Here is a 52,458-nt window from a genome sequence, read left to right on the forward strand (position 1 = left end):
TTATTTATTGTATGTCCCGAAGCACTTAATGAATATTATGTTTTTAAAATAAACGTCTGTAAGAAATTGACACCATAACGAAGTGGAAAAATGCTTTCATCTGCAGTCAATGTGAGATAAAAGTCGATAAATTAAGAACCCAGTCAGATTTGTGGAAATCCGAATTGATCCAAAGCTCCTGACGAATAATACTATCCCGAATAAAAAATTCGACATTTTGTCGACGATAAATCAAGCAACACGATTACACTTATCGAGGTTGGGATAACTTCAAAAAATTGTCTCAAGCTGATAGAAGTGAAAAAGTTCCATAAATATGACTTTCTAGCAAATGGAGCTAATCCACCGGGTAAAATTAAAAGTCCCTGTCGTTATGACTTGTGACGGAATTGTGTCAAAATTCTCCAAGAATCATTTGGAGGCGCTCGGAGTAGAGAACAAAGTAAAGACGTATATCCAGACACTATTTTTGCGGAAAACCATGCGAGAGACAAAGCACGATTATTAATTCCTGTTGAAGGGATAGCTTTTGAAAATTTTTATTTTAATTTTCTCAGCATTTAAAATAGGTAATTTTACAAAAAATATTTTTAATTGATAGTATTATATAATTATTCTCAACATATGTTCTCATAATTACAAATTGATTAACACTACCACACTAAATTGATAAAACTTTTTATTAAAAAACTGTTAGGGGGTGTCATAATCTCCTTTGTTACATCGTCATTTATTTGACTAGTTCTGAGAATCATAATGATTGTAATAGTTAAAAAATAATAAAAAAAACTTGATTTTTATTCATTGAACAATTAGTCTTCAGCTCTGTATTCAAATCAAAAATTTGGCTAAAAATTCTTTAACTGTTTTTAAATGGAATAAAAGGAAAAAAGTTTATCCGCAAATGTTACGACAATTTATCCTAAAATAATTTTTATTTATTTGTACCTCAGACATTGTATTCTCTAATTCACACCAAAAAACCTATAATTTATTTGCGATATGCTAATAAATATTTATCTCACAAAATAAAACAGTTTTAGAATGGTTATATCAATACTTAGTTTTTAATTAATGCTTCCGCTATTAGTTAATTCTTTTCCTCTCGAGCCAGAGCTAATTTTTTTGATGAGCACACTCATATATCTCACAGGGTTGGCCTATTCTGTGATTGTTCTCAAATTCGACTCCTTCGAAAACAATTGAGTCGCAGTGATATTTATAGAATAAAGAAAAACTTACAAGACTATCAAAAGCATCGATTCAAATAGAACTTAAATTCTAATTTTATGTGTTGAATGATTGTATCATTTTTTATAGTGATTTACCATTTTTCATAAAGTCGTCTTATTCAAGTAAATCAACAGTGACTAGTTTTCTTCTCCATCATAAATAAACTATATCTAGAGAAATTGTTATCAGAAATGACTAATCTAAACTCTACTAAAATTGACTTGAAGACTAAAAATATGATTAATATTGGTTACAATGTGAATCATATAAAAGACTCATCAAAAAAAAGTTATGCCTTTTAGTGCCCTTATTAATTTGCAGCTAACACAATTTTCATATAATAGCAGTACTGTACTATTGATATTCATATACACTTGTTTTGTTTCTAATTTTTATTCAAACAACAAGACAACAAATCAAAAAGTCATGCAGGCATAAACACTTGTTTATATGTGATAAAACTGGCATGTCAATTTGTTTATTTAAGAGTACACAAGTGGAATGTTTACACCAATTTGAATGTTTGTACACAAAACTAGAACAGCTGATGATAAGATAATTACTTCGGAACTGTCACTGATCATAATTAATCCATTCTGCTGCAACTTGTACTTTAAATATTCAGATTCAGTCTATACTTATAAAATGATGTTTATTTGTTTCTTATTACTTTTCTTTGGAGTTACAATTGTGGACAATTCTCGGGTTAAAGAAGACAATGAGCTTGAAAATGAAGAAGAAAATCAAATTGAGGACATGGAACAACACGACGAGGATATTTCTGAAGAGGATGAAGAAAGTGAGATCGAAAAAAGAGTAATCAGTGTGTATATCAACGTAGTTTCGTTCAAAATCTTCACGAAAGAAATCAAATCCTAGACGAAGAAAATCATCAAGAAAAAGTCCAAGAAAATTGATAAGAAAGAGCAGGCCAAGTAGACCCAAAATAGCAAGGAAACCAAAAACTTTGAAGAAACCTCGCATCCCCATAACTAAACCAAGGAACCTTCCAAAGCCTCGAACCCCCATAGCCAGACACAAAAACATAATAAACAAACCAAAGAAGCCAATAAACAAATCCCCAGTTCCTATTCCCATACCAAGGCAGCCGATAAAAAAGTTCCCGATTCCTATTCCCATACCAAAAGAGCCAATAAAAGAGTCCCCGATTCCTATTCCTAAACCAAAAGAGCCGATAAACAAGTCCCCAATTCCTATGGACAAACCAGAGAAGCCTTTAGACAAGTCAGAAATTAGTAAACAAGAAAAAGACAAGTCAGCAGCTCCTATTGACAAACCAGAAGAAGTAGAATCAGCAGAAAATAAAGAATCAAATTTGATTGAAGGATTGTCGTCTGGTGCTGAAATTTTCGGACAAGCAGCAATGGAAATAGTCAAAGAATTGATCCTGTCTAAGTTATTGCCCAAAACTTTTCCTCCCCAGCAAGAATACGGACAACCTGCCTATGAGGAGGAATCCAATTATGAAGAAGGACCTGTCTATGAAGAGGAATCCCCCTATGAAGAAGAATCTACATATGAAAATGAACCTTTTTATGAAAACAATAATTATGAGGAACCTGTTTATGAAGATAACGGAATATGAATAGATTTAAATTAACATAGTTAAAATATAAACTAAAATATTAATCCAAATCACTAATTAACCACAACTAATAAAATGTTTTAACATTGAGTGACGTGGATTGACCCCCAAGCACATAAATAAAACTCAAAAATATATTAAAAATGACAGAATTCTAGTATAATTTAAGTCTTTTCAACATATCAGAAATAACACTCAAATTGGTAGAATATTCCCTTTCGAGTTGACGCTCAAAACCTTTATTTTCGTCAAAGAGTGTGCCTTCATTTTGTCCAAATCCATACTCATGGTGAAGTCCAGTCAGTATAACCTGACCAAGCCCAACTCTACACTCCACAGTCGACACCAACGACCCTCTGATATCCCCCAAGTCACTTTCCTCACAGTAAAATCCAATTGGATTCCAAAAACAGCTATTTTCTGGGCAAATAAAGCTGCCTCCTCCATTATAATAAGCACTTGCCTCAATTGGGGGGTTTGTTGTTGAAATATATTTATAGGCGACTATTTTCGCGCCTTTATTGTTATTATAATTAAATTCCTTGTAAGTTGGCCCGACACAAGTTCCTAAAATCAAGAATTGGCGGGAAACCTGGGAAAAAGTGCAAAAATCTGTCCTCACATATTTCGAGAGGTCCATTTTTGTCAAATTCAATTTTTGAAGCCCCGAAATACCCGCCTGCACAAATGCCGAGGTAAGATCCTCCATTTTGAACATATTTGGAGATTATTTGGCATCCATTAGTGTCCAGGGTGGAGACAAATCCACGATCAAATCCCCCTGGGAAGATGATAAGGGAGGTATCCTCCACCCACGATCCTTTAATAAGGCAATTGATGGACCAGATTTGAGTTGAGGGCCCAGGATGTAGGTGATGTCGTAGAGTTTGTCCATTTTGAGATTAATGAGACTCGAGTAGATTGCTTTTGTAGAGTTAACAGAAGCTCCCACATCCGCATAAATTTGAATTTTTAATTTTTTTAATAGCATGTCTTACCCGCGTGCGTATACAATTTATTAATAAATTGCCAATTTTATTCACAAATATAAAATTCAGTTAAAAATTCAACTGCCCTCGATTAATTCCCTTGGTCGCCTCTTGCTGGTTTTCTAGGACGAGAGGTGGAAAGAGGAAGATATGAAACCAGGGGAGGTCGTTTTCGTAAGAGAGTGCTTCCGAGATAATTTTTTTGAGCCAGGAAGCAGCCATCAAACGTGTTTGTTTGGGAAGGGGGATCTCTCTTGTGCCACGGAAGGAGGACAGGGATAAATTCCTCAGTCGAGAGATTTTACCAGAAGGTAGTAGACTAGCGGGTCGCTGATTAGACCCAGCGTCTTACGAATTAAAGAGGCAGCAGGCAAAGTGCTATGCGCCTAAAGCACTTGCAGTCGCCTAAGATACACAGCTCAGATGAAAATGGCCATTACAGAGGGTGCCTGGATTCCCCATTTCTTCAGAGTTCAAGATTCTTTGTATTCTAATCATTGACTTATTTTTGTTAATTTAATGTACACACAAAGAAATGAATATCAAAAAAAATGTCATTACCGACTCGGCTTGGTCAAGGAAATCGTGAAGACTGGTCTCGAGTCAGCGGCCCATTTGTGCCTCCTCGAACGGATCGGACACGATTACCCGTTTTCTCTCAGCTAATGTTATCCTAATAATTTAAATAAATTATAATTTCATTACGTTTTTTTGATTGAAGTAAGCACTCTGTATTTCATTTTGTGGGTCATTAAAGGGAGTAAATTGCCAATAGAAATTATATTCAATTAGTTGTAACTAACATTCTAAAATTCGAGAACACCGTAGACCGCAGATTATTACAACAACTATAGTGCTGCTCAGTGATTAAATATAAGTTTTGTTTGATCTATTTCAATTATGGAATGCCAGTTCAAGGAAATATTTCGATCCTTAAAAATAAAAATTTCAAACTATAGGCCTGATGGTAGAATGCTAACTATTCACAAATAAAAAGTTTTAACACCTTAAGGCCCATTATATTTAGAAAAAGTTTGTAATTGAAATTTTTACAACTTTTTTCAGTCTTTTCTAAACTTTCAACAAACCCATTCAAATACTTAGAACGTATCTACAACAAAATATAATCATGTTAGAAAAACTCTTGATTCATCTTTTAGTGCCCAGAGAGGAGACAAATCCACGATCAAATCCCCCTAATATAAATCACACTGAAAAAGAAAAAAACATATAAACTCAATCTAATCTATTAAATAAAGCTACTTAAAAACTATTTTTGCATAAATTTTTCTAATTTGGAATGCTCCTTCATACAAAAGTGAAATGAAAACTTGAAAGTACAAAAAGATTATTCAAAAAAGTAATAATTCGGTGATTTTTCTTGTTGATTGAGCCAATTAAAGTCATCTACACCTGCATATTTACTCTCCCCTTTTCTCAAGCCAACAAACTCGAAATCCTCCTCGACTCCCTCATACTCATAAGAGTAGTCCCCAAATCCAATCCCCGACGAATTCTCCAACACTGCTCGATTACCCACGTGACTATTAAATCTGCAGTCTCTGCTAAAAGATATCCTCAGTTGTAGACAAGCCACATAAAAATGACATTCTCGACAATTTTGAGCCAACACTGACGAGGAGACTGGCCCGCTGTGTACTCTTGTGCTCTCCAAATCAATTAATTGAATTCCCGCCATTGGTCCAGACAAATAAACGTGGCAGTTTTTTAAATTTTTCAGAACTATATTTTTATTCACAAGTTCGTCTCTGAATAGAGTGAGGGTCTCATTTTGGCGGGAATGAAAACCAAATGATTCCTCGACTGAAATTTTTGACGTTTTTTGAATATTTTTTGGCGGTTTTTTGGTATTGAGTGTCGATTTAAAATTAAATTTTTTATGGCTGAGACGTTTTTGGCGAATAATTTCGAGTTTGTTTTGAAGTGCTTTGATTTCTGTCAATCTTTTTCGAATTGTAAAGGCGGGAATAAAATGGAGGGAATTTGTGGTGTATTTTATTAATTCGTCAATTTCATTTGAGAGTTGATCGAGGTGATCCTCACTTTCAGAGATTTGAGAAATTCCTTCGGAAATTGTTTTTATTTTGTTTAAAAATATTTGTTCGAATTTGTCTATTTCTTTCCCATTAGAACACATTTTTATAAACTAAGATTTAATTTCACACAACGGAAATAATTTAGATGTATTTTATTTCTAGTTACAATTTTAATTTAAAATAATTAAATAAAATTTAATAAAATATTTTTATTTAAACAAGAGTGGGAAAAAAACTCATGTCGAGGTGGAACCTTATTGTTTACGACAGTGCTGTATTAATTATTAGTCATTTTAATTTATAAGGAAAGAAAAAAATTAGTAATCATTATCCAAATATTCTTTTATTTGACTGGCATTGGCATTAAGTATTCCATTCTCTACAAACACAAACAACCACCCTTACTTCCATTAAAAAAGAACAAGGCCACAGCAATCAACAAAGCACAATATAAATTACCCAAGAAGAACAATTCCATCGCAAAGTACCCCCACTTATCGACAATCATCCCAACCAAATAAGAAGCTCCAGCCAATCCCAAATTTTGGATCGACTGCAATCTAAACTTTTTTAATATTCCACTACATTCCATAGGCAGTCGTTAAATGTGACAATTTTACAATATAGGCCACAATAGGCCACAGTGAGGCAGCCAAAAACGAATAGCTAACACCCAAAATTATCTAAAATAAACAAAACAGACAAACCACAGGCACAAACGGAGACACAAAAGTAAAAGCAATCAAAAAAGTCCCCAAAATACCCAAAATAATCGACAAAATCACCCACATCAAATTCCTCCCAGTTTTATCAATACTCAGCCCCACAAAAGGCGAAGAAAATGCAGAAACGAGATAAATAAGACTAAAATAACTAAAAATTAATCCAAACCTATTCACAGTCGTTGCAGTGTCCAAAGACAGTTCATATTTGAGCATACATAATGATCTAAATCATAAAAAATACAAAAAACAGTGCTATTCCTATAAAGGGGAGTATCGCCACATAAAAAGTACAAATAATTCCAGTTATTAGCCAAAAAGAAGTCCCAAAGTGAATAACATCCCTCAAACAGACAATTTGTACATCCTTTGTACATGTTTTAATCACTGCCATATAAATACAGAAAATAAACCTCCCTTCCTTTGCCCAGTCCGAGTCATGACTGCCATAATGGCAGAAGTAAGTAAAGAAATGACACAAACAAATACAGCCAAGTACAAGCTATGCCCAACTGATGGTAGCCCGCTTGGATATGACGGGCTAGTTTGTAGAGATAAAACATTGATTTCATACAGGCAGTGCTGCCCTGGGCGAATTATATAAGGAATTAACCACACGTGCAAAACTTAGTTGGAGAGCAAAGACAAAGTTGAGTTCTGAACCTTTAAACCAGAGTGCTGCATATGAGTTTTGGACACTGGAAAGAGTCTCTCCCCCAATCCCGAAAATGACCCTTCCCAAATACATGACCCAAATCACGTGGGAAAATCCTCCCGAAGCAAACACGGCTTGTCCCAGGAGCAGAAAAAGTATGCAGAGAATTCCTCCGAGAGGGAGACCAGTGTAGCGGTCGACGAGGAATGAGCCGACAAAACACATGAGGACGTTGGGAAGTGCATACCATGTGTAGAAGCCCATAAAAGTGGCTGAGTTTATATTTAAATCACTTTTTATTGTTGCTTGAATAGCACCGGGAATATCAAAGCAGTAATAACTCCCTGAAAGTTATGTCTTTGATGTTACCGAAGCTGCTTAAACATAGGAAGGGGATGAATGAGTATCGAAATAATCTTTTATGTCGTGAAATAAAGCTCTTATTCTCCCAGTCATCGTTGATTGCCTCACTGGACATAACCACACTTTATATCTTTATTTAAAATGTAATTAATATATTAATACAACTGAATTTATACTATTATTCTTATAAAACATGTCCTGTCAAAAGCGTGTGGGCTCGTGGAAAGATCACCGAGCGAGGATGAGGTCCTTGTCCAACTGCATCGGGGTGACGTTTGTTCCGTTTTTACCGTGGGCTTAATGGTTAATTAAAAAAATAAAACATGTCATAATTACTCGGTCAATAAATTGTCTAGAAAATTTGCCAATTCTTCAATATTTTAAGAAATTTTATAATTTTAGTGGAAATTGACAATTCTCTGAAGGAAATTTCCAGTGAATTTCCAGTGAATTTTAAAAAAAATTACTGAAAATTAAACAATTCCACAATCTGGATGGTCCTCAAGAAAACTTGTGTTTGATTACTATAATTGGGGTTCGCACTAAAAGAGACATTTCGGTGCCTTGTTTTTGTCTTTCCTTAAACGATTTTCCTTTTTTTCTTTGAGTTTTGATTTTTTGGGTAATAAAAACAATTCTATTCTATTTTACAAATGCAGTCAAAAAGTCAAAGTTCCCACTTGATGAAAAACTTGTTGATTGTATGGATTTGATAGAATTAAAAAGTATATCTTAGTTTTTTTAATTTTTAGCCGCATTATTGAACTGTGCATTAATATCTATACTATTTCAGGTTTAAAGTGAGTCTTACCAAAAGCAAAGTGGAACAATAAAATTATGTAATAAACCATTTCATCATTATTTAACACCGATGGGGCCAACCTCTGAATTCTAGCACTTACGGTGTTGCATGAAGATGAGTGATTATAAAAAAAGAGTTACTCATTGTTTCTACTACTTTCGAAGTTGAAACTCAGTTGTTGATAAAACTTCCTGTCCACACCATTTAAAATATTTTTGATGTCTGTTGCGATATGTCTTTTTATGCTAGCTTTATATTTCAATTGGGTTGATCATAGGGCTATAGGGACCCAATCTTGAAATTTTATTTCTGACGAATTCCTTTTTTTTGACAATTTCTTCAATTTCTGAATGTAATGGAGCATTGTTTACACTAAGGGTTCTCAACCTTTTTTTAGTCATCGACCCCTTGATTTTTTGACCCCCCTAATATTTAATCGACCCCTTAAAAAATTTTATATACATAAATCTATAATAAATAACAATTCTCTACACTACTGGGAAATTGTAAGCTTCCCTGGCTTTTCGTAGACAAATTCTCAACCATTCGTGGACAGATTCTTTATTAAAGGATCCACGTTTCAATTCATAATGTAACAATCCAAAAGACCCGATACAACCAATGAAATGTACATTGGCACCTCGCGAACTTGTTGAAACGACACTAGCCACTGTTACTTTGTTTGAACGACCCTTTTTACGGGATATGTTCATGTTGAGATTTGTTTCATTCATAAATAATATTGGAATTTTCTCCGATTCATATTCCAATAATGAAATAATAAAATTTTTTCTTTATTTAATTGACTATTGCCTTCCTCTGGTTCATACCTGATATCTTTCAAAGAATAACAGGAACCGTTTAAGTGGACTTGAATGGTTTCTTTTGACACATTTAAACTGAAATTAGAATTTAAAAGAATTTTCAAAGTCACATAAGTAATCCTCGGGTTAAGTTCGATTTGTTCAGAACGATAATTTTTATGTTGATCAAGACATTTTTTTGCTTTTGATTTTTTTGCTGATCAGGTTTATCCTTTTTTTTCACCTAACGATAGGTAGTAGTTTTTGGAACATCGAGAGATTTTGTAAGTTCCCTCCAGTCACCATCTCTCTCGTAGGCCCCGATAATAAGATTTTTTTAATTGAAACTTCAGACTTTTTTATTTGTGCAGGCAAACGAATGAAAAAATGAAATATTTGCGCAAACATGCAAATATATAGGTTTTGCTTAGTCACTTTTGCAATTGATCTCGCGACTTTAAATGCTGCTTAGTCACTTTATTAAAAACAGAAATTATTCTTTGTACCACTTTGCTTTTGACCCACTTTAACTTATTGTAAGAGAGAATTATTTCCTAAGCAGATTTTTCTTAAATAATTCAAAAACTCACATGGATTTTTATCATAACTTAAGCAGAAATATATTTCAGATAAGGAAATTACATAAACAAATGTGCAATTACATAAGTGTCGACATTGAAGGGTTTCTCAAAAAAATTTAAGAACTTTCAATGTCATTTAACCTGGATGAAACTGGAATATACTACTTCTATCCAGAAGTATTTACATGACTGTTTGGAGAATATAAAAACATCACAGATAGAGTATTTATGATGTTATGCGCAAATATGTTTGGAAATCTTGAATTGAAGTTTTTATTGGTTAGAAAATCAAAAATGCCAAGGTTTTTCAACAAATATGATTATCTGTGTTTTGTTTCGTATTGCAGTTTTTGAAAGAGCATGGATGGCCGTATATATTTTTACTAACTGGATAATAAACTTTGATTACCTTTTGAAGGCAGAAAAAATTTTGCTTCTTATAGACAATTGTCCTTCTCATTGCTTAGATACAAGAATAATTCAGCCAATGGATTTTGGTATTAGTAAAACGTTCAAAGTGCATTTTAATAAACAAAAATTGGAGTATCTTACTGGATTATTGGAAAAATAAAACATGTCGATATATAAACCATATAAACATTTAAAACTCACAGACATTGTTCTATTTATAAAAATGGCTTGGGAAGATGCATCTTCGAAAAAAAAATTTTAAATAGCAAAAAGAAGAAAATTGGAACTGAATATTATTTCGATAAAATTTAATAATTCGGTTGTACTTATGCATGAATTTGGCTGTTTTTATCTACGAGAAGTTTCTAATAAATATTTTAAATTCTGAAATTTTCCATTTCAAAAATTTGTCGCAAATTCGACAGGAACCTAGAATGAAAAAAATAGTTTACTGTATTATTAATCAAATAATGAACGATTTTTGAGATCATAAAATATAACATTTTTTATTCATTAAATGAACATGGTTCGATCAATTCGATTTGAGACAACAAAATTACATTACCAAATAATTATGAAATAACCTTCATAATAAATGATTACATTTTTGTATATATAGTCCTGTAATATCCCATTTTGTATTCCTTCCCCCTAATGAATGTTTGCAATGAAGGAATTGACTGTATAATATTCAGACTATTTATCCATTTTAGTAAAGGACCACCAAAAGGACAACTTTACCCTACAATTGGAACGCATTCACAAAGTCCAGACTCAACTAGAATATTATTTTTCCGAGTTATTCACTAATTCTTAAAATTAAGTATCAACTTGGCATATGACAGATACATACCAAAAATAATTGACGTCGACGAGTTCGTTGAAATTGCACAAATAGTCAAGTTTAAGCGAATGAACAAGTTCAAAGCAACTCCCGCCGATGTCATTTCGGCTGCAGAACGTGAGGAGTAAGATTCATTTTTAGTCTCATCATTTCTTATTTTAAACAAATCAAAATCAAAAATAAAAGCTAAAAACCTCCCAATCGTAATTGAGGCCTACATTCTAGGCTTCGACACAGAACAAGTTAAATTATTGAATATTCAGAAATTATGGGAAAAACTGCTAAACCCAGCAGGAATTACAAACGTGGAAGTACAGGCTTGGCGGCAATTTGTTGACAAATGGGTCCTCTATACTGACTCGTTTGGCAAGGCGGTCTTCGTCTACGACCAACTTAGAGAAAAGGGGGTTTGTCGCCTTGTATTTATTCAGAAAATTCGCATTCGGCACATCTTTACTCCCAGATACAAAAGAGATGATCGGAAAGCGTCTATTGGTTTTAAAATGTAATATTTGGGATAGAAACTGACCCAAAAATAAAACCACAGCCGACGATGTATTTGGTCTATCCCGTCTATTACTATTCTGATCTGTATTATGAATGTTACGCAATCAATGATTTAAGATGGACTTGGGATACGAAAACAGTAAAATTATATTTTTAAAAAACAGAATTCCTGTTACCACAAGTCTTATCAAACTAATATTTTTGACCCAATGGTAGCCAAATATGACTGGAAAATGTCTTGCTATTATTAATTTTCAATTGATTGGTTTCTTTGAATATTTCATTTTTTTATAAGTACTATAAAAATCACGATTTATTCAATAAAACAAAACAATTAATCGGATTAAGGTTCCCCGTTTCTGATGGCGTCAAATACAATCTTAAATTGTATCCAAAAAGACCTCTCCTTGGACAACACTTCCCCGAAGTTCGGGAACATTCCCGGTGGTTGCTCAGCGTCTTTGGAGATGTTGATGATACTTCTAGACCTATAAAGAAGACCAATATATTGAGACTAAATTTGCCCTAGGGAATTGTGTCGGTACATCAAAAAAGGCTCCAAGAACCGCTGAAGGAGGCTAGATCGTCTGAATTTTGTTATTTTTGGTAATGAAGGTGGTTTTCTGATTCAATAAATAAAATAACTAAGATATGATGAAGGAGGACTTGTATTCTCTGTCCTTAATGCATAAAAAATGGGATTATTCGGGTCATTAAAGCAAACAGATTTTTTTATAATAGCGAAATACCTCAAGCGCAAATACAGCATCTAAAAAAACTGGGAAACTTGACTTAACATACTGAAAGAAATGTAGGAGAACCCTTTAATTGAGTAAATAATGAAAAACCATTGGATGCAATTCTCTTTGATTGTTTAAATGATCCCAACGTTGATGCTGTTGAATCCTCCCATTGGTTTTTGCATAGAAATAACCCAGGGGTTTCTGTGTTTCATACAGAACATTCATTTATTTTCGGCAATACTGGAAGAATGTTGATCGCTTAGCAACGAAGTTTGGTCGAATGCTAAATAGTGACTACTCAAGAAGTGTATATATTTATGCAGGAAGTATGCATATAACATTAATTAGAAATAAGTAGGGGAACAAGGAAATATCAGAATGAATAATCAAGTTAGTTAATTAGTAATATCCGAATTTTTAATTATGCACAATCCCTTCTGCACAGCATATTTCTTGATGCTGGATAGCGACAGAGGTTGCAATCTATTGTGAGTGAACTAACCCACCATATGCATTCCCGGTTCTTAGTCTTGCTCCGATTCCTGAATCCGCATCTATTCTAAAACTTTTGCCAGTTAATAATATAGTCAGCGGAAGATTGAAATTCGTAATACTTATATGAGAATATTTAAGTGTACGTTGTGGGTTGAGATCCATTGGTAAAAATGCACATTTTCTGGCGCGCATACATACTATACAATGAGTAACTTAAAATACATAAGGGTTAACGGACGACTAATTTTTGGCGACTGAAAAATGGCATATGAGGGCATTACACTGTAATATTAGTATGCGATTTTTACAAAGATCGTAAACTGATGACATTTGCAAAGGCCTCTACATCTAGGTAACGAAGTCCATAACACGAAAACAGACCTCTAATAATTCAAAATATTTAAATGTACATAGAGGATAAGCGATCCAATTTATCAAATGAGTTGTTTAGTATTTTCGTTAACGAGACTCCACCACAGATACTAATATTAATAAAATGATGATTACAATTCCTCCAAGTTAGTTAAATTAGAGAATATTTCTCCATTGGGAAAAGTAATGTCGTTCGCAATAATAATAGATTTTGAATGTTCGGCAACATTTTCTGCATTGAATTCACAATTTCTCAAAGATCTAATTTTAATTGAGCAATTCTTTAAAAACCTTTGTGTTAAATCACAGTCACTTTGAATCCCAAAGTGAACAAAAAGCAGCACAAGTGGAAACATTATAATTAAGCGTCAAATTTTATTGTCAATATCTCATTGGTTAGACATTGAATTAATACATTTATTAAACTGTATTTGTTAATATATATTACTTTGCCCTTAATTTTCGTGGAGATGAAATGGGGGTAGACTGCTACATTTTTGGTATGATTCTTGAATCTGTTTCATATTTACTGACTTGTTTGTGAATCCGTCGTCTACCACACACATCAGAAGTCTCACAAATAAACAAACATTTTCTCTCTTGGTGTCTCATTTACAGTCTTCATGGCAGGTTCCACATATTTGCACGTCTGCTCTGCCCTATTACTGAAATATCTACCTACTTCATTTGCAGCCCAACTGTGTTAATTCACCAATACTTCTTACACAATCAAATAAAAAAACTTTATTGAGTTTAGTCAAATAAACTTGACAGAATTGTGAATTCTTTCATATCTCAATCTCTTACTATATCACTTTAGAAGGTGACTTTATTTCCCACAAATCAAAAAGAAGATTTTTACCAAATTTCGTATTTTTGATTTTTAAATCAAAATGATGACAGTGCATTACTTGTTGCGTCATAATACTTTCTTTTATCTCACTAGCTTTTACAGTTTTAAGTAAAGTAAATATATTCCTTGAACAATTACTACTCTTTTTTTACTTCAGCAAACATACTCTGGAAAGCGGAGGTAAAGCTATGTTTAGCCGATGTCGAAATACCATTCCAAAAATCGCAAAATATTTTAGGAGTAATATACAACACCCATAGTCATTCTCGCAGCAAGTGAATAATGTGATCATGGGATGTATGAAGAAAATCAACATTCTCAGAGTTTTCCTTCAAAAATGCAGGCAGTTGACAAACCTCGCCACTCTCAAAACCGTCTATAAGCAGTAAATAGAACCCACAATTAGTTACGCCTGCGCAGCGTGAGGAAATACAATCAGCTACACCAATCTGGAAAAAATTTTCCAAAATTCAATAAGAATCTGCAAAACTCTAGAATAACCAAACGAACAACTAAATGTTGCCATTTTTGAGAGGATCTTGCGAAGAAATGAGGGGGAAGACACACACATTGACAAACCCGACGCGCCCCTATAGAAAATGTGCAGAAACAAGGGAAGAACGTCAGGAAAAAATGAGGACCGTCCTTAAAGAAACTGGAATCACCCGATTAGTAATGCAACCTTAAAAATTGGCCTTAGCATTTTCCCTTACGAATACATAAGTTAATCCACTTGTACATATTCTACAAGTTGGTATCAATGTAATTCATATATAGCTAAAAATTTTAAAAGGAACGACATTTATTAAAACGAAACAATTAGTCTAAGATATGATAGAGGAGGCATTGGTGGAGGTACTAAACGTGAACAAGCAACCCGAACTATCTAAATGTGGGAGGCAACACTTTTTTGGTTCGGTAATATCTCGCCAGACGGTGGATTTTGCTCTCGGTGAGGAGGAGTCTGTATTTGGAATCCTTGTCCGTCCTGTTTTTCTCGAGGTGTTTGCGGATGCTGATGGCCTTGCTGATCAGCGAGTACAAGTCCTCGGGACATTTCGGTGCCAAACCATTCTTCTTGAGGATCCTCAACACCTTGTTGGAGGCACACCGAGATATATTCGGCACTCCGTAGCAGTCTCGTAGTGTTACTCCTCGAGGATGTTTTCGATAATCAAACCTATTTGTGAGGGTTTCTGACCCTTTCTGGCCAGACGGCAGATTGTTGTCTCAATTTCCTGAGGAGTCAGACCCACCCATTTTGGACGAGACTTCTGGATTGGCAGAACTGAACGAGACTTTCCCTTCCTACTCTAATCAATGGTTTATCCAAACCCTTTTCCATACATACGACCCATGTTTAACAACAAGATATAACGTGCTTAATATTAATTATTTTTTATTAAAATTATTTACGAGTTTATATTCATAAAAAACAATTATTATATCAATTATAAATTTTGACGCTTTTTGTTTAATAATAAAATCTATTATCTTCATTTACACAGAATTATTTTATTAGTGGCATCGATAAAACTAATCATTGACCACCTTATCCGTACTTGTACTCAAAACATATGCAATTCCCCTTTTGACGATTGGGGTTGGAGACAGGCAACCCTCCCGTTAGTCTTTGGGGGGCTCAGTATCCGCTCATGTTCCGACTTAACATTCCCTGCTTTTCTCTCGTCCCTCTCCCCGAGCCACACACTTGTCATATAAATTCTACGCTCTTTTTCTAAATTTTTCTTGGACACAAATGTGGCTCATTTTAGCGAAGTCTGGAGGGAACAATGTCTTGACATAGGATCGAATAGGATGCAAGCAAACTTTCAATCTGCTGCTCGAGTCGTCCAACCAACACCGCCGCGCTTGCCTTCTTTCGGCAGCATCCCCAACCAGTTGAGTATGGCTTTGCACATTCCCGAACCCCTCACCCTCTTTGATAATGAATCGGTAAGGATTGGAATCTCTTTGCGCTTCGAACTAAGGCAATGTGTCCCGCACGCGCGTCGTTGTGGCTGCACTGTTGACTCTTTCGGTCTTTATCTATTATCGTGCAGAAGGAGTGCCGGACGTTTTCCAAGGCACTCAGCCATGAATGACATCATACGGAGGGCCCTCGATTTGGCGGGATTTCCTTCGGTCCTCGAACCACCGGATCTTGACCGCGGTGACGGGAAACGTCCTGATGGGATGACCCTTTTCTCTTTTGAGGACGGAAAAGGTCTCCCATGGGACGCAACCTGCTGGGATACTTTTTCTGCTTGACTTCGTGTGCTCTGGAGGCTAAATCTGCTGTTAAGAAGGCTGAAGATTTAAAGCTAACCAAATATTCTGCCCTTTCGGACGAGTTTTTCGTGATGCCAATAGCTGTGGAGACCTGGATGCTCTTGGTCCAAAAACGGAAAAATTCCTCCGCAAGCACTGGGCCAAAACCAGCGGTTCTCGATTGCCGTTATCCGGGGGAACAGTTTGGTGATCCGTCAGGCCGCTGGCCCTCCCATCGTTTAATCTTTTAACACTTTTTACAAAGCCAATAAATATTAAGATCTTGCTTATTTTTTTCTATTTAATGTTAAATTCTTGGATGATTCTCCAGATTTTGTAATATAATTTTTTAGATTTATGAATTTCAATATCATTCTAACTCAGCGTGGTTGAAAATGTAATCATTATATTTTGTAAATAAAAATTTATATGGACAAATTTCTAATTTTGAATTTTCTTTCTAAATTAATGTCTTTTATATATCTGTTTCTAATTTTGTTTTAAGTTTCCTATCGTATCTGTTTTAATTTAAATTTAAGTTTCTGTCTCTAATTTGGAATTTTACTTTTCACGTTTGCATTTTAATTGAAAAATTATTTTGTCGCTCCAAAATTTATATTGGAAGATTATTATAAGTGAATTAGATGATTATGCAAATATGTCGATATTTTAATTTGTTTGTTTTCGTAGAGATTTTTTTACCAATGTCAGTGAAAAGTTAAGTCCTAGCTTTGCCGACGATTCCTAAGATTACAAGGCAGAGAGAAAACTAAAAATAAAGAGAGAAATACCTGCGTATTTCGAACTCTTAACTCTTCATTCTAAGCATTGGCGGACTCCGGATTGCTGCAGGTCTTGGGTAGAGATGTCACCAAAAAAGATTCGACGCAGGTGGCGTCCCAAAAAGGGACTTGCCTTCTCTGAAAGGAAATATCCTCATCCCCGAGACGCTTACCGTCGCTTCGAAAAAAGCCGACAGTGTCTAAAGGGGAAGAAAAATCAGCCGACTCTAGAGCCCAAATATTCTAAACTGATTTTTAAAAAATGAATATTTCAATAAATATTTGTAGATTAATTTGGATTTTTTAAATTTTCGTTGAAAAAAATATTTTATTCAAAACGTAAGATTTAAAAAATTGTTTATATGCTTACTAAAATACAAATCTCAAAATAAAATAGAAATGATAGTTTAATTTTGAAAAGTTAATATTCTCAAAAATGAAAATTCCGCATTCGAAAATAAAAAAATCTCAACGATCGAGATTTACGTTACGAAACGTAGTTTAAATTGACTGTTTGAGCTTACTGCGTTCAAAAATGCAATTTCCAGATAGACCACACCAGCACTATTACCAAAACTTAATCAGCAACGACATGAACAAAATTCATATAAAACGACCAAAAAATGCATTTTTTATTTGGTCGACTGAAGCTCGAAAACATTTTTCTGCGAAGTATACAAATTACAGAAATCATGAAATTTCAAAACTGCTAGGTCAGTTTTGGAATGAAATGAACGAAGAAAACAAAAGACCCTACTTCGATAAAGCAAGAGAAGAGAGGATACTTCACCTTAAGACTTATCCAGACTATACTTACTGTCCAATCCGAAAAAGAAAATCTAAAAAATCATTCAAAAAACCGTTAGAAATTCCAAGCACTACTCAAAATGTCGAATTCGCTACATTTGATAAAAATATAATTCAATATGATTATTACTTTCAAAACTCAGAGAACCTCCAACCAGATATTTACTACACGAATTTTGACACGATGGAATATTTTGAACCTCAATCATATTCGACAAATAATGACTGGTATCCATTTTACGGATATAAGTACTGATTTATGACTTTCTTAACTGTTTAATTCGTAAATTTGCATTAAATTAGTTCATTTTATTCCTTAGTCGTTCTAATATTGACTTTAACATACAAGAATCATATATTGCATTCCGTTAATTTATCCTCCCACATTTTTCCTAAACTTAAAAGGTCTTATTTCAAGAATATTCAGTTGATTTTGTCACTCCCTATTGGTCCTATTACTAATTTCCTGAAAGTGTGGATAGTATACAGAATTTATAGGCTTTAGTTATAAGCAAACAAATTGAATTTGAAGAAAAGTAGTTTTGTTAGAGAAGATAAATATATAAATGAAAATAATAAACTGATTTAAAGTATGAAAGGGTAAAACAAATAGGATTCGCCAGTGACTGCACCCCGCATAGCAAACGAGTCACCTCGCAAGATTGCTATAGATATTCTCTGGTACAGCCAAAGGGTTTCCCGGTGGTTAAAGGTCTTCTTTCCGATCAGTTTCCCAGTTATAGACAGAACCCTTTTCCCAGGAAAGTAGTTGTATATAATTATAATTATTGACAAATGTTTTAAATATCTGCATAATTTAAAAAATGAAATTCAATTTTTATTTCTAATGATTTCATGCTAAGTTAAAATGCAGATTTTGTGCAACATTTAGATTTTCTTTGGTCAATTTTAGTAAAATACATTGTAAAATAATTGATTAGAAAATACAAGAAATAATCGGCTTAAATGTGGGCATTAACCAAGTGTCCAGAATTTTATTGATTAAAAAGTGTTAATTTTAATTTGTACAAAAATAAAATTTCAGTGCGAATATCAAAGATTCCTATCTTGTACTATCAAAAAGTACAATTCTTTCAAAAATAACATAAAATAAGGAATAAAACATCCAAAAATGAAGTAAATTAGGAGTAGAGAGAAATAATGGCCTTTAGTTTCTCATACTGTGGATTATTGTCCTTGTCCAACAACTCCCTCGCCTGTCGATTGAGTTCCTTGGAGGGCATAAAACAAGACTAAACATTTCTGGCCTTCTTCTGCTCGTAGAAGACGGCGGCATTGGCTCTGCGCTTGTCCTCCAACTCCTCCACCAAGTCGGCACTCTTCCAGCCAAATCGACGGGCCACTTGCCCCAACACGGTGAACTGCCGTCAGAGGGATGACCAACCTTGCGGTGGGGCTTCAAGCATACCGCCTTCACAGCACGCGGGAAAACCATTTTCTTTGTTCTCTGGAATCGGAGAGGAACTCCTTCGAAGGTGGACAAGCGGGAGAAGGCCTCTGATCCGCGGGATGTCCGATAGGGGATCATTCCTTCTCGTTATGCTCACTCACAACCTCGGACTGCCTTACGAAACATTCCCCCGGGGGCTCGGAAGTGGAGTGGTCCCTTCTTTGGGTTTGTGTTGGTTCTCTTGTGGAGATACGACTGGAATTTCACTGAGGATTTAAATGTCGGGACTACATTTGTTCTTCCTTTCTGACCCTGAGACGATCAGTTTCTCACATCGAAGTACCACCACTTCTCTCTTTGCTGAAAGACATCAAAAGGGCTCTCATACTTGTGAGGAGTAGTTTGGCGATTATACTCGCGAGTCTCCCTTCTATATGATTGCTGGCATCCACAATTAGAGGCTAATATTCCATACATCGAGGTATACCTTATTACTGTTCATGTCAACAAGTTATCACGTGGCTGATAATTTATTATTTTTAAATAATTATTCTTTTTCCCCATTATTTAAAGCTATTAATAATAACCTTAATTAATTTTCAAAAAATTGTTATGATCGCTATTTTTGGGAGTTTACCTGATAGCCAAGTCTGTGTTAATAACTAATTACCTTAAAAATGTATTTTTAATCTATTCCTAGTATAAACAGAGAGAAATGGGCTCATGTTAGATGGAGATTTCCAATTAACCTATAAAGTCCTGTTATAATATTTAGTTCTCTATTTGTCGATTGCAAAAAATTTCTAAAACGTTTGATTTTTGCACCAAATTGTATATTTTTGCAAGAAATCGTCACTTAAATGAACCAACGATAAAATTTCATGTTCTTCAATATTGTCAGATTCTAAAAAGAATTTGCATCTTTCGAAAAAAAATTTGGCAAACAAATGAAGTACAACAAAAATATTCGATTTTAAAATTCAAGTCAAATCATTTTGACAAAACCAAAAATCAATTTATTAGTTTGATATTATACTTTTATAACTGTTATATTAGTAAGTAGTTAATATTCACAATTCAACAATTACAGTCGTATATATTGAAGAGAATGTTCAGTTCTTTATTTTCAGGTGCAGCCGTTGAAGTCGTCCTTTGGACATAGGAAGTCGTCCGTGGCACGGTAGAAGTTGTCCGTGGAACGGTAGAAGTTGTCCGTGGAACAGTGGAAGTTGTCCGTGGCACGGTGGAAGTTGTCCGTGGCACAGTAGAAGTCGTCCGTGGAATGGTAGAAGTTGTCCGTGGCACGGTAGAAGTTGTTCGTGGCACGGTAGAAGTCGTCCGTGGAACAGTGGAAGTTGTCCGTGGAACAGTGGAAGTTGTCCGTGGAACGGTGGGAGTCGTCCGTGGCACGGTAGAAGTTGTCCGTGGAACAGTGGAAGTTGTCCGTGGAACGGTGGAAGTCGTTCGTGGCACGGTGGAAGTCGTCCGTGGCACGGTAAAAGTTGTCCGTGGAACAGTGGAAGTTGCCCGTGGCACAGTTGTTGTAAAAAGGGCAGCTGAGGTATTTAGATAATCGTATTAACCTGGATATTGGCATAAAAAATATAATCTATAGCGGCATGATATGTCATTCCAACGTCCACTTCTAGGCAACATCACAACGCAGTCTTCATTTCTACGATTATTTGGTTCTCCACGATTCCAAAAGGAATAAACCAAAAAATATAAATTGCACAAAAACTTGTCTACGGTTATACGAATCTACAAAATAACGTTCTCTTGCAATGTCGTTGAGACCAAAATAAAAATTAAATCCTACTATTCTAGCAAAATTATCTATTTGTTGTAAATAACGAATATACTTGTAATATACACTCTTATTGCATGAGAGTTAATGACAGCCAAAGCCCCCTTCCTTGCTCTACAATAATTCTGGGCGTCAAAATAATTCATTTTTCGATAAACAAGTGAATAGCACATTCCCCGATAGCATTCTGAATTTAAATTTAAATGGTCTTACTTAGTCCTACAACTGAGTTTATGGCTATAATAAACAATAAGTAAATCATTGTGTATTCGAGTGGGAGATGATAATATATTTAAAGGGGAGAACAGCTGGCGGTGTTTTCTTTTAAGATTTATGGATATTCTACAAGTTGAGACAATTTAGCACTATTTTTAAGTAACAGAAGTTTTAATAAATATTGGAATTAATATTTATTTTTTAGCTCAAATTCCAAAGTTTTATTAACAGTATTTTACGAATAAAATGGGGTATATTCAATCTAAAATAATGGTTTTATGAATTAATAAAAGTTGAATATTGTTAATTTAAATAATTAAAAATGTGATTTTTTATGAATTAATTTATCCAACACAAAAGTTGTTTATTTTTTGTGGTGGGTACATATTTTCTGTAATAAAACTTTAATATTTATATCTTAGAAATTATATTTAAATAAATTATGACTGAAAATCATATTAATTCCGAACAAAATTTGTCTCTTTTTATTAAAAGAGCCCCAGGAAAACGTCAAATCAAACACGTCCAAAGAGACAAAATACCCGAAATCTTACTCCAAGAAGAATCCGATGAAAGTGACAGCACGTGCAAGGAATCATCCAACATGGAGTCCTCTGATGAGTCCAGCGAGACCTCAATTCCCCCACAAAAACCCATAAATAACTCCCCAAAAGACTACGGAGAACCCCAATCACGGAATATTTCTCCAATTTGCATGATTTGTCTACGGTTTGGCATTTAAACTAACAAAAAGAGCCTCAAACGAAGAAGTGGTGGTGTGTGACTCCTGTGGGGTGTCAGTCCACGAAGAATGCTATGGAATATCAGAGAACACCTCCCAATGTGATGATGTGAGTGTCGAATCCTCAATCTCAACCGAACCCTGGTTTTGTGCAGTCTGTTTATTGGGCAATGATAAGCCAGTAGGACACAATTGGTCTAATTAGGTGTGTGCTTTGTGTCCTTGTTCGGAGGGGGCATTTAAGAAGACGGTTTGTGGGCAGTGGGTTCACCTTGTTTGTGCTCTGATGGTCCCGGGGGTGGCTTTTGACGAGACTGAGGGGGTCAATGGAATCTCTCTGCTGGAAATGAACTATTCCTCCTACGGTTTAAAGGTGGGGAGTCCATTTAATCCAAGAAATGTTCCCTGTGTGAGGATTGGAGATATTCTGGGACTGGAGTGACCATTCAGTGCGAGTCTGGGCTGTGCAGGACATATTTCCACGTTTCCTGGTGTTATTCCGTGGGTTAATCCCCAGTGCTCTCATGTCTGGATATTTGTGCAATAATTACTCGGAAAGTGGTTCGAGTAGTGGATATTACCACGTCGCCTATTGTGGTCAACATAGTGATCCTGAAGAAGTTTCCCGCCGTCGGAAAAGATGGGTTGCCGCCCTAAATGGTGTTAAAAATAGTCAAAATAAAATTGAAAAAAATTCTCCTAAACATGCTGTATTTTCCCGCGTAATTTTTAGAAATATAACGGAAAAATGTTAAAATGGGCGGGAAATAGATTTAAATATAAATTTGAGAAAATTTCCAATTCTTATATCAGTGGGTCACTTGATGGGCTTTTTGGAGTATTTTCCCGCGATTTGTCGACCTCCAAAGGAGCCCTAAGCAGATTGACCAAGAAGGCAGAGCTCATGAACATAAACACGGTCTCTATAATTCCGTGATTTCACCAGAATATAAACATAAACGAATTTGACATTTCCAAGTTGTGGTATATCCCCCCGGGCTTCAATCCAGCCTTTGTGCATTACTATATTGGTTGGAGTGCAATTGTGACTGTTAGACAGAGACAGGCGGATGGGTGAGATGAGGACTTCCCTATCGCTGTTAAAGGAGGAGAACCAGTCCCTCCGAGAGAAGGAGCAGGTTCAGATTGTCCAGTTTGAGCAAGTCGTGTTTGATTGGTCAGTTTAAGGCCACCAAACAATTGGAGGAAGCCAAAGAAAAACGTGCAGATTTGGAACGGAAATATGACTTGCTGTCACAGCTGAGCTATAAAAAGTCTCCAGTGGTGGGAGAACAGCACGGAGACTTGAGGAACTCGACAGAAGCCCAGATTGAGGAGTGTGTGTTCTGTAGTAGTCGAGAACAGCAACATTTAATGGTGAAATGTGGAATATGCAAGAAATCCCAGCACATTTCGTGCCTGGTCCCCCCACTTGGATCAGTTCCTCGAGTGGGGATGGGATATACGTGGTACTGTTGGTGTCCTCACTTTAGGCGGTGTTCTTCCTGTGATGTCAATGTGGACTTTAAGGCGGGTGTGGAGAAGGCAGTGACGAAGGAGGCAATGGCCAGGATTCGTCGGCCTCCACCAAACACGGTCATGGCCCTGGAAAAAGTGAAAAGAATTTACAAAAAGAAACCAAAAAATGAACCGGTCAGAGTCAAACGAAAGTACACGAAGCGCGCAAAAAATATTGTTGAAATAATAAAAGAAGATTCAATAATTGATATTCCCAAATGTGAGGAAAGCTGTGTGGATTTGTCTCAAGTTAAATGTGAAGTGACCCCGAAAAGGAAGTACAAGAAGAGGGTACCCAAGACAGAGGAGCCACGGGACATTGTGTTTGCGAATGTCACCACAAAGAGTGGGAGAGTTACTAGAAGAGTTTTGTGGACTGATCAGTGTTCTCCGGAAGTACCGAAAAGGGAAGTATCGCCAAAGCCATTGCCGGTGGCATTGAAAGTGCACTCGAGTCTGTTTTCGAGAGATCTGTATGAGCCCATGTCGTTGTTGATTGGGACGTGTTATTATTGTGGGCAGTCAATATTCATGACCGACTTATTTATTCGGTGTAAAATGTGTTTTAATATCGTCCACCGTTGTTGTCCATTCGGGAGAGCACTGCAAAACACTGGACATGACTGGAGTTGTCCGGAGTGTTCATAATTGTGATTATTATTGTCCTTTCGTATGTTTTCACTATTAGTAGGCCCCTTAGAGGTGCATATTCTACAAATATTGTTTTTATGCTGCGACATAAAATTGAATTTAATATATAAGAGTGTGTAAATTGTCAATTTGTCGGGACATTGGTAATTTTTGTTTTGTTCAAACGTGTTTTCAGGTCTTGGAAAAACTGGTTTGGGAACACAAATGAGCACGAATTCTCTTCTATAAAATGGACAAATTTGTTTAGAGTTGAATCATTCAGTGATACAATTTGTTCGAGGCACGAATCTTCGAAAAATGGATTATCTTGAAGCACAGACACTGCATCTGAGTACTTTTCGGAAATAATATAAAATCTAAGCAGTTCTTTCGGACTTTGAAGATTCTGGTAGGCAAATATGACGAGGGCGGCGTCTACGTTACCAAACTCCAATTTTCGACAGATCTCGCTGGTGATAGTCATTCTGTACTCAACAAAATTATAAACCTCTCGTTCATTACAATTTCCCTTAGTAAACCCAATTCGTTGTAATCCAATAAACACGCCACGAGTTGTTCGGAGAGTTCTCTATTCCATTTCAGTCGTCCGTAGTTCGCTTTTGAGAGAGCATTGCAATACTCGATGACTGCCTTCTTGTTCTTAGCTATAATACGGGTCGACACCAGTGACCTTTACTAAATTTGTCCAACACGTTTATGCTTCGGAGTATCCCCGAAGGGCAGTGGACTGCAATCAGGGCTGCTCGTTCGTAGTTCTGGGCTTCGAATTGATGACAGAACTCTTTCGTGTATTTTTCAATTTTTTCCAGTGTTTGTTCATGTTTTACATCAACCTCAACTAAATAGAGTTTTAAAAGGAATTTACCCTCAGGAATCTGTTTGGAGGATTTGACGGAGTTGAACAATTCTTGAATAATGTCTACATTTGACGGACATCCCGATTCGATGTATTTCTCCGCAGTTTGAATAACGTCAGTCAATTTTTGCTCGCTGAATTTAAGTATTTCGTGCCTCCCCAGTAATTCATCTCTTTTTTTGTGCGTCTCAGTCAAGGAAGCGACAGCCTCAATCCATTCTTGTTTTGTTACGTAATCTTGTTCTTTCTTTAATTGAAGAGTAGAAATCTCCTTTCCAATCAATTCGATTTGTTCATTTAAATAATCAACGTCTGTCTCTTTTTCGATTGGAAAACCCAAAAGATGGTTGATTTTGGGACGAGAATTTCGGTTCTTTCTCGTTTCTTTGATTTTATCTTTGATTTTTAATATTGAATTGTCGATGAGCTCATTATCGATTATTAAATTGTTATTTGTTTTCTTCAAGTGATTGTATCTTGATTTATTTGGCAAAAATACCTGTTTGTCAAACTATCGTTGTTTCTGGTGTAATTCTCGATGTTTTCTTGGTTGTAGCGAATTTGCATATTTCTGAAACTGTCAGTTTTTATTTTATTTTTTTCTTTCTGTAATTGTTTGAATAAATCGTCGTATCCGCATTTGATTACACTCAGAATTTCTTTGAGATTTTTTGTTTTTTCTATGACCTGATGTAACATTACAGAGAACGGACTAACGTTTTCAAATTCTTTCCCGGTCTTTAATAATACTTCGTTCGTGTTTGGGTTGTCTATCAATATATTTTCCAACCTTCGTTTGATTTCATTGAACTCTTGTTCCATTAAGTCACTTAGTTACTTTTTTTAATTTAATTTTTTGACAGTAAAATGTTTATTTTGTTGAAATTGAAATTTATCAAAATTCAACAGTATGAAAAAGCGAATTTTTTCTAATTTTTTTTTCGTCGGGATTCGAACTCACGACCTGTGGATATTATGGATAGAAGTAAATTAATTACGGAATGTGCAGTATTGGTATCACAATAAAGAGATGCATATGGCCAGAGATGTACACTATTGGTTAGTTCCCATAAAGTGATATGCTTTTATTTTAAACAGAATATTTTGTGGACCTTCTCCTACCATCTCTAGGTTTTGAAAAATCTGATATTCTTGATTGGATTGTAATGTTTGTCATATCATTGATTGTAAATTGGAGAGTCAAACTCATGGTGAACTAAAATTGCATGTCCGGATCAAAAAAGGAATTCTGCAAGGAGATAGTTTATCTCCTATGCTCTTGGTGGTAGATCCACTCAGTTGTCTATCCTAAAATCTTCATGGCAAAATAAGACCAGAAGAGTTCGTTTCCCAATATTGATAATATATGTAAGTTATATTTAAAAGTAAGCTTTCGACTAACGACCTGAAGCTTATTTCTAGTACTGATGATTTTATATAATGCAAAATGTAAATCACTATTTTTATGCTGTGGGAATAAGAAAATTTTGGAAAAGTCACCAACAAAATATTGCCTTACTGTCAAAAGAAACCAAATTGTTTGATAGAGTGAAGAATATAAATATCTAAGTGTATGGGGAGAAGCTTCTGGACAAATTCAGAAGAAATAAATTCATATTAGGATTTTAAAAGACGAAATTCAGCGAATTGAGAATTTGATCAACACAAAATTGAATGCTGTGAACCTCTTTAAAGCTATAAAAGAACACGAGCTGTCTCTGTACTATGTCGGACTGATTGACGCAGAACCTCATGAGTTTGATATAGTGAATAAAATAATTCGATCAAAATAAATGGAGCTTCGAGTAACAAACTTGGAAGGGGATTGTGATCAATTTCTATGTTAAGTGGAATTATTTCTTTGGATTTATTTCTGATTTGAAACTTGGAAGTGGTTTTTGCAAAAGGAGTTTCTCAATCCTCTGCCTGAATTTTTAGAGAAAACACATTTAGCAACTGTTGAAAAATATTTGAAATGTAAATTCCTCGTAGGAAAGCAAATGTTTAACCTGGGAGAAAATTGTTATCGAAAATGCAAAATGAATCTTTGGTGAACCAGATTTTGTTGAAGAGCTTTATTATTATCTAGATGAGAGAAATTCTGCTTACTGGTTGCTCAGAGGAAACAACTCTCCCTAATCTGAAACTCAGTCTTTGACTATAAAAACACTAGAAAATGTGATTGTCTCTTTTAGCAACAAATTGAGTCATGTAAAAGGAATACTGAGCTAAAAAGTAAGATAAATGATAATGCCGATTGTACAAGAATATTCCTTCTCCTCTTGCAGTATACAAATCAAGAGTAATAATACAGACTTTCCAACCCGAAATCGTCTATAATGAACTTGATAAATGGAACGGAATGTCTAAAGGAATAAATAAATGTCCCCATGCGGAAAACGTCGAGCTGAAACTTACTAGATAGTAGCTTACTTTTAGATATAACTTAAATATATTATCAATATTGGGAAACTTACTAGCTAGTAGCTTACTTTTAGATATAACTTAAATATATTATGAATATTGGGAATGTACTGCGACTCAATCGGTCTTTAAAGACCTACACGAGCTTAATTCAGTCGGTAGTTAACATTGAAGAATATGCGTACAAAACATGAGTTTGAAATAATCTAATCAAAGAAATTGGATCTTTCTCGAAGAAAAGGAATAGATAGATAAGGGTTTATTTTGCAAAGGGATATCGGACATAAAAGAAATTAAGGGCCAGTAGTGGCCTTACACACAGGGTCGTCCGGGGCTATTTTCTTCTCTTCTCTAGGAACTTTTGGAATTGGGTTTCAACAAGCTCGCCAATCATAGGAAAGACTTCGCGCCAGCTCGGTATTTTCTCTCTTAGATTTACGCCGAAGGCCACCTTGAGCGCTAATCTCCTCGTTTTCTCCAGCAGTTTTATAATTCTTGCCTTGGAGGGGGACAAAATCCACCCTTCCAGCCCATACATCAGTACTGGAAGGATAGCTGCCCGGAAAATGAATAGCACAGTATCTGGGGGTAGGCGGAATTTGATCAGGCACTTGATCATTTGTGTGCACCGTTTTTTCTTTAGGATGATATCTTCCTCACACCTTCCGTTCTCGGAAAATTGGACTCCCAGGTACAGAAACGAGTGGGTCCTCCTGATGGATTCGATCGTATATGATAACATTTTCGCACTTCTTTTTGCCGACACTCTAGTGAGCGTGCATTTCTCGATTGACAGAGTCAAGTATTTCACTGCCATCCACTGTTGTATTTGTTTTAAGTAAATTTTTAGCTTTATTTCTGACGTGGTCGGAAGGGCTGCTTCGTCCGTGATAATGACGTCATCTGCATAAATGAGCACATTCATTGAGATGAACACAGGTTTAGGGAAGTCTGCCATATATACGTTGAATAGTAGCGGGCTTAGGACTGAACCCTGAGGTACTCCCCTTTTTGGAGAATGGCTTTCGAGGCTCGGCCAAGATAGTTGACAAAAGAGATCCTCCCATTCAAGAAGTTCGCTAGCCATTCAAGGGTTTCCGCATCAATGTCGCAATTCACAAGATTTTCCAGCAAAACTGAGTGACAGACACTGTCGAAAGCCTTCGATACATCCAAGCAGATAATACTGGTCGATAAGCCAAAGTCTCGTGCTTTAGATACTATCGAATTCAGTCGATAGATCCAGTCAGCACAGGACCGGCCCGGACGAAAACCTCACTGATCGTGGGAGAGCCAGTAATTCTTTTCTAAGTGGCTTACTAGCCTTCTGTGGATGATTCTCTCCATTATCTTTGATATAGAGCAGATTAGGCTTATGTAGCTCGAGGCTTCCTCTTTAGGTTTCTTAGGTTTTCGAACCATTCGAACTTCAGTTTTTTTCCATGATTTTGGGACGTACCCTCTCTGGAGGCTGGAATTAAAAAGGTTTGTGAGCAGAGACACCAAACAGCTTGGTGCATGCTTAAAGCAGGACATAGGGATCTTGTCATATCCCGGGGCCGCATTTCTACCTGCACTTATTGCTTCCCAGGTCTCGGATTCAGTAATCGGGTGGCAGTGTTTCGATCTGTCTGAGTTATTTGCTGGAGGAGGTTTAGGAAAGGAGGCAGATGGATCTGCTTCCAAAACACCTGCAAGCTGATTGCGGAGGAGTTCGGTAGTCTCCTCCTGGCTCGACAGGCAACCTCCAGAAAGTCTCAGGTGAATAACTTTCGTCTTTGTTCCGGTTCCAGTAATTTTACTGTACGCTGTCCAGTAATTTTACTGTACGCTATCTATCTATCTACGTAGAAAGATGGTTTTGAAAAAGAATAAAATTCATACTTAGCCCGTTAAATTAGTCTGAATATATAAACACAAAGATATTATTAAAACAAAGTACATCATATTGATTTTTAGTATCTAAAATCCACACAACTTCTAGATCTATAAGAGCAAAATGAAGTTAGTTTTACGATTTGTTTTAACATGAAATATAGATTATTTTTTACAAAAAGTAATTTGAAAAATAGTTTTTTACAGCCAGACAGATTTAAATAAGCCTCAACATTATTTTCAGAGGTTTACAAACTGAGAAGATGAACAAGAGAAAGGTTTATCGAGCGTCGAGTTTATTCAGAAAATTCACTACATAATTAGCAGACTAAGTAGTTAATGAGTTTATTTATTTAATAAAGGGTTAAAATGTCAATTAGTACTATTTGATTGTGTTTTGAAGATATTTTTATCTTTAAATTTCCACATGTAAAATGTGAAAAAAATGGACAACAACTATTAGTAAAAAATTAAAGTACAGTATAACCTCCATTTGGGGCATCAATTTTGAAAAATTGCCCCAAAAATAGAGGTTTCCCCAAAAATGGAGGTCTGAAATTTTCTTTATTTTTATAAAAATTTTAATAGTTTTAGCATATTTTTCATTAATTTATAAATAAATAAAGTATTTTTAAGAACATTTAAACATGTTTTCCACTAATTTTATTGATAATTAGAGTATTTTTCAAGTAGAAAAAAATTTTTATTCTATTACACGAAAATAATCTGTTATTTTGTTTCCTGTTGCAGATTTCTTCATATGTATGCCCAATATTTTTCTGAAATTGTAATAGTCTTTTAACGCATCGGGAAACACAGGGATAAATTCCTCAGTCGAGAGATTTTAGCAGAAGGTAGTAGCACTAGCGGGTCGCTGATTAGACCCAATGCCCTACGAATTGAAGAGGCACAGTGCTATGCGCCTAAAGCACTTGCAGTCGCCTAAGATACACAGCTCAGATGAAAATGGCCATTACAGAGGGTGCCTGGATTCCCCATTTGCGGGGGTTTGACACAAGTGAGTGAACAGTTCAGGTTTCTTCAGAGTTCGAGATTCTTTGTATTCTAATCATAGACTTATTTTTGTTAATTTAATGTACACACAAAGAAATGAATATCAAAAAAAAGTCATTACCGACTCGGGTTGGACGTACACTAGGTGCAAAAAAAAAACCGTTTTTTCGAAATATCAAAAATTTACTATGCAACTATATTGTTTTTATTAAAGAATTGAATAATTTATCATTTTTTAACACTAGTTTTATTTTTATATTTGAACTTGTAATCATTTTTACTTAACAAATTATAACTAACAAAAAATCAAACGCAATAAAAAACCGTTTTATTTTTGATTATTCAAAGTTAGTTTTCAATATGGTCCCCTTTTGCCTTAAAAAGCTTTTGTGCTCTATTCAGCATGCTTTCGATTAATTTTTTTATAAAACTAATCGGTATTTCGTTCCAAATATTTTCGATTTTTTCTTTCAATTCCGAAACATTCTTTGGATGAAAGGTGTTTAATTCCCTCTTCATATGAGCCCATATATGTTCGATCGGATTTAAATACGGTGATTGAGGTGCCCATGGTAAAAGGTTTACTTTCCTTTCTTGAAAAAATCGCATAGTCATCTTGGAAGTATGACATGGTGCCATGTCTTGTGGAAAATAAAGTCACTAAGCTCCATTTTTTTGCAGATTCCCATAAATGGTTACATAGTGTGTTGATATAAAGTGCGGAATTCATATTCCCGTGTATAAAAGCAAGCGAGCCCATTCCGTAATAGGAAAAACAGCCCCAGACCATAACTTTCCCCCACCAAATTTTACAGTAGGCGAAAGGTTGATTTTTTGAAGGCCTGTATTGTTTTTCCGATAGCAATATTGCCGTGTTTTAATATTAAAAACTTCGAAACTGCATTCGTCACTGAAAATTGTCCTCATCCATTCAGTGTTTGGCACAGTAATGAAATGCCTTGCCATGTTATAGCGTTTTTCACTATTTATTTTGTTCAATAATGGTTTTTTTCTACATACACGAGCATATATTTGCTCCCTTCTTAAATAATTTGCGATGGATCTTTTACCGACTGTTCTTCCGGTTATTTTACGGAGATCATTCCTTAAGCAATCAGCTTTTTTTTGGGGGTCCTCTTTAACCAGGTTGAGTAAAATAAGGATATCGTTTTTATTAAGAATTTTTGGTCTCCCCGAACCTTTCATTCTTTCAGTCGTACCATATTTAATGAATTTTCGGATGAAGTCAGCGATAGTTGATCGCGGGATATTAAGCTCGTCAGATATTTTTTTAGTGGTCCAATTTAACGCATTCAAGCTTAGAATCTTTCCTTTTGTTATTACATCAAGCATTCGTAATTTTATCGAGGGTTAAAATTCTAAAAAAAGTAAAAAATGTCACACTCACCAGAATAAACGGTTTTTTATTGCGCTCGTGTAATTAAAATTTTTAATTTAGACATATAACACAATACAAAAAAAATATAACAAAATTGATTTAGGGTTAATTTAATGATTCCTTTCGATATCGACAAAGAAAAATCACGGTTATCTCTGCAAAATATGCCGTATTTAAAAAAACGGTTTTTTTTTGCACCTAGTGTATGTTCACAGACACAAGGCACTCAAGGAAATCGTGAAGACTGGTCTCGAGTCAGCGGCCCATTTGTGCCTCCTCGAACGGATCGGACACGATTACCCGTTTTCTCTCAGCTAATGTTATCCTAATAATTTAAATAAATTATAATTTCATTACGTTTTTTCGTTTGGAGTACGCACTCTGTACTTTATTTTGTGAGTTATTAAAGAGAGTAAATTGCCAATAGAAATGATATTCAATTAGTTGTAACTAACATTACAAAAATTCGAGACCGCCGTAGACCGCAGATTATTACAACAACTATATGCTGCTCAGTGATTAAATATAAGTTTTGTTTGATCTATTTCAATTATGGAATGCCAGTTCAAGGAAATATTTCGATCCTTAAAAATAAAAATTTCAAACTATAGGCCTGATGGTAGAATGCTAACTATTCACAAATAAAAAGTTTTAACACCTTAAGGCCCATTATATTTAGAAAAAGTTTGTAATTAAAATTTTTACAACTTTTTTCAGTCCTTTCTAAACTTTCAACAAACCCATTCAAATACTTATCACTATATCTTTGTTAGAACGTATCTACAAAATATAATCATGTTAGAAAAACTGTTGATTCATCTTTTAGTGCCCATATCCAGAGAGGAGACAAATCCCCCTAATATAAATCACACTGAAAACACAAAAAACATATAAACTCAATCTAACCTATTAAATAAAGCTACTTAAAAACTATTTTTGCAAAATTTTTCTTAATTGGAATGATCCTTCATACAAAAGTGAAATGAAAACTTGAAAGTACAAAAAGATTATTCAAAAAAGTAATAATTCGGTGATTTTTCTTGTTGATTGAGCCAATTAAAGTCATCTACACCTGCATATTTACTCTCCCCTTTTCTCAAGCCAACAAACTCGAAATCCTCCTCAACTCCCTCATACTCATAAGAGTAGTCCCCAAATCCAATCCCCGACGAATTCTCCAACACTGCTCGATTACCCACGTGACTATTAAATCTGCAGTCTCTGCTAAAAGATATCCTCAGTTGTAAACAAGCCACATAAAAATGACATTCTCGACAATTTTGAGCCAACACTGACGAGGAGACTGGCCCGCTGTGTACTCTTGTGCTCTCCAAATCAATTAATTGAATTCCCGCCATTGGTCCAAACAAATAAACGTGGCAGTTTTTTAAATTTTTCAGAACTATATTTTTATTCACAAGTTCGTCTCTGAATAAAGTAAGGGTCTCATTTTGGCGGGAATGAAAACCAAATGATTCCTCGACTAAAATTTTTGACGTTTTTTGAATATTTTTTGGCGATTTTTTGGTATTGAGTGTCGATTTAAAATTAAATTTTTTATGGCTGAGACGTTTTTGGCGAATAATTTCGAGTTTGTTTTGAAGTGCTTTGATTTCTGTCAATCTTTTTCGAATTGTAAAGGCGGGAATAAAATGGAGGGAATTTGTGGTGTATTTTATTAATTCGTCAATTTCATTTGAGAGTTGATCGAGGTGATCCTCACTTTCAGAGATTTGAGAAATTCCTTCGGAAATTGTTTTTATTTTGTTTAAAAATATTTGTTCGAATTTGTCTATTTCTTTCCCATTAGAACACATTTTTATAAACTAAGATTTAATTTCACACAACGGAAATAATTTAGATGTATTTTATTTCTAGTTACAATTTTAATTTAAAATAATTAAATAAAATTTAATAAAATATTTTTATTTAAACAAGAGTGGGAAAAAAACTCATGTCGAGGTGGAACCTTATTGTTTACGACAGTGCTGTATTAATTATTAGTCATTTTAATTTATAAGGAAAGAAAAAAATTAGTAATCATTATCCAAATATTCTTTTATTTGACTGGCATTGGCATTAAGTATTCCATTCTCTACAAACACAAACAACCACCCTTACTTCCATTAAAAAAGAACAAGGCCACAGCAATCAACAAAGCACAATATAAATTACCCAAGAAGAACAATTCCATCGCAAAGTACCCCCACTTATCGACAATCATCCCAACCAAATAAGAAGCTCCAGCCAATCCCAAATTTTGGATCGACTGCAATCTAAACTTTTTTAATATTCCACTACATTCCATAGGCAGTGGTTAAATGTGACAATTTTACAATATAGGCCACAATAGGCCACAGTGAGGCAGCCAAAAACGAATAGCTAACACCCAAAATTATCTAAAATAAACAAAACAGACAAACCACAGGCACAAACGGAGACACAAAAGTAAAAGCAATCAAAAAAGTCCCCAAAATACCCAAAATAATCGACAAAATCACCCACATCAAATTCCTCCCAGTTTTATCAATACTCAGCCCCACAAAAGGCGAAGAAAATGCAGAAACGAGATAAATAAGACTAAAATAACTAAAAATTAATCCAAACCTATTCACAGTCGTTGCAGTGTCCAAAGACAGTTCATATTTGAGCATACATAATGATCTAAATCATAAAAAATACAAAAAACAGTGCTATTCCTATAAAGGGGAGTATCGCCACATAAAAAGTACAAATAATTCCAGTTATTAGCCAAAAAGAAGTCCCAAAGTGAATAACATCCCTCAAACAGACAATTTGTACATCCTTTGTACATGTTTTAATCACTGCCATATAAATACAGAAAATAAACCTCCCTTCCTTTGCCCAGTCCGAGTCATGACTGCCATAATGGCAGAAGTAAGTAAAGAAATGACACAAACAAATACAGCCAAGTACAAGCTATGCCCAACTGATGGTAGCCCGCTTGGATATGACGGGCTAGTTTGTAGAGATAAAACATTGATTTCATACAGGCAGTGCTGCCCTGGGCGAATTATATAAGGAATTAACCACACGTGCAAAACTTAGTTGGAGAGCAAAGACAAAGTTGAGTTCTGAACCTTTAAACCAGAGTGCTGCATATGAGTTTTGGACACTGGAAAGAGTCTCTCCCCCAATCCCGAAAATGACCCTTCCCAAATACATGACCCAAATCACGTGGGAAAATCCTCCCGAAGCAAACACGGCTTGTCCCAGGAGCAGAAAAAGTATGCAGAGAATTCCTCCGAGAGGGAGACCAGTGTAGCGGTCGACGAGGAATGAGCCGACAAAACACATGAGGACGTTGGGAAGTGCATACCATGTGTAGAAGCCCATAAAAGTGGCTGAGTTTATATTTAAATCACTTTTTATTGTTGCTTGAATAGCACCGGGAATATCAAAGCAGTAATAACTCCCTGAAAGTTATGTCTTTGATGTTACCGAAGCTGCTTAAACATAGGAAGGGGATGAATGAGTATCGAAATAATCTTTTATGTCGTGAAATAAAGCTCTTATTCTCCCAGTCATCGTTGATTGCCTCACTGGACATAACCACACTTTATATCTTTATTTAAAATGTAATTAATATATTAATACAACTGAATTTATACTATTATTCTTATAAAACATGTCCTGTCAAAAGCGTGTGGGCTCGTGGAAAGATCACCGAGCGAGGATGAGGTCCTTGTCCAACTGCATCGGGGTGACGTTTGTTCCGTTTTTACCGTGGGCTTAATGGTTAATTAAAAAAATAAAACATGTCATAATTACTCGGTCAATAAATTGTCTAGAAAATTTGCCAATTCTTCAATATTTTAAGAAATTTTATAATTTTAGTGGAAATTGACAATTCTCTGAAGGAAATTTCCAGTGAATTTCCAGTGAATTTTAAAAAAAATTACTGAAAATTAAACAATTCCACAATCTGGATGGTCCTCAAGAAAACTTGTGTTTGATTACTATAATTGGGGTTCGCACTAAAAGAGACATTTCGGTGCCTTGTTTTTGTCTTTCCTTAAACGATTTTCCTTTTTTTCTTTGAGTTTTGATTTTTTGGGTAATAAAAACAATTCTATTCTATTTTACAAATGCAGTCAAAAAGTCAAAGTTCCCACTTGATGAAAAACTTGTTGATTGTATGGATTTGATAGAATTAAAAAGTATATCTTAGTTTTTTTAATTTTTAGCCGCATTATTGAACTGTGCATTAATATCTATACTATTTCAGGTTTAAAGTGAGTCTTACCAAAAGCAAAGTGGAACAATAAAATTATGTAATAAACCATTTCATCATTATTTAACACCGATGGGGCCAACCTCTGAATTCTAGCACTTACGGTGTTGCATGAAGATGAGTGATTATAAAAAAAGAGTTACTCATTGTTTCTACTACTTTCGAAGTTGAAACTCAGTTGTTGATAAAACTTCCTGTCCACACCATTTAAAATATTTTTGATGTCTGTTGCGATATGTCTTTTTATGCTAGCTTTATATTTCAATTGGGTTGATCATAGGGCTATAGGGACCCAATCTTGAAATTTTATTTCTGACGAATTCCTTTTTTTTGACAATTTCTTCAATTTCTGAATGTAATGGAGCATTGTTTACACTAAGGGTTCTCAACCTTTTTTTAGTCATCGACCCCTTGATTTTTTTGACCCCCCTAATATTTAATCGACCCCTTAAAAAATTTTATATACATAAATCTATAATAAATAACAATTCTCTACACTACTGGGAAATTGTAAGCTTCCCTGGCTTTTCGTAGACAAATTCTCAACCATTCGTGGACAGATTCTTTATTAAAGGATCCACGTTTCAATTCATAATGTAACAATCCAAAAGACCCGATACAACCAATGAAATGTACATTGGCACCTCGCGAACTTGTTGAAACGACACTAGCCACTGTTACTTTGTTTGAACGACCCTTTTTACGGGATATGTTCATGTTGAGATTTGTTTCATTCATAAATAATATTGGAATTTTCTCCGATTCATATTCCAATAATGAAATAATAAAATTTTTTCTTTATTTAATTGACTATTGCCTTCCTCTGGTTCATACCTGATATCTTTCAAAGAATAACAGGAACCGTTTAAGTGGACTTGAATGGTTTCTTTTGACACATTTAAACTGAAATTAGAATTTAAAAGAATTTTCAAAGTCACATAAGTAATCCTCGGGTTAAGTTCGATTTGTTCAGAACGATAATTTTTATGTTGATCAAGACATTTTTTTGCTTTTGATTTTTTTGCTGATCAGGTTTATCCTTTTTTTTCACCTAACGATAGGTAGTAGTTTTTGGAACATCGAGAGATTTTGTAAGTTCCCTCCAGTCACCATCTCTCTCGTAGGCCCCGATAATAAGATTTTTTTAATTGAAACTTCAGACTTTTTTATTTGTGCAGGCAAACGAATGAAAAAATGAAATATTTGCGCAAACATGCAAATATATAGGTTTTGCTTAGTCACTTTTGCAATTGATCTCGCGACTTTAAATGCTGCTTAGTCACTTTATTAAAAACAGAAATTATTCTTTGTACCACTTTGCTTTTGACCCACTTTAACTTATTGTAAGAGAGAATTATTTCCTAAGCAGATTTTTCTTAAATAATTCAAAAACTCACATGGATTTTTATCATAACTTAAGCAGAAATATATTTCAGATAAGGAAATTACATAAACAAATGTGCAATTACATAAGTGTCGACATTGAAGGGTTTCTCAAAAAAATTTAAGAACTTTCAATGTCATTTAACCTGGATGAAACTGGAATATACTACTTCTATCCAGAAGTATTTACATGACTGTTTGGAGAATATAAAAACATCACAGATAGAGTATTTATGATGTTATGCGCAAATATGTTTGGAAATCTTGAATTGAAGTTTTTATTGGTTAGAAAATCAAAAATGCCAAGGTTTTTCAACAAATATGATTATCTGTGTTTTGTTTCGTATTGCAGTTTTTGAAAGAGCATGGATGGCCGTATATATTTTTACTAACTGGATAATAAACTTTGATTACCTTTTGAAGGCAGAAAAAATTTTGCTTCTTATAGACAATTGTCCTTCTCATTGCTTAGATACAAGAATAATTCAGCCAATGGATTTTGGTATTAGTAAAACGTTCAAAGTGCATTTTAATAAACAAAAATTGGAGTATCTTACTGGATTATTGGAAAAATAAAACATGTCGATATATAAACCATATAAACATTTAAAACTCACAGACATTGTTCTATTTATAAAAATGGCTTGGGAAGATGCATCTTCGAAAAAAAAATTTTAAATAGCAAAAAGAAGAAAATTGGAACTGAATATTATTTCGATAAAATTTAATAATTCGGTTGTACTTATGCATGAATTTGGCTGTTTTTATCTACGAGAAGTTTCTAATAAATATTTTAAATTCTGAAATTTTCCATTTCAAAAATTTGTCGCAAATTCGACAGGAACCTAGAATGAAAAAAATAGTTTACTGTATTATTAATCAAATAATGAACGATTTTTGAGATCATAAAATATAACATTTTTTATTCATTAAATGAACATGGTTCGATCAATTCGATTTGAGACAACAAAATTACATTACCAAATAATTATGAAATAACCTTCATAATAAATGATTACATTTTTGTATATATAGTCCTGTAATATCCCATTTTGTATTCCTTCCCCCTAATGAATGTTTGCAATGAAGGAATTGACTGTATAATATTCAGACTATTTATCCATTTTAGTAAAGGACCACCAAAAGGACAACTTTACCCTACAATTGGAACGCATTCACAAAGTCCAGACTCAACTAGAATATTATTTTTCCGAGTTATTCACTAATTCTTAAAATTAAGTATCAACTTGGCATATGACAGATACATACCAAAAATAATTGACGTCGACGAGTTCGTTGAAATTGCACAAATAGTCAAGTTTAAGCGAATGAACAAGTTCAAAGCAACTCCCGCCGATGTCATTTCGGCTGCAGAACGTGAGGAGTAAGATTCATTTTTAGTCTCATCATTTCTTATTTTAAACAAATCAAAATCAAAAATAAAAGCTAAAAACCTCCCAATCGTAATTGAGGCCTACATTCTAGGCTTCGACACAGAACAAGTTAAATTATTGAATATTCAGAAATTATGGGAAAAACTGCTAAACCCAGCAGGAATTACAAACGTGGAAGTACAGGCTTGGCGGCAATTTGTTGACAAATGGGTCCTCTATACTGACTCGTTTGGCAAGGCGGTCTTCGTCTACGACCAACTTAGAGAAAAGGGGGTTTGTCGCCTTGTATTTATTCAGAAAATTCGCATTCGGCACATCTTTACTCCCAGATACAAAAGAGATGATCGGAAAGCGTCTATTGGTTTTAAAATGTAATATTTGGGATAGAAACTGACCCAAAAATAAAACCACAGCCGACGATGTATTTGGTCTATCCCGTCTATTACTATTCTGATCTGTATTATGAATGTTACGCAATCAATGATTTAAGATGGACTTGGGATACGAAAACAGTAAAATTATATTTTTAAAAAACAGAATTCCTGTTACCACAAGTCTTATCAAACTAATATTTTTGACCCAATGGTAGCCAAATATGACTGGAAAATGTCTTGCTATTATTAATTTTCAATTGATTGGTTTCTTTGAATATTTCATTTTTTTATAAGTACTATAAAAATCACGATTTATTCAATAAAACAAAACAATTAATCGGATTAAGGTTCCCCGTTTCTGATGGCGTCAAATACAATCTTAAATTGTATCCAAAAAGACCTCTCCTTGGACAACACTTCCCCGAAGTTCGGGAACATTCCCGGTGGTTGCTCAGCGTCTTTGGAGATGTTGATGATACTTCTAGACCTATAAAGAAGACCAATATATTGAGACTAAATTTGCCCTAGGGAATTGTGTCGGTACATCAAAAAAGGCTCCAAGAACCGCTGAAGGAGGCTAGATCGTCTGAATTTTGTTATTTTTGGTAATGAAGGTGGTTTTCTGATTCAATAAATAAAATAACTAAGATATGATGAAGGAGGACTTGTATTCTCTGTCCTTAATGCATAAAAAATGGGATTATTCGGGTCATTAAAGCAAACAGATTTTTTTATAATAGCGAAATACCTCAAGCGCAAATACAGCATCTAAAAAAACTGGGAAACTTGACTTAACATACTGAAAGAAATGTAGGAGAACCCTTTAATTGAGTAAATAATGAAAAACCATTGGATGCAATTCTCTTTGATTGTTTAAATGATCCCAACGTTGATGCTGTTGAATCCTCCCATTGGTTTTTGCATAGAAATAACCCAGGGGTTTCTGTGTTTCATACAGAACATTCATTTATTTTCGGCAATACTGGAAGAATGTTGATCGCTTAGCAACGAAGTTTGGTCGAATGCTAAATAGTGACTACTCAAGAAGTGTATATATTTATGCAGGAAGTATGCATATAACATTAATTAGAAATAAGTAGGGGAACAAGGAAATATCAGAATGAATAATCAAGTTAGTTAATTAGTAATATCCGAATTTTTAATTATGCACAATCCCTTCTGCACAGCATATTTCTTGATGCTGGATAGCGACAGAGGTTGCAATCTATTGTGAGTGAACTAACCCACCATATGCATTCCCGGTTCTTAGTCTTGCTCCGATTCCTGAATCCGCATCTATTCTAAAACTTTTGCCAGTTAATAATATAGTCAGCGGAAGATTGAAATTCGTAATACTTATATGAGAATATTTAAGTGTACGTTGTGGGTTGAGATCCATTGGTAAAAATGCACATTTTCTGGCGCGCATACATACTATACAATGAGTAACTTAAAATACATAAGGGTTAACGGACGACTAATTTTTGGCGACTGAAAAATGGCATATGAGGGCATTACACTGTAATATTAGTATGCGATTTTTACAAAGATCGTAAACTGATGACATTTGCAAAGGCCTCTACATCTAGGTAACGAAGTCCATAACACGAAAACAGACCTCTAATAATTCAAAATATTTAAATGTACATAGAGGATAAGCGATCCAATTTATCAAATGAGTTGTTTAGTATTTTCGTTAACGAGACTCCACCACAGATACTAATATTAATAAAATGATGATTACAATTCCTCCAAGTTAGTTAAATTAGAGAATATTTCTCCATTGGGAAAAGTAATGTCGTTCGCAATAATAATAGATTTTGAATGTTCGGCAACATTTTCTGCATTGAATTCACAATTTCTCAAAGATCTAATTTTAATTGAGCAATTCTTTAAAAACCTTTGTGTTAAATCACAGTCACTTTGAATCCCAAAGTGAACAAAAAGCAGCACAAGTGGAAACATTATAATTAAGCGTCAAATTTTATTGTCAATATCTCATTGGTTAGACATTGAATTAATACATTTATTAAACTGTATTTGTTAATATATATTACTTTGCCCTTAATTTTCGTGGAGATGAAATGGGGGTAGACTGCTACATTTTTGGTATGATTCTTGAATCTGTTTCATATTTACTGACTTGTTTGTGAATCCGTCGTCTACCACACACATCAGAAGTCTCACAAATAAACAAACATTTTCTCTCTTGGTGTCTCATTTACAGTCTTCATGGCAGGTTCCACATATTTGCACGTCTGCTCTGCCCTATTACTGAAATATCTACCTACTTCATTTGCAGCCCAACTGTGTTAATTCACCAATACTTCTTACACAATCAAATAAAAAAACTTTATTGAGTTTAGTCAAATAAACTTGACAGAATTGTGAATTCTTTCATATCTCAATCTCTTACTATATCACTTTAGAAGGTGACTTTATTTCCCACAAATCAAAAAGAAGATTTTTACCAAATTTCGTATTTTTGATTTTTAAATCAAAATGATGACAGTGCATTACTTGTTGCGTCATAATACTTTCTTTTATCTCACTAGCTTTTACAGTTTTAAGTAAAGTAAATATATTCCTTGAACAATTACTACTCTTTTTTTACTTCAGCAAACATACTCTGGAAAGCGGAGGTAAAGCTATGTTTAGCCGATGTCGAAATACCATTCCAAAAATCGCAAAATATTTTAGGAGTAATATACAACACCCATAGTCATTCTCGCAGCAAGTGAATAATGTGATCATGGGATGTATGAAGAAAATCAACATTCTCAGAGTTTTCCTTCAAAAATGCAGGCAGTTGACAAACCTCGCCACTCTCAAAACCGTCTATAAGCAGTAAATAGAACCCACAATTAGTTACGCCTGCGCAGCGTGAGGAAATACAATCAGCTACACCAATCTGGAAAAAATTTTCCAAAATTCAATAAGAATCTGCAAAACTCTAGAATAACCAAACGAACAACTAAATGTTGCCATTTTTGAGAGGATCTTGCGAAGAAATGAGGGGGAAGACACACACATTGACAAACCCGACGCGCCCCTATAGAAAATGTGCAGAAACAAGGGAAGAACGTCAGGAAAAAATGAGGACCGTCCTTAAAGAAACTGGAATCACCCGATTAGTAATGCAACCTTAAAAATTGGCCTTAGCATTTTCCCTTACGAATACATAAGTTAATCCACTTGTACATATTCTACAAGTTGGTATCAATGTAATTCATATATAGCTAAAAATTTTAAAAGGAACGACATTTATTAAAACGAAACAATTAGTCTAAGATATGATAGAGGAGGCATTGGTGGAGGTACTAAACGTGAACAAGCAACCCGAACTATCTAAATGTGGGAGGCAACACTTTTTTGGTTCGGTAATATCTCGCCAGACGGTGGATTTTGCTCTCGGTGAGGAGGAGTCTGTATTTGGAATCCTTGTCCGTCCTGTTTTTCTCGAGGTGTTTGCGGATGCTGATGGCCTTGCTGATCAGCGAGTACAAGTCCTCGGGACATTTCGGTGCCAAACCATTCTTCTTGAGGATCCTCAACACCTTGTTGGAGGCACACCGAGATATATTCGGCACTCCGTAGCAGTCTCGTAGTGTTACTCCTCGAGGATGTTTTCGATAATCAAACCTATTTGTGAGGGTTTCTGACCCTTTCTGGCCAGACGGCAGATTGTTGTCTCAATTTCCTGAGGAGTCAGACCCACCCATTTTGGACGAGACTTCTGGATTGGCAAAACTGAACGAGACTTTCCCTTCCTACTCTAATCAATGGTTTATCCAAACCCTTTTCCATACATACGACCCATGTTTAACAACAAGATATAACGTGCTTAATATTAATTATTTTTTATTAAAATTATTTACGAGTTTATATTCATAAAAAACAATTATTATATCAATTATAAATTTTGACGCTTTTTGTTTAATAATAAAATCTATTATATTCATTTACACAGAATCATTAAAAATTATTTCATTAGTGGCATCGATAAAGCCATCATTGACCACCTTAACTGTACTTGTACTCAAAACATATGCAATTCCCCTTTTGACGATTGGGGTTGGAGACAGGCAACCCTCCCGTTAGTCTTTGGGGGGCTCAGTATCCGCTCATGTTCCGACTTAACATTCCCTGCTTTTCTCTCGTCCCTCTCCCCGAGCCACACACTTGTCATATAAATTCTACGCTCTTTTTCTAAATTTTTTTGGACACAAATGTGGCTCATTTTAGCGAAGTCTGGAGGGAACAATGTCTTGACATAGGATCGAATAGGATGCAAGCAAACTTTCAATCTGCTGCTCGAGTCGTCCAACCAACACCCCCGCGCTTGCCTTCTTTCGGCAGCATCCCCGGCCAGTTGAGTATGGCTTTGCACATTCCCGAACCCCTCACCCTCCTTGATTATGAATCGGTAAGGATTGGAATCTCTTTGCGCTTCGAACTAAGGCAATGTGTCCCGCACGCGCGTCGTTGTGGCTGCACTGTTGACTCTTTCGGTCTTTATCTATTATCGTGCAGAAGGAGTGCTGGACGTTTTCCAAGGCACTCAGCCATGAATGACATCATACGGAGGGCCCTCGATTTGGCGGGATTTCCTTTGGTCCTCGAACCACCGGATCTTGACCGCGGTGACGGGAAACGTCCTGATGGGATGACCCTTTTCTCTTTTGAGGACGGAAAAGGTCTCCCATGGGACGCAACCTGCTGGGATACTTTTTCTGCTTGACTTCGTGTGCTCTGGAGGCTAAATCTGCTGTTAAGAAGGCTGAAGATTTAAAGCTAACCAAATATTCTGCCCTTTCGGACGAGTTTTTCGTGATGCCAATAGCTGTGGAGACCTGGATGCTCTTGGTCCAAAAACGGAAAAATTCCTCCGCAAGCACTGGGCCAAAACCAGCGGTTCTCGATTGCCGTTATCCGGGGGAACAGTTTGGTGATCCGTCAGGCCGCTGGCCCTCCCATCGTTTAATCTTTTAACACTTTTTACAAAGCCAATAAATATTAAGATCTTGCTTATTTTTTTCTATTTAATGTTAAATTCTTGGATGATTCTCCAGATTTTGTAATATAATTTTTTAGATTTATGAATTTCAATATCATTCTAACTCAGCGTGGTTGAAAATGTAATCATTATATTTTGTAAATAAAAATTTATATGGACAAATTTCTAATTTTGAATTTTCTTTCTAAATTAATGTCTTTTATATATCTGTTTCTAATTTTGTTTTAAGTTTCCTATCGTATCTGTTTTAATTTAAATTTAAGTTTCTGTCTCTAATTTGGAATTTTACTTTTCACGTTTGCATTTTAATTGAAAAATTATTTTGTCGCTCCAAAATTTATATTGGAAGATTATTATAAGTGAATTAGATGATTATGCAAATATGTCGATATTTTAATTTGTTTGTTTTCGTAGAGATTTTTTTACCAATGTCAGTGAAAAGTTAAGTCCTAGCTTTGCCGACGATTCCTAAGATTACAAGGCAGAGAGAAAACTAAAAATAAAGAGAGAAATACCTGCGTATTTCGAACTCTTAACTCTTCATTCTAAGCATTGGCGGACTCCGGATTGCTGCAGGTTTTGGGTAGAGATGTCACCAAAAAAGATTCGACGCAGGTGGCGTCCCAAAAAGGGACTTGCCTTCTCTGAAAGGAAATATCCTCATTCCCCGAGACGCTTACCGTCGCTTCGAAAAAAGCCGACAGTGTCTAAAGTGGAAGAAAAATCAGCCGACTCTAGAGCCCAAATATTCTTAACTGATTTTTACAAAATGAATTTTTCAATGAATATTTGTAGATTAATTTGGATTTTTTAAATTTTCGTTGAAAAAAATATTTTATTCAAAACGTAAGATTTAAAAAATTGTTTATATGCTTACTAAAATACAAATCTCAAAATAAAATAGAAATGATAGTTTAATTTTGAAAAGTTAATATTCTCGAAAATGAAAATTCCGCATTCGAAAATAAAAAAATCTCAACGATCGAGATTTACGTTACGAAACGTAGTTTAAATTGACTGTTTGAGCTTACTGCGTTCAAAAATGCAATTTCCAGATAGACCACACCAGCACTATTACCAAAACTTAATCAGCAACGACATGAACAAAATTCATATAAAACGACCAAAAAATGCATTTTTTATTTGGTCGACTGAAGCTCGAAAACATTTTTCTGCGAAGTATACAAATTACAGAAATCATGAAATTTCAAAACTGCTAGGTCAGTTTTGGAATGAAATGAACGAAGAAAACAAAAGACCCTACTTCGATAAAGCAAGAGAAGAGAGGATACTTCACCTTAAGACTTATCCAGACTATACTTACTGTCCAATCCGAAAAAGAAAATCTAAAAAATCATTCAAAAAACCGTTAGAAATTCCAAGCACTACTCAAAATGTCGAATTCGCTACATTTGATAAAAATATAATTCAATATGATTATTACTTTCAAAACTCAGAGAACCTCCAACCAGATATTTACTACACGAATTTTGACACGATGGAATATTTTGAACCTCAATCATATTCGACAAATAATGACTGGTATCCATTTTACGGATATAAGTACTGATTTATGACTTTCTTAACTGTTTAATTCGTAAATTTGCATTAAATTAGTTCATTTTATTCCTTAGTCGTTCTAATATTGACTTTAACATACAAGAATCATATATTGCATTCCGTTAATTTATCCTCCCACATTTTTCCTAAACTTAAAAGGTCTTATTTCAAGAATATTCAGTTGATTTTGTCACTCCCTATTGGTCCTATTACTAATTTCCTGAAAGTGTGGATAGTATACAGAATTTATAGGCTTTAGTTATAAGCAAACAAATTGAATTTGAAGAAAAGTAGTTTTGTTAGAGAAGATAAATATATAAATGAAAATAATAAACTGATTTAAAGTATGAAAGGGTAAAACAAATAGGATTCGCCAGTGACTGCACCCCGCATAGCAAACGAGTCACCTCGCAAGATTGCTATAGATATTCTCTGGTACAGCCAAAGGGTTTCCCGGTGGTTAAAGGTCTTCTTTCCGATCAGTTTCCCAGTTATAGACAGAACCCTTTTCCCAGGAAAGTAGTTGTATATAATTATAATTATTGACAAATGTTTTAAATATCTGCATAATTTAAAAAATGAAATTCAATTTTTATTTCTAATGATTTCATGCTAAGTTAAAATGCAGATTTTGTGCAACATTTAGATTTTCTTTGGTCAATTTTAGTAAAATACATTGTAAAATAATTGATTAGAAAATACAAGAAATAATCGGCTTAAATGTGGGCATTAACCAAGTGTCCAGAATTTTATTGATTAAAAAGTGTTAATTTTAATTTGTACAAAAATAAAATTTCAGTGCGAATATCAAAGATTCCTATCTTGTACTATCAAAAAGTACAATTCTTTCAAAAATAACATAAAATAAGGAATAAAACATCCAAAAATGAAGTAAATTAGGAGTAGAGAGAAATAATGGCCTTTAGTTTCTCATACTGTGGATTATTGTCCTTGTCCAACAACTCCCTCGCCTGTCGATTGAGTTCCTTGGAGGGCATAAAACAAGACTAAACATTTCTGGCCTTCTTCTGCTCGTAGAAGACGGCGGCATTGGCTCTGCGCTTGTCCTCCAACTCCTCCACCAAGTCGGCACTCTTCCAGCCAAATCGACGGGCCACTTGCCCCAACACGGTGAACTGCCGTCAGAGGGATGACCAACCTTGCGGTGGGGCTTCAAGCATACCGCCTTCACAGCACGCGGGAAAACCATTTTCTTTGTTCTCTGGAATCGGAGAGGAACTCCTTCGAAGGTGGACAAGCGGGAGAAGGCCTCTGATCCGCGGGATGTCCGATAGGGGATCATTCCTTCTCGTTATGCTCACTCACAACCTCGGACTGCCTTACGAAACATTCCCCCGGGGGCTCGGAAGTGGAGTGGTCCCTTCTTTGGGTTTGTGTTGGTTCTCTTGTGGAGATACGACTGGAATTTCACTGAGCATTTAAATGTCGGGACTACATTTGTTCTTCCTTTCTGACCCTGAGACGATCAGTTTCTCACATCGAAGTACCACCACTTCTCTCTTTGCTGAAAGGCATTAAGAGGGCTCTCATACTTGTGAGGAGTAGTTTGGCGATTATACTCGCGAGTCTCCCTTCTATATGATTGCTGGCATCCACAATTAGAGGCTAATATTCCATACATCGGGGTATACCTTATTACTGTTCATGTCAACAAGTTATCACGTGGCTGATAATTTATTATTTTTAAATAATTATTCTTTTTCCCCATTTTTTACTTTTTTTCTTTGCACAAAATTATTGAAAGCTATTAATAATAACCTTAATTAATTTTCAAAAAATTGTTATGATCGCTATTTTTGGGAGTTTACCTGATAGCCAAGTCTGTGTTAATAACTAATTACCTTAAAAATGTATTTTTAATCTATTCCTAGTATAAACAGAGAGAAATGCGCTTATGTTAGATGGAGATTTCCAATTAACCTATAAAGTCCTGTTATAATATTTAGTTCTCTATTTGTCGATTGCAAAAAATTTCTAAAACGTTTGATTTTTGCACCAAATTGTATATTTTTGCAAGAAATCGTCACTTAAATGAACCAACGATAAAATTTCATGTTCTTCAATATTGTCAGATTCTAAAAAGAATTTTCATCTTTCGAAAAAAAATTTGGCAAACAAATGAAGTACAACAAAAATATTCGATTTTAAAATTCAAGTCAAATCATTTTGACAAAACCAAAAATCAATTTATTAGTTTGATATTATACTTTTATAACTGTTATATTAGTAAGTAGTTAATATTCACAATTCAACAATTACAGTCGTATATATTGAAGAGAATGTTCAGTTCTTTATTTTCAGGTGCAGCCGTTGAAGTCGTCCTTTGGACATAGGAAGTCGTCCGTGGCACGGTAGAAGTTGTCCGTGGAACGGTAGAAGTTGTCCGTGGAACAGTGGAAGTTGTCCGTGGCACGGTGGAAGTTGTCCGTGGCACAGTAGAAGTCGTCCGTGGAATGGTAGAAGTTGTCCGTGGCACGGTAGAAGTTGTTCGTGGCACGGTAGAAGTCGTCCGTGGAACAGTGGAAGTTGTCCGTGGAACAGTGGAAGTTGTCCGTGGAACGGTGGGAGTCGTCCGTGGCACGGTAGAAGTTGTCCGTGGAACAGTGGAAGTTGTCCGTGGAACGGTGGAAGTCGTTCGTGGCACGGTGGAAGTCGTCCGTGGCACGGTAAAAGTTGTCCGTGGAACAGTGGAAGTTGCCCGTGGCACAGTTGTTGTAAAAAGGGCAGCTGAGGTATTTAGATAATCGTATTAACCTGGATATTGGCATAAAAAATATAATCTATAGCGGCATGATATGTCATTCCAACGTCCACTTCTAGGCAACATCACAACGCAGTCTTCATTTCTACGATTATTTGGTTCTCCACGATTCCAAAAGGAATAAACCAAAAAATATAAATTGCACAAAAACTTGTCTACGGTTATACGAATCTACAAAATAACGTTCTCTTGCAATGTCGTTGAGACCAAAATAAAAATTAAATCCTACTATTCTAGCAAAATTATCTATTTGTTGTAAATAACGAATATACTTGTAATATACACTCTTATTGCATGAGAGTTAATGACAGCCAAAGCCCCCTTCCTTGCTCTACAATAATTCTGGGCGTCAAAATAATTCATTTTTCGATAAACAAGTGAATAGCACATTCCCCGATAGCATTCTGAATTTAAATTTAAATGGTCTTACTTAGTCCTACAACTGAGTTTATGGCTATAATAAACAATAAGTAAATCATTGTGTATTCGAGTGGGAGATGATAATATATTTAAAGGGGAGAACAGCTGGCGGTGTTTTCTTTTAAGATTTATGGATATTCTACAAGTTGAGACAATTTAGCACTATTTTTAAGTAACAGAAGTTTTAATAAATATTGGAATTAATATTTATTTTTTAGCTCAAATTCCAAAGTTTTATTAACAGTATTTTACGAATAAAATGGGGTATATTCAATCTAAAATAATGGTTTTATGAATTAATAAAAGTTGAATATTGTTAATTTAAATAATTAAAAATGTGATTTTTTATGAATTAATTTATCCAACACAAAAGTTGTTTATTTTTTGTGGTGGGTACATATTTTCTGTAATAAAACTTTAATATTTATATCTTAGAAATTATATTTAAATAAATTATGACTGAAAATCATATTAATTCCGAACAAAATTTGTCTCTTTTTATTAAAAGAGCCCCAGGAAAACGTCAAATCAAACACGTCCAAAGAGACAAAATACCCGAAATCTTACTCCAAGAAGAATCCGATGAAAGTGACAGCACGTGCAAGGAATCATCCAACATGGAGTCCTCTGATGAGTCCAGCGAGACCTCAATTCCCCCACAAAAACCCATAAATAACTCCCCAAAAGACTACGGAGAACCCCAATCACGGAATATTTCTCCAATTTGCATGATTTGTCTACGGTTTGGCATTTAAACTAACAAAAAGAGCCTCAAACGAAGAAGTGGTGGTGTGTGACTCCTGTGGGGTGTCAGTCCACGAAGAATGCTATGGAATATCAGAGAACACCTCCCAATGTGATGATGTGAGTGTCGAATCCTCAATCTCAACCGAACCCTGGTTTTGTGCAGTCTGTTTATTGGGCAATGATAAGCCAGTAGGACACAATTGGTCTAATTAGGTGTGTGCTTTGTGTCCTTGTTCGGAGGGGGCATTTAAGAAGACGGTTTGTGGGCAGTGGGTTCACCTTGTTTGTGCTCTGATGGTCCCGGGGGTGGCTTTTGACGAGACTGAGGGGGTCAATGGAATCTCTCTGCTGGAAATGAACTATTCCTCCTACGGTTTAAAGGTGGGGAGTCCATTTAATCCAAGAAATGTTCCCTGTGTGAGGATTGGAGATATTCTGGGACTGGAGTGACCATTCAGTGCGAGTCTGGGCTGTGCAGGACATATTTCCACGTTTCCTGGTGTTATTCCGTGGGTTAATCCCCAGTGCTCTCATGTCTGGATATTTGTGCAATAATTACTCGGAAAGTGGTTCGAGTAGTGGATATTACCACGTCGCCTATTGTGGTCAACATAGTGATCCTGAAGAAGTTTCCCGCCGTCGGAAAAGATGGGTTGCCGCCCTAAATGGTGTTAAAAATAGTCAAAATAAAATTGAAAAAAATTCTCCTAAACATGCTGTATTTTCCCGCGTAATTTTTAGAAATATAACGGAAAAATGTTAAAATGGGCGGGAAATAGATTTAAATATAAATTTGAGAAAATTTCCAATTCTTATATCAGTGGGTCACTTGATGGGCTTTTTGGAGTATTTTCCCGCGATTTGTCGACCTCCAAAGGAGCCCTAAGCAGATTGACCAAGAAGGCAGAGCTCATGAACATAAACACGGTCTCTATAATTCCGTGATTTCACCAGAATATAAACATAAACGAATTTGACATTTCCAAGTTGTGGTATATCCCCCCGGGCTTCAATCCAGCCTTTGTGCATTACTATATTGGTTGGAGTGCAATTGTGACTGTTAGACAGAGACAGGCGGATGGGTGAGATGAGGACTTCCCTATCGCTGTTAAAGGAGGAGAACCAGTCCCTCCGAGAGAAGGAGCAGGTTCAGATTGTCCAGTTTGAGCAAGTCGTGTTTGATTGGTCAGTTTAAGGCCACCAAACAATTGGAGGAAGCCAAAGAAAAACGTGCAGATTTGGAACGGAAATATGACTTGCTGTCACAGCTGAGCTATAAAAAGTCTCCAGTGGTGGGAGAACAGCACGGAGACTTGAGGAACTCGACAGAAGCCCAGATTGAGGAGTGTGTGTTCTGTAGTAGTCGAGAACAGCAACATTTAATGGTGAAATGTGGAATATGCAAGAAATCCCAGCACATTTCGTGCCTGGTCCCCCCACTTGGATCAGTTCCTCGAGTGGGGATGGGATATACGTGGTACTGTTGGTGTCCTCACTTTAGGCGGTGTTCTTCCTGTGATGTCAATGTGGACTTTAAGGCGGGTGTGGAGAAGGCAGTGACGAAGGAGGCAATGGCCAGGATTCGTCGGCCTCCACCAAACACGGTCATGGCCCTGGAAAAAGTGAAAAGAATTTACAAAAAGAAACCAAAAAATGAACCGGTCAGAGTCAAACGAAAGTACACGAAGCGCGCAAAAAATATTGTTGAAATAATAAAAGAAGATTCAATAATTGATATTCCCAAATGTGAGGAAAGCTGTGTGGATTTGTCTCAAGTTAAATGTGAAGTGACCCCGAAAAGGAAGTACAAGAAGAGGGTACCCAAGACAGAGGAGCCACGGGACATTGTGTTTGCGAATGTCACCACAAAGAGTGGGAGAGTTACTAGAAGAGTTTTGTGGACTGATCAGTGTTCTCCGGAAGTACCGAAAAGGGAAGTATCGCCAAAGCCATTGCCGGTGGCATTGAAAGTGCACTCGAGTCTGTTTTCGAGAGATCTGTATGAGCCCATGTCGTTGTTGATTGGGACGTGTTATTATTGTGGGCAGTCAATATTCATGACCGACTTATTTATTCGGTGTAAAATGTGTTTTAATATCGTCCACCGTTGTTGTCCATTCGGGAGAGCACTGCAAAACACTGGACATGACTGGAGTTGTCCGGAGTGTTCATAATTGTGATTATTATTGTCCTTTCGTATGTTTTCACTATTAGTAGGCCCCTTAGAGGTGCATATTCTACAAATATTGTTTTTATGCTGCGACATAAAATTGAATTTAATATATAAGAGTGTGTAAATTGTCAATTTGTCGGGACATTGGTAATTTTTGTTTTGTTCAAACGTGTTTTCAGGTCTTGGAAAAACTGGTTTGGGAACACAAATGAGCACGAATTCTCTTCTATAAAATGGACAAATTTGTTTAGAGTTGAATCATTCAGTGATGCAATTTGTTCGAGGCACGAATCTTCGAAAAATGGATTATCTTGAAGCACAGACACTGCATCTGAGTACTTTTCGGAAATAATATAAAATCTAAGCAGTTCTTTCGGACTTTGAAGATTCTGGTAGGCAAATATGACGAGAGCGGCGTCTACGTTACCAAGTTCCAACTTGCGACAGATCTCGCTGGTGATAGTCATTCTGTACTCAACAAAATTATAAACCTCTTGTTCATTACAATTTCCCTTAGTAAACCCAATTCGTTGTAATCCAATAA

At 35.4% G+C, this 52,458-nt stretch overlaps 5 protein-coding genes across 5 annotated transcripts; 3 read left to right on the forward strand and 2 right to left on the reverse strand.

Annotated features, from left to right (window-relative positions):
* The first annotated feature begins 1,424 nt into the window (after positions 1 to 1,424).
* On the forward strand, positions 1,425 to 2,839 carry LOC115230561 (ATP-dependent RNA helicase ddx24-like). The gene is made up of 3 exons (XM_029800710.1): positions 1,425 to 1,521; positions 1,916 to 2,032; positions 2,382 to 2,839. Exons 1-3 carry the CDS (start codon positions 1,425 to 1,427, stop codon positions 2,837 to 2,839), a joined length of 672 nt encoding a protein of 223 aa, XP_029656570.1.
* A 2,337-nt stretch (positions 2,840 to 5,176) lies between these two features.
* LOC115230557 (tubulin-specific chaperone C-like) lies at positions 5,177 to 5,986 on the reverse strand. The gene has a single exon (XM_029800706.1). It carries the CDS (start codon positions 5,984 to 5,986, stop codon positions 5,177 to 5,179), a length of 810 nt encoding a protein of 269 aa, XP_029656566.1.
* A 26,830-nt stretch (positions 5,987 to 32,816) lies between these two features.
* Positions 32,817 to 33,626, reverse strand: LOC115230558 (tubulin-specific chaperone C-like). The gene has a single exon (XM_029800707.1). The coding sequence runs from the start codon at positions 33,624 to 33,626 to the stop codon at positions 32,817 to 32,819; it is 810 nt and encodes a 269-aa protein (XP_029656567.1).
* Positions 33,627 to 45,274: 11,648 nt separating this feature from the next.
* LOC115230559 (transcription factor SOX-10-like) lies at positions 45,275 to 45,802 on the forward strand. The gene has a single exon (XM_029800708.1). The coding sequence runs from the start codon at positions 45,275 to 45,277 to the stop codon at positions 45,800 to 45,802; it is 528 nt and encodes a 175-aa protein (XP_029656568.1).
* A 2,464-nt stretch (positions 45,803 to 48,266) lies between these two features.
* LOC115230560 lies at positions 48,267 to 50,686 on the forward strand. The gene is given in 4 exon segments (XM_029800709.1): positions 48,267 to 48,545; positions 49,955 to 50,116; positions 50,119 to 50,250; positions 50,483 to 50,686. Coding segments are annotated over 4 exon segments (777 nt in total).
* Positions 50,687 to 52,458: the final 1,772 nt, after the last annotated feature.

Source organism: Octopus sinensis, unplaced genomic scaffold (assembly GCF_006345805.1).
Source record: "Octopus sinensis unplaced genomic scaffold, ASM634580v1 Contig15785, whole genome shotgun sequence".
NCBI lineage: Eukaryota > Metazoa > Mollusca > Cephalopoda > Octopoda > Octopodidae > Octopus > Octopus sinensis.

What these genes read in the sequence shown, in the direction of transcription:
- LOC115230558 (XM_029800707.1), bottom strand. Translation starts at nt 33,626, where the DNA reads ATGTGTTCTAATGGGAAAGAAATAGACAAATTCGAACAAATATTTTTA.
- LOC115230557 (XM_029800706.1), bottom strand. Translation starts at nt 5,986, where the DNA reads ATGTGTTCTAATGGGAAAGAAATAGACAAATTCGAACAAATATTTTTA.
- LOC115230559 (XM_029800708.1), top strand. Translation starts at nt 45,275, where the DNA reads ATGCAATTTCCAGATAGACCACACCAGCACTATTACCAAAACTTAATC.
- LOC115230561 (XM_029800710.1), top strand. Translation starts at nt 1,425, where the DNA reads ATGACTAATCTAAACTCTACTAAAATTGACTTGAAGACTAAAAATATG. An exon ending in AAAAGACTCATCAAAAAAAA is followed by an intron (nt 1,522 to 1,915) that starts GTTATGCCTTTT and finishes TTTTCTTTGGAG; the next exon opens with TTACAATTGTGGACAATTCT. An exon ending in TTCTGAAGAGGATGAAGAAA is followed by an intron (nt 2,033 to 2,381) that starts GTGAGATCGAAA and finishes CCATACCAAAAG; the next exon opens with AGCCAATAAAAGAGTCCCCG.